The sequence below is a fragment of the Pangasianodon hypophthalmus genome, chromosome 10 (assembly GCF_027358585.1).
Source record: "Pangasianodon hypophthalmus isolate fPanHyp1 chromosome 10, fPanHyp1.pri, whole genome shotgun sequence".
Taxonomy (NCBI): domain Eukaryota; kingdom Metazoa; phylum Chordata; class Actinopteri; order Siluriformes; family Pangasiidae; genus Pangasianodon; species Pangasianodon hypophthalmus.
Window position 1 is genome coordinate 28,172,492 of NC_069719.1, and position 71,459 is coordinate 28,243,950.

Below are 71,459 nucleotides of genomic sequence, written 5' to 3' on the forward strand. Positions count from 1 at the left end.
CCTATATATATATAAAACTCTGTCACAAACCTGACATAAACCTGACATAGCCCTGTCACAAACCAGCTATAACCCTGTCACAAACTAGATATAACCCTGTCACAAACCTGACATAAACCAGATATAACCCTGTCACAAACCTGACATAAACCAGATATAACCCTGTCACAAACCTGACATAAACCAGATATAACCCTGTCACAAACCTGACATAAACCAGATATAACCCTGTCACAAACCTGACATAAAACTGATATAACCCTGACATAACACTGACATAAATCTGTCACAAACCTGACATAACCCTTTCAAAAACCTGCCATAACCCTGTCACAAACCTGACATAACCCTGTCACAAACCTGATATAACCCTGACATAAACCTGTCACGAACCTGACATAGCCGTCATGACCGTACCATGGCAGATGTTATACCATGTGATGAGTTGCTGTGAGAGTTCATATCCTTATCCAGGTGTGTAGCAGTGTCATGATCGCTGTTATAATGTTTACCTACTTTGCTCATTTTTCCGATATTCCTTACTCTTCCTTTTACTTAAACTAGAGATCACATCGGTTCCATGTGTGTCATCATCATCATCATCATCATCATCGGCTCCACCTGTGTGTTTTAAAGGTGTAAACATGCTGAGTGTGAATCGCATTGCCTGCAATTTAAATCCTCGTTTTTATCCTTTTCATTATGTTTCAGCGTTTACCTGCTTGTTTTTTTCCCTCTTAGTCTTATGATAATGGCTTCACCCACAATTTCTTCCCCTAAACTGTGTTTCGAGCCCCGCTGCGTGTTCCCCAATAAAAACCCTCGGCGCATACATCCTGCAGCCTCTGGCTCCCTCCGTCAGCATGCCTTGTGGTTTTCCATCAACATCTGCACAATATTCCATGCTAATGATAATGCTGCGACTTTTCACAGCTTTGTGATGCCGTAATTATGACAGTGAAACTGCAATTACGGTTGCATTTAGGTGTTTGTCTTCTCGGTGCGAAATGAGCTGGAAAACACTCGGTACTCGGTGCGTGGCAGAGATAAGCAGCTTATCTGTTCCTGCAGGTGCTCGGCCTCGCAATCCAATCAGGGAATTTTGCAGGGAATTCATTGATTTTTGAAGTCTTGGTTTGCACATTTGTAGAAAATGAGTGTTTTTTTTTTCATCTTTGTAAACTTTGTTGCTCGCAGAATCCAGATGGAGGGGTTTTGAGATCTTTTTAAAAAGGCTTTGATTTGATTTGAACAGATTTGATTGCATGCTTTTCATCAGCGTTTTATTACACACGAATTCAAAGATTTTAACCTCTTTCTTTCTTCTCTGTTCTTTTCTCCTTGTTTCATTTGTTTCTTTCTTTCGACTCTTTTTTCTGTCATGTCTGTAAGATTTTTCTTTCTTTCTTTCTTATTCTTTTCATCTGTTCTGTTCTGTTCTTTTGTTCTTTCTTTCTTGTTTGTTTCCTCTTTTCTGTGCTTTCTTTCTTTCTTTAAACCTTTTTTTCTCTGTTCTTTCCTGTTCCTTCTTTCTTTTTCCTCTTTTTTGTTTGTTTGTTTGTTTCTTTCTTTCTTTCTTTTCCTCCCAGTTGTTTCCTTTCTTTCTTCCTTTAGCACTTTTCGTCTTGTCCCTCTGGAGAAGTATTAAAGGTTCAGTGTAGGACCGTGTAAACAGAGGCTTTCCCTTTCACAAAAGGTTTATATGTTTATATGTAAAACGTTTAAACCGTTAAAAGAAACCTCGAGTAATGTTGTTTTTTTACAAGCACAAAATCTTTCTTGATCTGAAAACATCAGGATTGATAATCAGTTCAGGATTGAAAATTTTGAAATTTACTTCACATTTAAAGTTGGAAAAGATTTGATATGTTTGATCTTGGTTTAATTTTTTTATATCACAAAATCCAGCATTTATAACAGAGGTGTGTGAACTTTTTATATCCACTGTATCTGCTTGTTAAAACCCCACAGAGCTTACGCTGCGTTTGTCTGACCAACTGTGAAATTCTCTCTCTAGTGCTTTAAAGTTTTTCCTCCCTAACGCAGTGATAGAAGAAATCCTCTCCTTTAAGGCCTTTGGTGTTATCTGGGCCAAAAGCCGAGTGCAATTTAGGTCTAATTTCTGGAAGAGGAATTGCTTGAAGTGCAGTGGAGCGAGGCAGCGTGGGAGCGCGTCCCCTCCACGCTCGCACCACGTGGCCTGCAAAGCTGATTGAATAATTAACTGGCCGGAGGACGAGCCTGAAACCACCGAGCGTCAGAAACCTCCAGTGAACACAATAACACTGATAAAGATGTCGTTAATTACTTTTCGAAAACCTTCAACCCGGTGCATTAATAGTTTCTGATGAATGTGCGTCATTGTGCTTTGTGTTAAATGTCCTCCGTTAACTCTGTGCCTTTAAACAACGAGGAGAAGCCATCAGTTATTCATACAAGATTTACAGAAAGGTATAATATAATATAATATAATATAATATAATATAATATAATATAATATAATATAATATAATATAATATAATATAATATAATATGATATAATATAATATAATATAATATAATATAATATACAACATGGTTAATCTTTCACTTCTAACAATTTGCATGACTACATTTTTTTATTAAAAGTTATTTATATGAAGGTTTTGGGTTAGAGAGGAATCAGAGTTTGTACCTTTTATACTTTTATATATGAAATTAAAATAAATATAAAAATCTGTCAATGTCGCCCTTACTTGGTTACTCAGATTCATCCTTTTTTTTTTCTATTTTTGTCATGAGATCAGGTTTTTCAACCAGTTTATCTCTCAGGCGTCTTTCAGTTCAAAGCAACATTATTTTTATTTTACACATAAACGAGTGTACAGATTAACGCAGTGCTTTTTTCTCTCTCAGGTACAAATCAGTCTTCCTCACCTTACAGAAAAATTCATTAAAAAAAGTAAACAAACAAATTGTTTCTGGTTTCTTTCTTTCTTTCTTTCTCTCTTTCTTTGTATAAAAACTTTAATCTATCCTCCATTATTCTGTCAAAGATTCATTCATGTTTCATGCATGCACAGTATATTCTTCAGGAACTGTGTTTCTTTCTTTCTTTCGTTCTTTCTTCCTTTCTTTTTACTTCTTTTTACTTGTTTGTTTATTTCTCTCATTCTTTCTTTCAATTATTTTATGCTCTTTCTTTTCTCTACAACTTTTCTGTCATGACATTTTCTGCAAAGATTTTCTTTATTCTTTTTCTTTCTTTCTTTCTTTCTTTCTTTCTTTCTTTCTTTTGTTCTTTCTTTTTGTTTTTCACTTTTTGTTTTTTACTTGTTTGTTCTTTCTGTCTATCTGCCTTTCTTTCTTTCTTATGACTCTTTTGTGTTCTTTCTTTCCTCCACAACTTTTCTGAGTATTTCAACAAAGTATTTCAAAAAATTTCTTTCTTGCTTTCTTTCGTTCGTTCTTTCTTTTCAGTTTGTCCCTCTGGCGAAGTCTTAAAGGTTCTGTGTAGAACTCTGTGTAAACAGAGGCTTTCCCTTTCACAAAAGGTTTCATGCAGAACGTTTAAACCATTAAAAGAACCTTCGAGGAATTCAGCCTCTCATCGATAGGTTTGAGGTGAAGTGGAGAAAAGAGAAAAGACTCTCTCTCTCTCTCTCACACACACATTTACTTCACCAGCCAGAAGAGTTGTTTCTTTTTTTATTTCTTTTTTCAGTTGGTCTCAGGAAAAGGGCAAATCTCTCAGAGGATTAATCTCTACAGATGGCATTCATTCAAGATCCGCTCGAGTGTGTCACTCATCCCAATAAACACGGCAGAAAGGTTACTGTCCCTGCCTCCTCCTGCTTCCATCAGACATTTTCCATCTATTTTTGTCCGTTCCTTTTCCGCCACGGGTCGTAGTGCATTAACTTAATGGACCTCCCCGACAGACCCTACGCCTACGCTCTCCAATAAGTACAGAGTGACCGGACTGAAAGGTCCTACAGACTACGTAAACATGACAGATACGTCTTCTCATTACTCTCTGGGATTAATAATCAAACCACGAGTCCGTGCTGCGTTCAGTAAGCTTTAAATCACAAACACGTACTGATGAATCAATCCATCAGTGCTGCTATGGACACGAAACCTCCACTCTGAAACATTAAATATCTTTATAATGAAATATTTCTGATGTTTTTTCAGCAATTCTGGTGCAAATGTGATGGCTGGTGCTGTGTTTTCATTATTCCTGTGAGAAGTTAGCAGTTGTGTGTCACGCTGATGTTATTGCTAGTGCAGTTACAATGGTGTTTAATAGGAGGAAAAAATATAAGTGATGACGCTCAGGTTTCGCTGTTTCTCCCTCACCATTTTCATGCAATGTCATTTTAATGAGAAATCCAGCGTAGAAGTAGTGGAGGCGTTGGAGAAACACTGGACTCAAAGTCCCAGAATGCAATGCAGCTATACGCTGCAGCTGAGATTTGGCTCGGCTAGTTAGCGATCTATGAGACAACAAGTGCGATGGTGTTGATGAATGTAGATAGTTGAAGCTTTTGAAAGCTGATCTGCTTGAGCAGAGTGTAAAGACGAGGAGGTGAGAGAGCTGGACAGACTAAGAGACTAAAGCGCTGCCGCATTTTGCTCTTTAGGTAGAGATGAACCAATGGCTAAATCCTACTGCACCACAGTCAGCACGGCATTGTGGGTAATCCAAAACTAAAAACTCAGAATTTCATTACAAAATCATTCTTGGTTGCGGTTAAAGATCACGTTAGTTATAAAAATGAATATGCAAGTCATTCAGAGTGGATTTGCTTAAAGATAACATCTGAAGCTTTCTTAATTATTGTGTCTAATAAAAGGCAAATATTTCGTGTATTATTAATAATAACAACAACAACAATATGGTGCCATAGCTTGAAGCTGGAAGAAGAAATAAATAAATGATGGGAAGAAGAAACACATGATGTTTTTCTCGTCCTCGAGTCAGCAGACTCGTCGAGGAATGAATTCAAATGGGGGGAAGCTTCATTAGTCAGGGGTGTAACTCATAATTAAAACAAGTGCATCAATAAATCTCAGATGAAGAAAATAAAATAAATATTCCATCCTCCGCCCTATAAAAGAGGAAAGTGTCTGCTAATGAAGCACCACGAGGCGATATATATATGGATATGGATATGGATATGCAGATAGACAATAACAGAATGATCTTGGTTGACTGAATGCCTCTGAGCTGCGTATTCACTCAAAATCGAAAAGTCATTATTTTTCTTGACCCAGGAGTGTTATATCGTATATCAGAATAGTTCTGCTTTGCATGTGAATGTACTGTAGGACACACTCGTCTGTCTCACTGTCTCCATCTCTCTTTCTCTCTCTCTCTCTCTCACACACACACACACCTAGGCAAATCATCGACTCACTGAAGCATACGTCACAGAGACACTCTTCTGGGACGTCCTGACAGCGCGGAGCACGCGTTCAACCCGGACACACAATTTAGGAGACCTTCTAAAAATAGACAGCATCTCATTATAAATATTCCCAATGACGTAGACGTTACACTGCGCTCGCTGATGGATCCCAAAAGCCTTTCACACTGCTGCAGTGCAGAGGCTACGTCCATTCACAAAGAAGCTTCCGGAAAAGTTTTGGTTAATGAGGAAGCTTTAGCTAATCAGCTACGGAAAAAAAAAACCCCAAACAAACCAGAAATACGCAAGAGAACATGAGCAGAGGGAAAAGAGCGCTGATTATGAGAGGACTCTCCTAATTAAAGAACAAAGCAAAGTAATGCAATTAACATCCTTTCAGCCGTGTGTGTGTGTGTGTGTGTGTGTGTGTGAAAAACTATTCCTGAAATGGCCAGAAAGAATGATTTTTAAAATATTTTTATGGAAAGTGAAAACATTGAAAAACATTCAGTCACAATTTTATGTTTGTTTTTTTAACCAATTGATAAATTAAATTATAGACTGTCTTAGTTTCATATGAACATTTTTATGTGGGTGATTATGTAATTAATGCATCAGAGAAAGACGTGTTTTCTTAAAAACAGAAAAGACGTCGAACGTCAAGAGGTGAGAAATGACAATTTGCAAATGATCATTTACACGTTATCAGGTCATGAATTGCCATGACAGCTCATATCACGTCATACAGCAACATCATGAGCTCTGTTAAAAGTGTTGTTTAACACCATAATGACTGTTTGACATCTAGAATTTTCTATAATATATATATATATATGTATATAAAAAAGCTTATAAGTCCACTGAGATAACGTCCCAAAACTGATGCACATTAGAAATAAACAGATGTTCTAACCTGGCTACATAGCAGAGAACATGTTTTACTTCTTTGTCACTGAATTAGCATACATATTAAGATTTTATTTAGCTAACTTCCTTGTTAAAATGCCACTGTTATTAGATAGCTGTTATGGTTATGCCTCAGGGGACACGTCTTACTCGTACACCATAATGACTGTTCGTGAAGTGTCACTCGTCACATACATATTTCTCCTGTGATTCGCGGCTGCACTCCTGTCTTTGGCAATACTTCGTTTTGTGAGGAAATACGATCATATTTAGCATTGCTGTTAATGTCAAACTGTTTAGTAGAGAATGTGAATAATCCTCCATTTTTCTGTTTTTCAGTCCTGCTTTTTTGCCGCTGTAGCTCCTGATTTGTGCACAAGCTGTAGTTTAATCTATTTTTTAGGTTCCCCAATAAATTTTTATTATAATAGTCCAGGCTAGAGATAATGAAAATGATTTTTTAAAAAAAGCACATTATTGGCAATATATACTCAATGGTATGTGACTTAATGCTTAGATCACAATCAAGACGATCCAGGCTTTATCCTATTCTAAACAGAGATTTTATCTTTTTGCATCTGAGCCAACAGGAAGTTTATCTGATTCCAGAAAATTATTATCCATGCAGTTTCTCATAAATCCCTGTTTCTCAAAAAACCCTAATCATTTCCGTACTGATCACCTGGTTGGTCAGGATTTGGAAACAAGCCACGGAGAAATGGAATGCTGTATTCAACATTCCTTCTGCTACACGAGTGATGAGCAATTAAGCCAGTGCCAGGTTGAAGCCATCCTGCCATAACTACATCCATACACTTCGCATTAAAAGCTTCAATGGCCTGAAAGGTTTTTCATCACAGGAAGGCAAAGTGTGTGCTGACTGAACTGATTACAGTGTTTGGGCAGTGCAGCAGTGATGCTGAAAAAAAAGGTGCACAATATTATTGCACAAATAAGTGTCACTTATAGCACTTCATCCTCAGCCATGTGTCGACTTGGAGCAGAAATCTCTAATGGAGCCTGAAAGCGCTGCACTTTCACACGGTACATACAAAAGGACACGTTTCCGAGAAGTTAAATGTAGACATTAAGGTTGGCTGAATCGACTACCGAGAACTGTTTTTTTTAATCTCATTTATAATGAAGAGGACTAAAAAAAAATCAATAACAAGTGTTACATATTATTATTATTATTATTATTATTATTAACCCTGAGTGTTAGCATATGATTTACCTTTGATATACGTTCATGGCTTGACTGGTTCGAGCGCACAGGAAGGCTACGGTTACTCAAACACTCTTTACAACCGTGGTGAGCAGAAAAGCATCTCAGAATGCACAACATGTCAAACCTCGAGGTGGCGGCACTACACATTAGATGTAATAAAAACCCTTACGGGAAGTTTTGCACTTCAGCACTTGACATTTCCCTTAATATGTAATTTTTTCTGTAAAAACATTTATTCGAACACAACTGTGATAACTGACTCAATGTGAGGGGTCAAGAAAGCTGTAAACTCTGTGTGTGTACGTGTATTTAATTTGATGGCTAAAAATTAGCCAAAATTGTAATTAGTAAGCTTAGGACAGGTTGAAATTTTAAAATTCTACTCCGAATTATTGTCAGGTTATTCTCATGGTAGCTAGCTGGCTAATGGTTATTATCTGAATGAGGAATATGCCATCACAACCATTACTATATATATATATATATATATATATACAGTAGTGTGCAAAAGTCCTAGGCACATGCAAAGAAATGCTGTAGAGCAAAGATACCTTCAAAAATATTGAAATTAAATGTTTCTACATTAAGAAAAAATCCTATAAAGAGCAGTAAACAGTAATAAATGAAACAAAGTCAATATTAAATGCGACGATCCTTCACTTTTAAAAAAAAATAAAACTATCTGAGGTTTTTGTACTGAATCAATAATGTAGAAGTCAGAAAATAAATATCTATAACAAAGATTTTACAAAGAAATAAAAAGACTTTTGCACAGTACTGTATATGTGTGTATCACTGTAACATTTTAAATAATGCGTTCTTGATGAGTAAGCATCAAATCAACTGAGGAGAAAGAAACTGTATTTGTGTTTGATGATTGATTATGGACCTTGGAAATGTGTTGTGTTAAATATAGTGGATTTGCGGACGCTGCTCGGAGGTCCCTGTGCGGCCGTGACGGAGACAGGACTGTCGCTGAGGTGATGGGCAGAGAGGACAGGAGCTAATGGGGGTCAGACACATTTCTGCTGGCATGTGGGACTGAAACATCGCTGTTATCGTTCCGAAAATGGCCTTGAATTAGCTCTTAGTTCATAGCTTCTCTCTGAAGGACAGCTAGTTAAGCTAAAGCAGCAGTTTCCAGTTTCTGAGTAAGCGTAGTTTAGTGACTACACTAAAAAAAGGTTTTCTGAAATATCCTAAGAACTTAGCACATTATAAACATATACAGTAGGATTTATGTACTATAACAATATTTAAATATATCAATAGATAATATATGAAGCTAGCTAGCTAGATAATGTAAGCACTTACCCCTTCTTATGTACCTCTAATATAAAGATTATAAACGTTCATGATTAAGAATGTTAAGTCTCCACAGAAATCCTGTCTCAGTTTAGCTGATGTTAGCTAGCTGGCTAATATCAGGAGTTAGCTCATCCTATCTAGCTTGTTAATGTTAGCACTGAATGTTACTGGACTAAAAAAATTCTCACAGAAATCCTGTCAGTTTAGCTCATATTAGCTGGCTAATGAAAGCATTTAGCTCATATGAGGTTGTTGGCTAACATAAAGATCATAAACATTCATTATTTGGAAAGTTACATCCTCACAGAAATCCTGTCAGCTTAGCTCATGTTAGCTGGCTAATGAAAGCATTTAGCTCATATTAGATCATTGGCTAATGTAAAGCTGATAAACATTTATGATTATGAATGCTAAGTCCTCACAGAAATCATGTCACGCTAGCTCATGAGCTTGCTAATATAAGCAGTTAGCTCATCGGATCTAGCTTTTTAATATTAGCTCTGAACTTTAGACTTCAAAAAAATCCACACAGGAATCCTGTCAGGTTAGCTCATGTTAGCAAACTGGCTAATGTAAGCGCTGAACATTACAGAAAATCTTCAGAAAATCCTGTCAGGTTAGCGAATGTGAGCTGGATGGATAATGTTAGCTGTTAAATTAAATTATCTAGTAGGTTAATGTTGGTATTGAAAATCCTCACCAGCTATTTTTTTTCAGTTCGTTTCACAAAGTCGCCATGACGATCTGTTCTTAATTCAGCTGGATCCTGATTACAGGAGAAAGACCATGAAATTATTGGTTTTATTTCCAAATTTCCAAATAAGACCGAATGTGTGTCTTTGCCTTGGTGAAAAAAAATACTTTATTAAACATGGACATCAGATCTACACTTTATTAATCTTTTATTACAGTGTTAATGAACATAAACACCAGACAGATGTGTAACATACCATGACTTTTGGAGAGAATATGAATCGCTCTGATTAAAACCATTTACTCTGTTTGATTTATTAACTGATTTTAGTCCTGACAGTGAATAACACACACACACACACACACACACACACACACACACACACTATAGCAGCAATACATTCATAACACTACTGACTATGGTGTGTGTGTGTGTATGTTGTGGGTGGTGTGTGTTTTGTGTGTGTTGTGTGTGTGCATGTGAGTGTGTGTGTTGTGTATGTTGTGTATATAATCCATATAGGATGCATTCTCTGGATTTTGTGTGTGTGTGTGTGTGTGTTGTGTATGTTGTGTATATAAGCCATATAGGATACATTCTCTGGACTGTGTGTGTGTGTTGTGTATGTTTTGTGTGTGCATGTGTGTGTGTTGTGTATGTTGTGTATATAATCCATATAGGATACATTCTCTGGATTGTGTGTCTGTGTGTGTGTTATGTATGTTTTGTGTGTGTGTGTGTGTGTGTGTGTGTGTGTGTGCATGTGAGTGTGTGTGTTGTGTATGTTGTGTATATAATCCATATAGGATACATTCTCTGGATTGTGTGTCTGTGTGTGTGTTATGTATGTTTTGTGTGTGTGTGTGTGTGTGTGTGTGTGTTGTGTATGTTGTGTGTGTGCATGTGAATGTGTGTGTTGTGTATGTTGTGTATATAATCCATATAGGATACATTCTCTGGATTTTGTTTGTGTGTGTGTGTGTATGTGTTGTGTATGTTGTGTGTGTGCATGTGAGTGTGTGTGTTGTGTATGTTGTGTATATAATCCATATAGGATACATTCTCTGGATTGTGTGTCTGTGTGTGTGTTATGTATGTTTTGTGTGTGTGTGTGTGTGTTTGTGTGTGTTTGTGTGTGCATGTGAGTGTGTGTGTTGTGTATGTTGTGTATATATTCCATATAGGATACATTCTCTGGATTTTGTTTGTGAGTGTGTGTGTTGTGTATGTTGTGTGTGTGCATGTGAGTGTGTGTTGTGTATGTTGTGTATATAATCCATATAGGATACATTCTCTGGATTGTGTGTCTGTGTGTGTGTTATGTATGTTTTGTGTGTGTGTGTGTGTGTGTGTGTGTGTGTGTGTGTGTTTGTGTGTGCATGTGAGTGTGTGTGTTGTGTATGTTGTGTATATAATCCATATAGGATACATTCTCTGGATTTTGTTTGTGTGTGTGTGTGTGTTTGTGTGTGCATGTGAGTGTGTGTGTTGTGTATGTTGTGTATATAATCCATATAGGATACATTCTCTGGATTGTGTGTCTGCAGCATTCTCTCTGTGCTGTTGTCATTGTGTCATTGTGTCATTGTGTAACACTGAACACTGAACTCAGATTTCTGATCTGTTGTCAGGAACCTCAGCAGGAGCCAAAGTCTGTCTTGTAATCGTGACTCTAAATTCAGAAGACTTCACCTGAGGTAGCTTCCTGGGAAAAGGTTTGAATGGTTAAAGATCTTACATCATTTGTAAAAAATCAAGTCGTTGGAGAAGCTGCAGGAGCGTGGGAGAGAAGAGACGTCCTCATCCTGCTCTGTCAGCTTCTCATTCACATCTATCTTTGTTTCGCAAAACGCACTTCATACAGAGCGAGCGGGTAAAAATGGAAGCTCAAATACTCAACAGCTCAGCGACCATCTGCCTGTTTCTGACCCACACACACACACACACACACACACACACACACACACAGAGCGTCGATATGACACAGTGAGTGGAGAATTCAGAACACAGCCATGAGCTCTGGTGGGAAATAAAGTGATTCAACAGCTGAACGATAAACACACGTTTGTCTAACGTCAGGATTCTCCTGCCTCGTCTCTTCATCCACATTCCACATCACTCAGCCTTCATCTCTGCACTGCAGTGCAAAAGTTTGTACACCCCCAAGACACACAACGAAATGTCTGTAAATAGTGTCTTCAAATATTTATAGTGAAGGAAGAAGAACTCATGATCAGTTCAAAGTTTGTATCTCTGAATGCAATACAGCCTTTTCTCATTCTTTCCTTCCTTCTTCTTTCTTTCTTTCCTTCTTCATTCTTTCTTTCTTTCATTCTTCATTCTTTATTTCTTTCTTTTTTGCATATTTTTTTCTCTTTTCATTCTTTCTTTCTTCTGTTCTGTTTTCTCTTTTTACTTATTTCTACTCTTTTTACTTTTTCTTTCTTTCTTTCTTTCTTTCTTTTCTGCATAATTCTTATCTATATATTTCTCTTTTTCATTCTTTCTTTCTTTTCTTCTGTTGTTTTACCTTCCTCTCGTTCTGTTCTTTTTCCCCCTTTTCTTTCTTTCTTTCTTTCTTTCTCTACACACATTCTTTCTCTATTCTTTCTCTATTCTTTCTTTCTTTATTTCTTTCGTTTCTATATTATTATTATCTATGTATTTTCTCTTTTCATTCTTTCTTTCTTCTCTTCTGTTTTCTCTTTTTATTTTCCTCTCTTTTCTGTGCGGCTTTATTTTCTCTTATTTTCTTTCTCTCATTCTTTCTTTATTTTTTCTCCTGCATCCTGTACTTTCTTTCTTTCTTTCTTTCTCCATCACATCTGGTCAAACTCTCAAGAAGTCTCATGTTGAAAAGCATCGATAAGCGTTCCTACAACGCTGCTGCAACATTTCTCGTTCTTCTTGACCTGGGGAAGTCATGTGAGCGATGTTCCCAGAACGTTGTGGCTCAAACTATTTTTAAATCAAACACCTGAATTTGTTTTCAGCCTCCTGTTTTGTGAGTGTGATACACGGCGTAGGAGAACATCCATCCTGACACAATCGAGGATGGTGTTTACTTTTTCACTTCACTACATTAGAGGCTGTACTGTTGGGTTTTCTTTCCTCCTGGAGTAAGTTGTTAAGGAAGGAAGGAGACAAGGAGGCTGGATGGATGGGTGGATGGATGGATGGAGGGATGGATGGAGGAAGAGAGGGAGGGTTCAGGGGTTGGTGCACAGAGAGGGGCGTGTCGCTATAAAGACAGCCGAGCAACAGCGTCCTCTCACATCCTTACAGGAGCAGAGAACAGGAGACTACTGACGCTTTTTCATTTCACTCGTCTTCTCAGGACAGGTACACGTCTGCCCTCAGCACAGGTACGTCCAGCACCTCCTTTACCTCTGATTTTATTCTTAAAGTCTATTAATTTCCACATAATTCACCATATATAAATTTAAAAGAATGACCATTTCACTTGTAATATTTATATGTAATGTTTTGTACTCATTAAAAATTTCCATTAGAATAAGTTTAAATGGAAGATTTTTGATACTTGGTCGTTTGTAGGGTTTCAGCAAACATGCCTCAGGTCTTTTCTGTTCATCCATATAACAGCCACATTATTTCCACGATCCCCTCATTATTATTTCATCGACTGATTCATACTGAGATCAATGCAAATACCTCGAGCGCGCGATCGCCATCATCATTACAAACCCCAGGGCACTTCAGCTTAAAGGCTTCTCTTCTGTGAAGTGTTAAATTAAGGCTCTGCTTTGAACGTAAAAGGAAATATTCACGTGACATTTTTAAGGGATTACACACACGTGTGACTTAATCATTCACTTCTTCCTACAACCTTTACATGATTTTTCTGTCAGTAGTTTCTGGTATGTCTTCATGTTTCAGTCGAAGGATAAAAAACGTGGGATGCAACAAATTAACCCTAAACAACTGCCACAAATGCAAGTTTGATTTCAAACAAAAGTGCTTTTCTTTGTTAATTTATATTTTCTTTCACTTTTTTTAACCTAAACTCACTTTTTTTACATTTTAAACAAAGACCTGCAGTTTTTAAGACCTGTTTTTTTCTATAAGACAATTTTCACTTTCTGAAAGGGTTAATAAGACCCTGTTTTTGGCCAAGGCGATTAAAAAGCAAAGATTTAGCCATGATCTTCATCAGCCTCAGGCTCAGGCTGATGTTTATTCCCTCCAGAAAGCCGAGCACAGCTATGGAGATGTGAAGATTATCTGTGGAAAGGCTTGTAGATATAAAATATTGGCACATCACATTCCACATAGCATATTGTACTTTATGTCGTTTGTACTTCATTACTTTTCTCCTTGGTGCTCTAAGGTGCTCTCCTGAATGTGTGTGTGTGTGTGTGTGCATAGAAACAATAAAATAAATGAAAATGTAATTTAACAATATTTATATGCTTTAATGTTAATAAATATATGAAATAAATGAGGTCTGATCTGCATGAATGTTGAACTGCTTAGTAAGATAAAAATGTGCATTCAGGTTCTTCCCCTTTGGTTTATACGTTTTTGCTCCAATCACATTCTTAAACATATTAACTGATGGTATGTTGCTTGTTGCGTTTGAAAAAGTTATAAGTCATAAGTCAGAAAAAATATACAGAGAAAATGCTAATTCGTGGTAATTAATTAATAATTAAATGCTAACAATCTGAAATGAATCCTTTTTGTCCGTAAGGGTGTACAAACTTTTGCACTGTTTAAAAAGTCAAGACATTTTCCTTTTTACATTTTGCATTCCATAATATACCAATGATTCATTTGTGTTTATTGTCCATAACAGAATGCATTTCTATTGCTACAGTTGAGTGCAAAAGTTTGTACACCCCCAGGACAAAGGGTTCCTCCGAGTCGTGCTTGAATCCTCTCAGCTTAATATTTTGGATAATATTTTTAATAAAGTTTTGGATTGTTGTCATCCTGCACCCACATTTTACATCTTGGAATTATGAAATTAAATTATACAACATTTCAGATTTTCCTTTCGAATCAATAAATTTGAACTATCTGTCTAAGCAGAAGTACATTTCCCTGTTTCATTCAGAATTTCAGTCAATCCTTTCTTTCTTTCTTTCTTTCTTTCTTTTTTCTTTCTGCCCCTCTTTTATTTGCTAGCTTGCTTGTTTATTTTTATGTTTGTTTGTTCTGTCCCACCTTTGTTTATTTGTTTGCTAGCATGTTTGCTTCTTTCTTTCTTTCTTTCTTTCTTCAATTCTCCCATTCATCCATCTATCTAAGTAAGAAATATCCTTTTTTTTTTCATTGAAAATCCATGGGGAGTGCAAACTTTTGCACTCGGCTGTAGATGAAGATGCCCACCAAAGCAGATTCCTTCACTCGGAACGTAAGCAGCGTTATAAATGTTAATAATGAAATCAGACTCTGTTTCAGATCCTCTCCAGTGTTCTCATCGCTGCGTGGTTGTTTTTTCTTTTTCACCTCATTACAGTTCTGTCGATCTTCTGTTTATAAAAGGGCAGAAACGTATAGAGTACTACTGAGACTAGTTTGTGTGTGACGCCGGCATGCGTACGTGTGCTACGTGTGACCTTGGACCACACAGTGAGGTGATGATGACGATGATGACGATGATGACGATGAATCCACCCAGTAATCAAACCTCCTAATATTGGGCTTTTCTCGCCGGGTCCCTGAACAATCCGTTGTGTCGCATCTCTCAAAACACGTAAACCTCATTATGCTTCAGAATGAACTACAGTGATTTTAGTCGCTTCATCGATCGCATGCTTTCAGCATGTTTACAACCAACTCTAATGGTTATCTTAAATCAAGCGGTAAGAGCACCGAGTCTTGCTACATGCTGGACAATAACCTCCATTGATTACTTCTTCACTTTTGTTACAATCATTTGTGCAATCGTGCTTGAGCTGGAGAGACGGACGGGTCGCATCGTACGCTATTTATAACGTACTTCTTTCTCAGAATGACCTTCCTCTTTGTCTAATCTTTAAAAATACTATTAAAATAGCTATGAAAAATGCAAAAAAAATTAAAAACAAAAAAAATTAATTAAAAAATAGCCTATGTACATTTAATACATCATTAAAAATTGCTAACGTGGCCTAGGAACATATCTACACTTTTAGCATCATTAAAAACTCTTAAAACATACACAATTACATAAATATGCAAATCCGGGAAAAAAAACCTCCTGTTATCTTACACAGCTAACCGGCTAGGTTGTAAACTAGCTCATATTTATCACTCATGACTTGATTTACATCATGATTGTCTCAGTGTTTTATTCAACAGCATCTAAATAATAGCAAAATATAACATTGCCATTACAACCACCATTTTATTCATCGCTAATATTAGCTAAGCTACCTATCTAGCTAGCTTAGCACTCAGATTGTGTGGCTAAAAGTTTCCTTGTACCACGTTGTCATCCTCTGACGTAACAGATTCAAAGTTTAAAAAAAAAAAACCTGAGGAAGTCTAAGTTGAAAAAAAGTGTATTTACTAGCTTAGCTAGCTAAACATTAAGAAATTTGACCTAAATATGAATCTGTATTATTAGAATTAGCATCCAAGTGTTGTTTAAAATAGTGTTTATGAGGTTTGTTTAAACCAAAAGTTAATGTAGATGCATTTTTTTCTCTTTTTGTGAGTTTGTGGGTTTGATAACATTTATAGTTCCTCACGCCAAGACATTATTGCAGAATGGCTCGACTCAAAATGGCAGTTTTCTCTAAAGGTTTGTTTTCCTTTAGTGTTTTGCTGAATGAGATGAACGTGGTCACGTAACTACTGGAATAATTCAACGGATAACCGGTGACGGCGGCCTGAGTGTCGTGATGTTGATGTTTTCGTAAGCTGCACACGTTTAGATGGATATAAAGTTTATATATTGCGATTAGGACTCCTGACTGGTCATAATTACTCCCGTGAACTATTTTCAACGTCTCCATTTGTGTGTGTTTGAGAATCCTCTGGTGTTTATCACCAATTATCAGATGAACCTGTGAAATGAGCCGTGATTTCCAGCACCATTCGCCTCACGAACTTAATTAAGCTCTTAGCCTGCTCTATTTCACAGAAGATGTTCTCCAAAAACATCTGAAATGATGGAAATGCGTACAAACAACATCACGTTTTAATTATTATTATTATTATTATTATTATTTTTGGAGTCCAGCTGTCAGTGTGAAGTCTAATAACGGGAGTTTCATCTCTTATGCGTGAGTCACATCATTTGACTCATCTCGCCAATAAGACTCGACTCTTTCGTCTCCCAAGTGGCTCATCAATGTTTTAGTTATTTATTTAAAAGACCAGCGATTGTTGTTCTTCAGTCTGAAATCGCTTAATGAAATCTTACTCGACTTTCTACTTAACAAAATAGCATTAATTTTCCTTTATGTTTTCTAAAATGTAATTCTATAAGTTATAAAACACAGAAGCTGAGCGTCAAACACACGTCTCACATTTCATGCAAACGAACAGCTCAGACGTATGAAACAGGTTTCCAGTTAAGCGTTTATGAAGATAAATAAATTAAACAATGTGTAATGGCAAAAAAAAACCTCATAAATGCGACTCGACTCTTCAAAGAGTCGACTCATTTTCGATCAACACGACACTGGTGTATTCGAAAGCGAGGTTTCGTAGAACAAAACCATATCAAGGTTTTATTTTTTAAAAATAATATAAAAACAGATCATTTGTTTGTACCTGAGTAAAAACAGTGCAACTATTTGTTCCAACTTTGAAAGAAATGACACATCTTTATTTAGCAACATAAGCTAAGCTAGCCAGCTACCTAAAAACAGCACTCTGCTAATATTGCTAGCCTACCAGCTAATATTACATAGTTATTTAATTTAAGTAGTAAGCCATTATTAGCCTTGTGCTAGCAAACATTAGCTAGCTGAAGTTATACCAGGCCAAGCCAGTAGTCAGTTCAATAACAAGCTAGCTAGCATTAGGCTATGTAATATGTGTGTTTCGCTAAATGTTTTTCCAGCAATTTTTCTTACATACTTTATTTGAAGAATGTGATTTGAGGAACGTTCCTGTAATCGATTCAGAATATGTGCAATTATTAAGCGCCAAAACGCGGTTAACCTTTTATCGCTCGTAGGAGATCCCCTTTAGGAGAAATGTCCCACTCCTCAGCTGGAACTGGAAGTTTTGATTGGATTTTCAACTGAATCAGACCTGTCTGTTGTTCCCTGAAGCGCCGGGTCTAATGCCAGCTCGCCCCCCGTTGCTCCGGCGGCCCTGAACCCAATAGGTTTGCTAGCAAGTTAACTATCATTTGGCTATTAATTAACTGTTTTACTCACAAGTTCAGCTAAAAGGACTGGTGGTCTTTAAAGGATCATCTCCACATGACGGATCAGAGGAGCATTCAGGACTGAACACAAGAAAAACTAAAAGACGTGTTAACGAAAGAATAGTGCTTGGGTCAGCATCCTGAGGTTCTGTTCGCTGCTGCTTGTGTCTCTTCAGCCATCTAAAAGCAGCAGTTTGTTTTATTCTTTACTGATCCGATCCGATCTGATCCGATCCGATCTGAGACTGAGCTGGTCTCCTCTGAGATAACTCCATAAGGTCTTGGGTTCAATTCAAATTGTTAATTGGATTTAATCAAAGAAAGCTTTATAAATGTCCAGTTATCTGGGTATTATGGGATACTGTAGGTCTACATTAGCTAATCTGAAACTAATAATAAATTCTTTCATATCTCGATTTTATTTTCTAAATCAGCGGCTTTGACAGTAATTCCATCTACAAGGCAAATCACAGGTTTACATTAATGCACTCGTTCTAATATGTGTCCGTTTCTATAGTAACAGGGACTTGTTGCTCCACATAATCTAAATTTAATATTCAAAAAATGTTGTTTAACAAGAAAAAAATCTGATATGATATTTGACAAGTTTTCTGAAGTTTTCTGCGAGGAGACGTTTACCTGACATGTATGGAAGGAGTCTCCAGTGTCAGCGCTTTGTAACAGTCACGAGAATGTTTTCAGGACAGGATTTTGCATGTTGTGGTTTCTCAGTATCATGACAAGCTGCGTTTTTTGTTTTGTTATTTACTTCAAGAGAGAGAAAAAACAGAAGGTGGAGAGGAAACGACTGTTTCCAGCTGCTATAACGTACGTGAGAACAGGACGTTCCATAAAAATACAAAGCAGCCATAAAGAGATAACAAGTATGACGTTTTTGACAAATAAAAATTGTAACCGTTGGCAAATTGGTGTTGTGTAACAACTCAGGGCATGCTGTTACAGGAAAGTAATCAACTTCCGTATGATTACGGAAACTCCACTTCATCACAACGCCTCATTGTTGATTATTTTACTATAAGAGCATGACACTGAGCTCATTTTCCAGAGCAGAATGTTATGTTCTTGGTCTTCCATTGTTTCCACTCCAGTGATTTTAAAGAATGGGGGTAAATTCGGAAATACGGGATGGATAAACTATTTTTCAGAACAAGTCCGGACATCTGTCTGGTCTCTTTACACTGTTAGCTTTGCTCTGAGTTTTTATTTCATCTCTAAAGCCTGCAATGCATCTACACCAGTGTGAACAGGTAAATAATCATATAATCCATGACTCTTATGAGACCTGTAGCTCTCAGAAAATCAATATACCAGTGTGTGCAGTTCTTTTTCACATTTCTAGATATAGTGTACTGTTTATAATTTACTTTATCTGCCCTGGAATTTCTCACCCTGCCTTCTCTTTGGGTTCTGCACTGGCTGGTAAATATCTTCCGGGTGGTATCGACACTACATTGTTTTTTTTTTTTTTTTACTGAAATTCTCAGTGCGTCCACGGCTGACCTCAAAGTCCTCGCGAAAGGTCTGTTTTCCGAAGCAAATGGAAAACCTGTCAACATGTTGATCTATTATCAGTCCTATTTCTTCTTCTTTTATCTTTTAGATGCTCTTGCTGTTGTCTTTTCTCTTTTTTTCTCTCTGTAGTGACTTTGCACCGTTCGCTACAGTAGTGAACCCGAGCCTCTTCTCCCTTTCTCTTTTCCATTCGAGTCTCATTACACCGCGAGCTAAATGCAAGCTTCAATTAGAGACGATGATGAGTTTTGCTAATGAAGTACTCGCCAGATGCGGAGTTTGTCATACGCACAAGCACACTCTAGCATTTCTCTCTGATAGTAATCTAAGGTCAATGGTTTTAATCTACTCAGACATTCACTGGCTTTTTTTTTTTAACTGAAATTTGTTCCACAATGGTGCTAATTAGACTGCAGATGTCAAATGCTGCTCTAATTGTTCTCTGGTTTGCTGTTTTCTTTTAGCTTTCTTTTTAATTCAGTCATATTAATTAGAGTGATGGAAGAAATCATCATCTTTTCCCTCTCTCCATCTCTCTCTCTCTCTCTCTCTCTCTCTCTCTCTGTATCCAGAATTTCAGCTATAACTACAATCAGTGTATAATGAAGATGCCGTTATGGGTTCTCCTGCTAATGGGGCTGTTTGTCCCCGGACGCAGTGACTGTCAGAGAGACTGTTTCTCCTGCAGCCAAATCCTTCCCAAAGACCACGGCTTTGACACACTGGTGAGACACTTGGGGAAAAAAATATCAATCATGAAATAATATCCATTTAAGGTGCAGTGTGTGATGTTTAAAAGTGTTTCCAGACCTGTAATAATCATATCATTTGAAAGGTACCTTAGTAAAACTGTGATTTGTTTTTGTAAAATTGCTGTGTAGTAGAAGTTGCTAGTTTCTTTATTTCAAGCTCTTGTTTGCATTTTTTTTACAGCCCAGAAATAAGCCCCGCCCCCAGACAAAACTTCTCAGTCTTGTACCTTTCTGGAACTACAACTCTCTCCTTTAATATCTTGTTAGCATTTTACACTTTGTACCCTTGGGAGAATATGGTTTGGATTTATAGACAGTTGAGTGCAAAAGTTTTCTGAGGGAAACCTCTATTTTATATTTGATATCCACAAAAACAGAAATGAGAAATGTCTCTCTAAATATTTCAGCAATAGAGGCTCATTCAGGAGTTCTCCTTATTAGCGTTATGTATTCTGAAGTTAATTTACTCAAACATGTCACATTAAGCTCTAACGACAGCTAAACCAGAAAATATTTCACAAATATTTCACCTATCACAGAGCAGCTGAATGGGCTAAAATGATAGCAAGGTGTTTAGGAAAACTACTATTAAGAAACAGGCACAAAGAAACAAAAACAGAATAAAAATAAGTAATAAAAAGAGGTAAAAAATCTGAGATGATTCCCTAAAGTGGAAAAAAAATCCAAAATTAATATATGACATTCAGAAATATAATTTGTTGTTTTCACTATTAATATCTTAACATATCATTGGAACCATTTGTATTGTTTGTGGTAATGACATCTGTAAGGGTGTACAAACTTTTGCACTCAACGCAGCTGATAATACACGCATTAGACGTTAACCATTTTATGTAGATATTTAATTAGACTACAGCACGCATGTATTATGTTCCTTAATTTGGATGCTTTTTCTTTCCGAATCTCTACATCTCAATGTTTCTTGATGTTGATCGGAAGGGTTTGAGGGGTTGAAATCACTAATCTGTCTTTTGACTCTAAAGCAGCTGTGGTAATCTAATTAACTCTGCACATAATTAAATGGAAAACACAACAACATCATCTGGCGCGGCCGGTGGCGGAAACTGATGGAGTCGAGCCGTCCCGGTTTGGTGTTTGAGGGAAGCTCCTTGGGCTGTTCTTTAAAACTTTGCAGCATGAATGAACAGAATCGGAGCATTTTTCCTTTTTTTTCCTCTCTCTTTCCCAAATCTTTATTTCTCTTCACGACTCCTTTTATGTTTATGTCAGCTAATTAATTCCTCTGGGTGAAACAAGAATGGGGGGTTTTCCCTTCCCTTCTTTCTTAACGCACCATTTGATGCGTCGTGACTTAAACCTCCTTCACAAAGGCATCTTGATTAGATTTTATAGAAGTAGGAATTGGTGCGCTGGCCTTTTTTTTTTTTTACAAGGCGTTTGTGATAAAATGTGGAACCAGAGTTAACTGGAGAAATCTTGCCTCACATTTTGCTCGTCCTTGTACAATCTCAGGTCTGTATGATGGAATGTCGCAGCAGGGTTTCTCTGGGCCTCACATGGGAGAGATGTCAGACCGCCTTGGAGGAAGAACCCCTGGCGTCCCTGTCCATAGGGAACTCGATGCTGAAAAGAGCCGAGGAGGAAGTGGAAGCTGTCCTGCCGATGGGTCAATCTGACGGCGGTCTGACGTATTCTGGAACCCTGCAAAGATTCGACCACATGGCACGAGCTTTGGGTTTGGACGAACTCAACCAAGAGAACCAAATCTCCCAGTTTAGCACGGCTGTTCAGCCTCAGCCTGCGCAGGAAGAACCCGAGGCTGCGGACTGGGAGCTAAAAAGCGACCAAGAGGGTGAACCGGTGAACCTCACCAAACGTTTCGGAGGGTTCCTCAAAAGCAAGTACGGCTACAGGAAGATCATTGACCCTGGTCGGTCAATGCAGAAGAGATACGGTGGCTTCATAGGCGTCCGCAAGTCGGCCCGCAAGTGGAACAACCAGAAACGCTTCAGCGAGTTTCTAAAGCAGTACTTGGGCATGACCACTCGAGCTAGCGAGTTCAACAGCGTGTCCACTGACATCACCCAGCAGAACGAGGTGTGAGCATCGTCAGTAGCGCTACACTTCCCCAGAAAAGCCTTCATCTGTTCACACACTTCTTAATTCACATTCATTAAAAAAATGACCTTTACAGCACAGTAGCAAATGTCCGAGTCCTCTGCCAAGAACGTTTTATTTCTTTTCTATCAGGAAATTTTATTTCATCAGTTATCAGAAACTTCATTTTGTCAGATGATACTGAAAAATAACACACACTGAACAGTCAATATCAAGTGTTAGCCATTAACAGTGGGGTCTGACACTCGTAATTAAGACTTTAATCCCATGAAAGACAGCAAAGGTAACGTTGGGGATGTTTTAACTTGGAATTTGGTGTGCTAACTCTATCTATGCCTGAAACCACATCTACTGTATATAGTGCACTAGTTAGCCTACATTCACACTAGCAAGTCTCTCAGATCGCGTGTAATTTGTCTCTTTTGGGCGTGGCCTGTTCAACATTTTGTGTTTTTTTTTTTTTAAACTCCGATGAGAAACACTAGTAGCTATATAAAGTCTCTAAAGTGAACTAGATAAACGCAAATATTTTTCTTCGTAATGTCTCTACGTACACTCAACAGAGACACCAACAGTCTCTGCTACTTCCTTCAAAGCATTTTTTCCTCATAATGTCTCTATACACATTTAATGAGAGGTCGTGTATGTCAGGATATGAAGAAACAACGGTTATAAGGGTTTTTTTTTTTATTCTTGTGCGTCAAACAGTAAATGGGAACAAGTTAAAGGCAAGAACTAAAGTTGTCAGCAGGGAACTGAAGAAATAACGGCTCGCACACATTATAGGATTGGTCCGAGGAATCGTTCACGCTAATCGTCATATCTCTTTTCACAGTGAATTGAGAAAATTTCAAGGCAAATGTCGCCTGAAATGGCGGCTCAGTGTCGTTCACGTAGATAGGAAATAATTCACCTTTAGTTTTGTCGCTTGCTAGTGTGAATGTCGCTTGCTAGTGTGAATATTCAGTGCACTCCTGAAATCCCACAATGCATTGCAAATAGGTTAGCGTGCAAAGATAGTCAAGGACATGCGGGACACTCATAGTACATGTTGTAGTTTGTAAGGAATAGAGTGTTTTAGATACAAGGTGTGCTAACTAACACTAGGATCCCTGTACAATCACGACTGTTTTTCAGTTTCAAATATGCACATGATTTGTCTCAGTTTTAAAATAATAATATTCATGAATGATAAAAAATAATAATAATAATAATAACGTAAAAAAATCAGTAACTGATACATCCTCTAACACTTCCTATGAAGGTCATATTTCATGTTTATAATGCATTCATACCGTATGTCATTACACACATTGTTATAATTACTGATGAGAATGCATTACACTTTATAGCTACCCTTATTACGCATTATGAATTGTTGACAATGTCAGTAGTAGTTTATAACACATTATAAGCCCTTTAAATGAATTATACCAGATAGTTTACCAGATAGGAAATCATACCAAGAAACTACTCAAAGAACTTTTTAAAAATGTAAATTTAAGGTTTAAAATCTACATATATGGCTGCAGAGGAGTTTGGGGCAAAGAAAATTCAGAGAAATAAGACATCGGTTGATGTAATAAACGTTATTGTTTATGTAAACTTTTTTTTAAAATGTTATTTCTCACAAATACAACTTACGACTTATTATACTTAGGTTATAATATCACATGACTGTCAATGTACTGTATATCAGTTACTTATAAATCATCTCTGACTAAACATTCATTAAGCAAACTAAAGCTGAATTTATTTGGTTCTTATGGTGATATAATGTGTTATAAACACTGGTTATAATGCATTTTTTACCATTTTAAATTGCATTATAAACATTGCTTTAAACTTATGCCTTTCCACATAAAAACAATTATAATAACACGTGTAAGAAGTGTAATATGTTATGAATGTATTCATAGGTCATTCATACAGTATATAGGTACATACATATGGCCTTCATAGAAAGTGTTAGCAGTGGTTCTGTGCTAGTTTTTGTTAAATGATGAAATAACAGAAGTTCTTGGTGGGACTGTAGTTTGTTAACACGTCTAAAAGTAGCAAAATTCTAGAAATTTCCAGGAGGGCATGGTAAGATTTTCACACACTGTTTACACTCTTAGAGAAGAACGGTTCTTTAATGGTTCCTAATGCGTTCTACGTGGAGGAGCGACCAGCTGAAGAACCATTAAGCTTTCTATAAGCTTGTACAGCTCATCTATTCAGAGAATAAAACCACACTGACATCTAGAGGTCATTAAAACACGACAGTCCGTCCTCCCTATAAATGATGAAGCCCACTGTTATCGGACTTCGAGGAAGAAAAACAGATTCGGACAGCAAAGGAACCCGAAACGCTTCAATTTCACTGATAATACAGCTGTGAAAATCTTCTGCATCAGGTTTTTATTTCCTTACATCAGAAAAACAACACCAAACACTTGTAATTTAAAAAAAATATTTATGTAAATGATTATTTATGACTCATAATTCTTTTTTTTTTAATTTTACTGATAATCCATTATATTGCTCATCATATTAATTGTACATAGAAAAAAAAAAAACGATCTCAATAAAATAGTTTACTATTTCTTTTGTGGCTTGTCATGAAGCAAATGATTGTGTGTCTCGATGTTGTTTGTTTGTTTTGTGCTACTGTGAATTATTACTTGCAGGATGAGTGAATCTAAAGTGGATTTTACGCTTGTTCATCATACAAACTATTTAAATTAATGAATAATTCAGTTTTTCATGATTAGCTTTTAGGATTAGAATAGAAACACTCAGCTTTAAGCTTTAAACTGGGCACAGAATGGGCTGTTTATACTGCAAATCATTTCTATAAGATTTCTAATAATAATTTTGGGGAAGAATTTCACATAAAGCAGCACGTTCTATTTTATTCTATTTGCAGATATTTTTTGGGGGGGGTTATGTTTTTTTTTTTTTTTCAAACTGCTGGAAATTTTCTTTAATCTGAATTACAGATAGTTGAATTCAGAGCCAAAGTTAAATACCTTAAGATTCACATTTCATATAAAGCAATACGTTCTATTTTCTTCTATTTGCCTATTTTTTGTCTCTTTTTTGAAAATCTTTGCCTATTACTGCTGTTGAAGAAGAAACCTGTCGCTGAACTGACCCGACTTCTGATTGGTCTAGAGACTGAATAACAAATCGTACATGGGCTGTTTGAAGGACAATTAAAAAAAAATATCAGCCAATAATTCAAAGTGCAAAACATTGACGAGTTTATAATCGGATAAAATAACAAAAAACGCATTTTCACTGCTGAACTTTACAGCTGTGAGTGGATTTGTGATCGCTATTTTGTTAGACAGCTTTTTTAATAATCCCTCCTCTTCGAAATACGATTAAGTCTTTAAGTCTAGGATTTACAGAGTACAAATTATTCAATATTTATATTTGATATCTTTTTGAGTTCCTTCTGAGCGACAGAATAAAGACACAAAGAAACAAAACAAAGAGAAGAAAGAAGGAAGAAGAAAAATGTAAAGTATCTAGAGCAAATAATTTCTAAATTATTAGGACATGATCTTTCATTATCAGAAGCGATATTACAAACCTCAGAAACTTTTCCAGAATCCGTCATCATTATATACATATATATATATGTGTGTGTGTGTGTGTGTGTGTGTGCTTTTCTATGTGAAAAAATAAGTAGAAAAAGGACACATTGGCTTACATAGAAAGTGTATTAAATCATGAAAATGACAATTTCAAAATGTAAAACTCCAGAGTCATTTCATGCAAAATACTGTACAGGTTGTAACTGTTGAGCTCGTATGAAGATATGTCAGACTTTGGTGAAAAAATTTCCTGATGATGAACCTCCTCGAACATTCTTTCATTTTCATATCTGTAGGTCTCGTTAATGCTGTATAAAGAAGACAATGTCAGAGTGGACGTTTCAAATGTCAACACATAATAACAGTTCAAAACATAACCATGAATCAAATGCTTGGACCCAAAAACATTAAGAGTTTCCATTAAACTGATTTGTTTTTTTTTTCACGTTTTGTTTGTTTTGTGAAACTTTTGAAATTTTCGAAAGAATTTTCCTTTTGTTTGGTTTTTAAATACAAGATCTTCTCAGAATGTGTCTTTAGCAACAAAATTTTATAAATCCATGCTGAAACAAATTTATAATCAATTTCATCTTTACACAAGTCAAAGTAGTGCAGCTGAGTGATAATAACTGAGTGATCAGAAATACAATTAAAAACAGGAAAACAGAAAAGGATTTCATTTGGAACAAAAAAAATCTTTTAAGCGTACAATAAAAATTAAATAGCGCAAAAACAATCATCGCTGATTCCCAATACAAAGACTGGTCACGTTTTGTGAAATCAAATCTGTCATCAAATATCTTTGATAGTTTAATTTTGGACAAATTCACCATCTGGAACCAAAAAAGGAAAATGTCTTTCGCACGTAAGATATGAGATAGACATAGAAATAGACGGATCATAACTGCAATCACAGTTATTACAAATCTCAATATAAAAAAAAACAACTTTTTTTTTTGCTCTGTTTGTATATAAAACACATAACAGCATATTAGCTGGTATACATGGCATACATAAACATAAAGGCGTGGATGCTTTTAAAGCACGTCCATACAATTCACTTTCACCGCCGAGCTGCCGTTCACTTCCTCCCCTGAAAAAACAAACAACAAAAATGACGTCATTCCATAAAAAGGAGACCTCTTTCGAATCGCTGAAAATAGAAAAGAATAAAACAGAAAGACGGTCAGGTTTTCTGGAATGACTGCGAATCTCTCACGGTAAACAATCATCACCATACGGAGTGTCACGATCCTTGATTAATCAGAGCCTTTACAAAAAAATATGGCTGCTGCGTGCTGAAGAAAGAAATCGGCACTGAGTGGAGCCCGAGACGACCTCGACGACCTCAGGAAGACTGACGGAGAGAGAGAGAGACGAGGTGTGGTGTAGATCAGTCCAGAGTTAAATCAGCACCGATGAGAGAACGCTGCACCTTTCAGTAAAACGTCTCATACAAAAAGTACAGAATTTAAAAAAAAAAAAATTGTTCTTCTGGTTTCCCTCCACCGCAGCGAAGCTGATCCACTTGTTCTTTTTTTTTTTTTTTTTTTCCTCTCAGTCTCTGGTTCATACGTCGTTCAGCTCAGCACCAGCTTCAGTCCAAAAATCTCTGGCAGGCTTTTTTCCAGCGACAGGCCGTACACCACTGATCCCGGTGCTCAATACCGTACACCTTCCGGCACTTTTTAGCCTCGCCTCGAACCCTCCTGTCACGAGGACAAACAAGAAAACATTAACGACTCAGTAACACAACATTACAGACAGTGCAGAAAAACCGGACACACAAACATGTAGTTATAATGACGATAATGTAGATGATGTGGATATTCTTATAACCATTACTATTACTATAACTCTCGCTACTGCTATAACTACCTGCGCCTGTATCTCTACATTACTGTATTAGTGCTTCTTTTTAAAGTTTTTAAAATTTTATATCTTACATCTACTGTAATTCTTAGTGTTGGTTTTCACATTTATATTAGGCCCTAGTTATTATATTAGTTTACAAGACCTCATTACTTTGTGAAGCACCTAATAACACTAACTAAAGTCTCCGAAGCAAAGAAACTAAAGAAAAATCAACATATATCATTTAATTAAAGTACTTTCTCTGTCTTGGTATTTATCATTTATTACATTTGCATTACATTAATACATTACAATTCATATATATTAATGCATCATTATTATTATTACTATTATCATTATTGATTTCCTTGAACACTAATCGCCGTGTGTATCCTGACGTTAACTTAAATGATTTTTAAAGACATTTACTGCCACTTTAAAATTAACTTAAGAACAAATTTGTAGCGAAGTTCAGTGATGAAATATAAAAGCTATTTAAAAAATAAAACTACAACACCCTTTGCCAAGCCTTTTAAATTTTTTCAGACGTTCTATGCTTCATGCTTTCTTGTTAATTGTAAAGATCATTAAGTATATCATGAAAATAAAACATGATTAGAGCATTAGTGGATTAGAGCTTTAGGGAACATGTGACGTCACAAGATTTTGAGCCTTATTATTCAGTGTGTGTGATGGGTTTACATATTTTAAAAAAATTACATGACACCAACATAGAACTATGCTAAAAAGCCTATAAATTGAAGATGTGTTAATTCTAATACAATATTTAAGACACTTTAATGCTAAGGGTCTAGACACACTGCTGATATATATATATATATATATATATATATATATATATATATATATATATATATATATATATATATATACATATATATATATAGGTGAAGTGGACGAACCGTGTGGCACAGTGGCTTCTCGGAGGCGAAACACTGGCGAGGTGCGGAGGCCTGGAGGGGGCGCTGTTGTTCTGGAGCCATTGCTCTCCTACGCTGACTGAACGTCGACGAAACGGAGCGGCCTGGAGACGAAAAGAAACACAAACTCAGCACACATCATCATACCACGACTTTACATCATTCACAGTGCAGATTATATGCACCACAGGACGATACTTTGAGTATTTTCATGACTTTAGATTTGGTGAGAAAGAAATCATTTAAAACATCAGACATTTTCAATCACTCTGTTTGTGTTTGAGAGCTAAAGAATCCAGCCATAATATTTTATGAAAAGTGTCACAATTTACCACAATAAATTACAACAATTAAATACAGTACATATCAAATATTTACACAAATAAATAACTCAATAAATCCAACGCCTGCAATTTGATCATTTGTCCACTAGATGGTGTGCAATAACTGAACGTGGCTGCAGAACAAAGGCAAAAACAAACACCATGGACATTTTACAGCCTTCAGTAAACAGTCTGTTTAACCTTTCCTTCTGCTTAAGATTTGACACTATGGCCTGCTTTATTGCCTAAAACTGCAGCGTGCACACCGACACATTCACACTCAGCTAGAGTCATGATGAGTCACATTGAGTCATAACACAGAGCAGAAGCTCGATCAGCACCTCTGAAGTGGAGCACGTACTTCCAAAACCCTGGCAGAATTTCTCAACACATTTACAGTGAAAGGTTAAGCTGGTGAAGAGCAGGCTGACCTGTTTGCTCTGGTGTGCCGTGACGAGAGGCGTCCAGCGAGGCGGCGCGGGCACACACACGGCTTTACACACAGTCAAACCAACAGGAGGCGGAGCCTGGAGCAACACACACACCAGAGAGCCGCTATGAGTTATGATTCTTACAAAAAGACTCACAATCCTTACGAAATTCTATGGTTTGCATGCTTGGATGCACGTCAAACTTAAATAGCTTTTTAACTTTTAATCATACAACAACGCTGTTGAATTTTGTTGCAGCTCTGACAGCAGTGCAGCTGCAAATCACAGGTTTATATTAATGCACTTGTTATATAAATACACTATGTTATTGTTGCTATAGTAACAGCAAGTTTTCTGACATTTTCAGGATGGAAGAGTTTACACAGAGAACAGGAACTAACAGACATTAAATATAACTACAAATGGATAAAGTTATGACAAGAGGAAAAAAACACTTTACATGGGGACATGCTGTTATTGGTGAATAGTTGATTATTTGCCTATAACAGCATGACACTGAGTGTTTTATTCCTTACATAATTCTGTAATTTCATTCCGTAACTGTATAACGCAGTGGTTTATACTTTTTTACACAACTTCCTTTCAGACTAGTCATTGCCAATTCTTGCCCGCTACCTGAGAGCCCCATGTTGTATGACAGCTGTTAATCCAGGGTTAGAGCTTAGACATGTTTCCGCTGAAACATTGCTTACGTAAATTAGTTGGGTTTCTGGAACAAAACCAAAAAAACCAAACCAAAGCTTGTGAAACCCCGGGTTAACCACAGTCAGGTTGATAAACTTACAAGAGAGAAGGGCTATGTTTTTGTAAAACAGGATAAATTATGAACAATATCTGAGTGGATTTTATTTTATTTTATGTGAAGCATGACCATTACATCTTACAAAGATTTTTTAACCATTAAGACACAATATTTTTGTTAACGACTTAGGAAAAAAATCTATAATATGTGTCCTTCTTCCATTGACTATAAAGCAACACTACGAGAGCGTTACCATAGTAACGTAACAGTAAACATAAGTACCGATATATCGTGGTAGTATTATGGTTCACGGTTACCATAGTTACCACAGTAAGACTCTAGTAATGGATTAGGAGACGTGTGAGCCACACACCGTGCTCAACAACGCCGTCAGGACGAGGTGCTCGTGTCATGTGACCTACCTGGTAGGAGTGCTCGGAGTGGACCTGCCAGAAGCTGCTGGGGGCCGACTGGCTGAGCGGGCTGGGCTGGAGAGGCTCCGGCGGCGGGGGAGAAGATCTCTGATGGCTCGGACTGGAAGGTGAGCCGCAGCCAGCCGGAGCTGACGACTGCTCCACGTCCTGGTAGATCTCCGTGTAGTAGAAGTCTTCTTCTCTCTGGCAGCGCTCCTGTTCGTTCTGTCTGCTAGTGAAGACAAGTAAAGTGCACCGTGAGAAGAAGCTCCGAATTTCATTTTGCATTTGCATTTCTAACAAAGTTTGGAACCTTGTAAGAAACTTAAAGACTTTGGAATAATCCTGTTAAAATTATCTATTTCTGGAACATTTTACATGTCAGTTAAGACATGTTTCTATTGAAGTTCTGAAACTTTCTGAGGAAAGAAAGAGAAATACTCTGTCAGTTATGATGTGTTTCTACTGAGGTTCTGGGGTTTGTTAAGGAACCAGAGAGTCCCTGAACTATTCTGTCAGTAAATACATGTTTCTACTTAAACTTTCTAAGGAACATTTTCAAACAAGAATTCCACAATTCCAGCACGTGACCATTAAGGAAAAGGACGCTACTACAGTGAAGGGGATTTCATGCAGAACCTCTTTAACAAGCTAAGAACCCTTAACGAACCAAGGAACCCTAGAAGAATTGTTTTGTTCATCGTGTTGGCCATTCTGTAATGCATGCCACTGACCAATCAGCAAGCTCTGGTTCCTGGTACCTACTCTGGAGCAGTAACTAAACATTTCTGGAATAAAAATGGGTCCTGGTTCCTTGTGAGTTCCCGAAAAGTTTCTGAAAAGGTTCCTGTTGTGGAAGCAACAGCATAATTGTCTCACTCGAATACTTACCCCAGGTGAAGAGTGCGAATGTGGCGCTTCATGCCTACAATAGTGGTGAGGATTTTGCCACAGTTTGGCCACAGGCACCTGTACGCCACCTTCACAGAGTTCTAAATGAAATAAAGCAGATAGGAATACGATTTAGTTCCACAAAATCTCCTGCTATATATTAAACCTTGCAAGACCAGAAGGAAGCATTTACCTTGCGTTTCCTCGGTGCTGGTTCATCAAACAACATTTGATCCATCTCCATGTCCAGGCCATCGTCGACAGGAGGGGTGCGGTCCGCCTCGGCGTCAGGTGGAGACGGTGCAGGACTGCTGTTTCCGTGGTCACAGCTCCAGTAACCACCATCGGACATTTCACTACCAGTGCTGTCTGTCCCATTGGACGCTGTGAACAAAGTTAAGTGTGTATTTAAAAAAAAAAAAAAAAAAAACGTTTGACATGGTGAAGGAAGTCACACCAAGAATCTGGAAGACAGCTAACCTGGAGCTGGTTCTCCATGAATAGGGCTTTGGATCATTGGGCTGCAGGACAGACTGGTCAGCACCATAGCAGCCATGATTTCATCCATGTCCGCGCTCTCTACGCTCCTGAACAGAAGATCAGAGACGATCAGAACCAAGCTGAGAAGATTCAAGTAAACAGAAATCCTTGATGATAACAGAACCAAACCTTTTTGGCACGTCGATTGATGATGACACGGAGTGAGCGACGCTTCCTGACGGGCTCAACCACACGTCCTCCAGTTTCCGGTGTACGCGCTGATTGAGCTGCTGTACGAATATGGACACCTCGTTGTCCACGTGGTTGTGCTGCTCCACAACACCAGCATGCTCTTGTCCACCACAATGTACGTACACCTGAGACACACAAAAACAGATTAGATCAAACTGAAAGCAAATCAACGAAACATCATATCTCCAGACTTTACAACTCTGTGCTCCTGCGTACCCGCTGTCCCGGGTACAGTTTGACCCTGTGGACACCGTGGGCTCCAGCTCCGGTCCCGGAAACCACAGGAGCTCCGTCAGTGTCTCCGTGTCCTCCTACGTCCACAAGACCCTCTGCTGAAGAGTTGCACACCAAGGCTCCCAGAGGAGAGCGCTTCCCTAACCTGCTCCTCGGTAGCACCGTCGCTGTTAGCACCTTCTCCATCGTTACTCCTGTGGGAGATCAGCTGCACCAAGAGAAAAGCTGCACAGAGGAAACAGAAAAAGAAACATTTCCTGTGGTTGGTCTCACACATGCAAACGACTCAGTTTGTACAAAAGGTTACAAACGTTAAAGTTTGGTTTAAAGACTAGTTTAATGTTCATTCATTCAAATTAACACTACAGTAGTAACAGTAGTGCAGCAGCAAATCACAGGTTTAAATACGTTATTGTTTCTATAGTAACAGCTCATTCACAGCGACTTGTACGATAAACGCACCACATAAACGTCTGTAAGGAGATGTTTATTTAACATGTATGGAAGGAGTCTCCAGTGTCAGAGCTTTGTAACAGTCAGACATGAAGTTGTAACTTTAAGTTTTCAGACGTCTTCAGGACAGAGGAATTTACGTTTTTTTGCAGTTTCTCATAACATGACAAGTTTTTTTTTATAATTAACCACAAGAAAAAGTCATGGAACGACTATTTATAGCTGCTGTAACGTACGTGATAATAGGAACTGATTAATTTCATGAACATTCCACAACATTAAATACAACCATAAAGGGATAAAAATATATCAGTCTAGTAAATAATCCATTGTAATCATTGGCAAATTGCTGTGGTATAAGAAGAAGAAAACACTCCAGGATGTGCTGTTATAGGAAAATAATCAACTTCAAGTTCTCACTAATTCTCAGTAACTTTTCTTCATCACACCACCTCGTCACTGATTCTTTTCCTGTAACAGCACAACACAGTGTGTTTTATTCTTCACATAATCTCCTGTAAGTAGAGAACTGAACTCGTGTGTTGTTTTCCACCAGTAAAGACATACTTTTCGATGTGTTTAACAACACAACAGCTCAACTAACGAACCAACACCGTTCAAGGTAGACGCTTCGCTGCCGTTACATGCTGAACGGGACTTTACTGGATCGTAGCTTTAAGCTAGCAAAAGTGTTATACTAATGAAAAAACACTACTCCTCGAGTCTCATTTACTCCACTGTAATCAAATATCATTGCCGAGAACTATGGCAGGTGACTAGAAGTGATTAGGTAAGAAAGATGTTAAAAATACTACACTATAAAACAGAGCACAATGTGATAATTAAAGTCTAAGTGTACACTCAAACCCCCGCTGATTACAGCATGAAGCAGCAGCCCGGCAATCAGGCATGTGGCCACTCACCGGCTGAGTTATTCAAACACCATGACATGAAATGATGCAAAATCCTGAAAGACCGGGTGTCACACTGTGACTCATCAATCCATCAAACGAAAACCAGTCAAAACCTGACAGCAACATCACGGTCTCATGATCACCAGTTCAGGACTCACATGAGCCGAATCACGTAGCGCCACCGGTTACAGTCAGACCGAGGGACGGTGTTAAAGGTCGTAGCCTTTTCTTTCGACTTGGTTTGTTTGAACTTTCTCTCGATCATTAGAATTAGCATGAGAGAAGATCAGAGTGGGCTGCAACAGGATGACACCAGTATACTTTCCCTCCTGTGGTTCTGGTTACAGTTATGGCCATTATGGGCGTAATAAGGAGGGAATGTTCAGCCCTAAAAGCCATTACAATGGAAGGCACTGGGAAAGCATGATGCGAAGCTGGTTTTAAGTTACCACGATTCCAGTAAGAGCTGATTCATGGGTGAAAGCGATCTTCATAGAAGTTTCAGTGCTTTCCAAGTGTATGTCCGACATTCCTCCTGTTGCACCATGCTCCTGCGACTCTATAAACTTTCTGATGTCTGCTTTTAATAAATGCAGTTGTTGCAAATGTTTTAGCAACAGCATGGTTGGTTCATATGGAAACAAATCCTGCAGGTCACGTGATCCATTGTAACAATAATGCACAGGTTCCATACATTTTGCACAAACAGTTAAGAAGCTCAGCAGTGTTTTGTGTGTGTGTGTGTGTGTGTGTGTGTGTGTGTGTGGCATTTCATCTCCAGCTGCATTACATCCATCACCCACAGGAAATGCCTTGACTGCACTGCACGGGTTCTAGTCAAGGTTCTAAAGCCTGAAACATGAGAACAAGGCAAACAAAGCACCATCGCCCCGCGCGCTCTAGTGGATCATTTCACAGCACCCGCCGACGTCACCGATGTATGGATGACGTCACACCCAATGCAGAAGCCTATAGAGAGATTCATACTCATACCCACCTTGTTTACTCGCAGCGCTTCTCCTGCCTCTGGTTACTGCAGTATAAGTGCAATAAAGATCCGTGTATCACAGGCAAGCTTGCTCGTCTATATGCAACACACACACGCGCGCGCGCGCGCTGATGTTTCGTTTGTTTGTTTGTTTGTTTGTTTGTTTTTCCAGAATATCTCCCTGTTCAAAGTTCTCACATGAATACTCGAAGCACGCGCTTGCTTCTTCCTTACAGGAATGTCCCTGAAGCCAAAAGCCACTCCACCACACGCCCTCAAATCACTCACTCACTCACTACTTTCACTCAGCCCCGTATTACAGAATAATAATAATAATAATAATAAAAAAAACCCGCACGCTCTCCTAACAAACCCGCAAACGTCGCGCGCTCAACGCACCACCACGCACGCACGCATTCACGCACGCATTCACGTATATCCAGATCTATAGCCTAGTATTTTTGAATGAACACTGCGTACCTGCTTGTAGTCTCCTCCAGCTCACACTCCCCCTCTTTTTTTTTTTTTACTCTGAACTTGCTCTGACCGGCTCCGACTCGCAAACCTTTCCAAAAACGCACTCCGGGCGCGCGAGGAAACCCGCACCGGACTGCTGAAGGAGCGCGTGCTGTGAGGCGTGCACCCGGTGGGCGTGTCACTGGTGCGTTTTCAGCTTGAGAACATTTCTGCTCGGATGGATGCGTCTGTAATACGAAGCGTGTCCACTTTCAGGAGCTTTCAGCTCAGAGGGCGTTGATTAATTCTCTAGAACAGCAGCTCTGAATATAATCACAGGTTTATAATCTAATACCTTATCGTTTCTATAGCAACAGCTCAGTCACAAGGACTCAAACAAGCAACATAACCTAAGACTAATAATAATAAAAATGTGTTTTCTTAATAATAAAAAAGATGTATTAATCATTAATATGCTGAAGTTTTCTGTTAGATGTTTACTCAACCTTTACTGTATCCTCTAAAGTGTCGCTTTTTGACTGCATACAGTGTTTACAATGTTTATTATTATTATTTTACTAGTTTAGCATTTGTTTATCATTTTGTGCTGTTTTTTGTCTGTGTACAATGTTTACAGTGTGTTTTTTTGCACTAGTGTAGTGTTTATTTATCATTTTTTGTGCTCTGTCTTATTGCCCTCTTTATGCACAAAACTTGAAACTTGAAACATTTACGGAAGGAGTCTCCAGTGTCAGTGCTTTTTCACATTCAGTACATTTTCCATCAGGAGAAAGTCTTGAGGACGGAGGAGTTTATGCTTTACAGTTTCTCAGTAACATGACAAGCTGCTTTTTTTTTTTTTTTTTTTTTAAATGATTATTTACTCTGTAAGGAGATGTTTATGTAACATTTATGGAAGGAGTCTCCAGTGTCAGCGCTTTGTAACAGTCAGGTAAAGGTGCAACTTTAAGATTTCTGACATCTTCAAGACAGAGGAGTTTACGCTTTATAGCTGCTATAACGTAAGTGAGAACAGGAACAAACTTGTTTCATGGACGTTACGCAACATTAAATGTAACTATAAATGGATAAAAAGTGTGAAATATCATTCTTAAATACTTTAAAAACTGTTGTGATGTAAGATGGATAAAACACTTCAGGATATCCTGTTATAGAAAAATAGTCAACTTCTGTATTCTAACAGTAACTCCACTTTCTTACTCTAACCCGTCACTGATTAATTTCCTTTTACAGCATGACATGGTGTGTTTTATGCCTTACAGGTTGTACAGTAAAGTGAACAGTGAACACTGCTGGCTAACTTACCACTTAAAAAAAAAATGAACAGTTAGTGTTTGCATTTAAAGAAGAATCTCATGCACATTTTAAATGTTCGGCTAATACACTCATCATCCTGATGTTTCTAATGTAATGTGTGTGTGTGTGTGTGTGTGTGTGTGAACAGTTATGTAACCCTCAGTACTTTGTCTACAGTAGTACAGAAGTTTGTGTTTTGAGGCACACCACTTGTTGGGTGTGTGTGTGTGTGTGTGTGTGTGTGTGTGTGTGTGTTGTAGATGCCGGTTTGAGTCAGTTCCTGGGTTTATCTGTTCCTCTCTCCGGCTCTTGTAGTAAACAACCCAGCCATGTGGGCAGGATGTGAGCTGTGATTGGCTGAAAGGCCATTCGTAAGACACACGCCCTAAAATCCCGACTTGTTTACGCCAGACTGGTGGCCAGGGTTGCCAGATTGTTCTTCACCCAAACCTTCTATTTTTTCACTTCATTCCTGGAAAAAGAATAGTGGTTATAACCTCTTCTAGTGTTTTTGTTGTTGTTGTTGATTATTTCTCACTCATTACTCAACATGCATGCGCCTGAGCTGCACTTTGGAGGAGATTTGTTGTGCATTAAGGTGGAATTTCAAGACTGGGATAAACAAGTGCATGCAATGTGGCAACCCTGCGTGCAGGAGGCATTGGCCACAATGGCAAAGAAGGTATTTTTGCAGGGTAGCTCATTTAAAAGAAGAAGGAGAAGAAGAAGAAAAAGGAAGTCTCAAGAAAAAAAATTCAACTTCTCAGCATATTTGCAGAATAATTTGCATTTTCACTCACAAGTGCATGCTTTAGAAGTGCCACAGAATCACCTTAATCACCATCCAGATACTTTTTTTAAAAAAAAATGTAATACCAATGCCACAATGCCATGCTTGCACTTTAATCATGATCCAAGAGCATTAGAATTTCACTCTGTTCGGATTTTCAGAGGTTCAGATGAGCTGTAAGTGAGATGTGCAGTGCAGCATGCGCGCACAGGAAACAGGGAAGTGATTACATAACTGCTCCATAGCATAGCTCAGTGCGGTTTCTAATTACACACACCATAAATCCTTAATCCGTAAACAGAGATCCAGCAACTCCACCCTTGCACTCTTTTCCTAAAAGAGATACAGAGTTAAGCTGCATGAAAAGCAACTCTTTTTTTAAAAAAAGAAAGAAAGAAAGAAAGAAAGAATTTCACCATGCATTTTCACCATGCATTGTGCATATGCACTTTATATGTTTATGCACTGTAGGGCAGGCTGTAGATATGTGCTCGTGACGTCATGCATGTATGAACGGAGTTGTTTGTTTGTTTATTTATTTATTTTTTCATGTGTACATTTCTTGGCTCATCAACACTGTCGTGTTTTGTTTTTGTGTTTGTTTTCGGTAGCCCTCCTGTATGTCCTTGCTTGTGCACACCCAGCTTACGACTATTACGTGCGCGATGGTGAGTAACTGCTGGTGCGAATAAAGGAACGTGTACGTGCAGAAGAGCACGTGGCTCTCCGAGCTCGCGCTGCACGTCGTGTCGTGCGGCGTCGCGTTGCGTCGCGCGCTCCCGAGGGGGTGGTGGTGGTTTCCGACTCTTCACTTTAGCATGCTTAGCACTTTTGCATAACATAACCTGCAAAACTCGATGATAAATACAGTCAGACGACGACGACATTGCCATAGTGGTGTACAAATCGCTTCTTTTTTAATGAGTCGGTTCATTTAGTTCAGAATACAAAGTGAATCGATTCCTTCACTCACTGATTCATTCAGGGTTGTTGTTATTATTGTTGTTGTTGTTGTTGTTGTTTTTTAAAGTGGATGAGGGGCATTTACAGAACTTAAATGTCTGCCAGTTTCTATTGACTCATCTGTTACAAAAAGGTTTGTATGACCGAAGATAATCAGCTCCACATTTACAAGTCGTTTAGAGTCGGTTCACTTCAAAGATTCATTCTAAAAGAATCGGTTCTTCACATACTGCCCATCACTACACAGAAAAGCAAGCTACAGCTACACCAGATTCTTTAGGAACATAACTTATTTCAGACACTCATTAGATTTTCTTGCAGAATTAGTGTTTAGAGTTTAAAAGAATTACAAAACTTTTTTTTCATACTTAAATTTTATTAAATTCACAGGTTCCCAACTCAGGTCCTGGAGAATCCCAGTTTTAGTGATTTCTCTGCTCCCAACATTCCTGATTCAATTAATCAGCTAATTAACAGCTCTTCCTGAGGTGAAGTGATTGACTTAGAGCAGGAAAAGACTAAAACCAGGAGCAAATGTCACATAGTACATACAGCACCCTACAACCCCATACCAATACAGACAAAGAAAAAGCTTCAGTTTTCAGTTCATGCCACACTCTTGAAGGAAACTATTTAAAGCATCTGGATGAGCGGTTACGCAGTCGAATCAAAGATAAACAAAGTTTTATAATACTTCTATTCATGAACCTGACGTCTTTCTCTAATGAAATTTTACAAGAAGGACATTTAAATATCATTGAATCATTTCTTTAATATCTGAGACAACAAAATCTGTATGATTTAGATACCTGGAGACAAGTCAATTAAAAAGAATATAGATTATACAGTTTCAGCAAAAAGAAATGAAAAGAATGAGCAGAATACAGCCGCATACTATAACACCAGACCTTACTTAAACTCAGATAAAATCTTACGGCACTGCTTTACTCGCCCCACCACCCCCAACCTTCCACATCCACCCCCACCACCATCAGTGACCTTTTGCCCTTTAGTTTCAAGGCGTGCTGTCTTTTTATTCCATTTGTTCCTCTTGAAATACACCGCAGTAAGTTTCCTCTTTTAGTTTTCCTCTTTTGGAAAAGTAGGACATTAACCTTCCATTTCAAAGAGTGTAATTTGCATAAAAATAATAATAATAATAATAATAATAATGTTTACATTTCTACACTCTTAGAAAAGAAGTATAAATCTAGAGCGCTTTAAAAGTTATTCTGATTGTGCTATATAATATATAATCATTTCACTTCTTCCTTTATAAATAAGTCTGTGATATGACTTGGTATTCGACATTATCACTGTCATTTATCTTATGCTGTATATTTTCTCCGAACATGTTCTGTTAGATAAAAATCAACCACACTGTTCATTTTCACGAAAAAAAAAAAGATTGACACATCACGATGACTTCATTTAGCATGATGTCACTGTGTACATCCTGTCTGTGTGTTTAAAATGCCTTCCTGAGCCTCTGGATTTTCTCTCATGTCTCTCTTATTTGGGTTTTGTGGTTTAGAATTTGAATAATTTTTTAATAATTTTACACCAGATGCCTGTAGACTTCCATTATATGTGAGTTTGGAATAAACTGGTTTTCTGTCTGTTTTGAAATGTCTTGTGAACAGTAATCATACATGAACTACAGATGCAGTGGATCGAGATTAGGTTGAGAAACTCCAGAGTATCCCTTTAAAAGAAATAAACGTGCTTACACCATCACAGATACGGTATGTAGAGGTAGAGAGTTTAAAGCAGTGGTGTAACCAGGACTTCATTTCAGATACGGAGGAGGAAATGTGCTCAGATAAAATCACTGTGTGATCAGAATAATTATAACCATATGTGTGATTTTCCATCAATCAGTCTTTCCATATTAATAATGTTATAACTTTATGACAGCTCCACTGAAATTGATTAAAATAGCATTACATCTAACATAATCTTCTCCATCTTCTTCTCTCGTCTTCTCTAATCTTCTCCATTAGGCCATTTCATTGGCTGTCACCTCGATATCCATGAGCTCAGACTGTAGCTAGCTGGTTAGTAGCTTTCAAAAAGAAATGAAAAAAAAAAAAATGCACGATCCTGATTGGTTAATCCTGTTTCTCACCATGGTAACAGATGGTAGCAAATAAAATGCAGTTAAACAAACCAAAGGATGCATTTGTTTGGCATTATATATGAAGGACCAATCGAAAAATATATATGTTATATATGTTTACCTTTTATATATGTTGTCAAGTCAAGTGAATTTTTATTGTCATCCTTCTACATAGCTTGTATACATTGGAATGAAATGTTTCTTAAACATTTGCGACCCCAAGAAGAGAGTGTGACATCTGCTCTGAAGGTTTTCTGCATGTAGAAATGGGATTGTGAAAGTGTTCATCAGAGCCTGGTCCTGGTTTACGGGGAAAAGACCGCTAGCCTGAATGTGATATGTGCTATTTATTTAGTGTGTGTAAGAAATCATGCAGTAAAGTTTTGAATAAAATGCAGTCTGCTGAGGGCTGCGTCTGAGAAACTAATTAAAAGGAAATCATGTTATCAGTAATCAAATAAGGAAGTTCATGAACCTCGGTTTTAGCATCTTTCATATTACTTAGAAGCCTACAGAGGTCAGTAATGTCGCAATGAGGAAGGAACACAATTTCAGTAAATTAACTAACGTCAGGAAAGTGACCGAAATTGCAAAGTAGCTAGGCATTCTTAGCAAGACTTAAACACAATGTATACGGCAAAAACTATAGAAGCGTCAGTGTCAGCATGGTGTGTGAATTCTGGCTCTGACAGTTCCTCAACCTCAGCTACATCACTCCAGTTCTCAACTAGAGACGTGTGCAGAACTGTTTTTATAATCGGTGATATTTTCTAATGAATGAAGTTGGTTGTATTTCCCAAAATATAAACCAGGTTAAGATACACCACAGTTACCAAGGATGCTATAAATGCATCATGCAGCACCACGTGTTCCTGCTAATGAATGTGGCCTTTGTTTGTCCTGCGAGCTTCATGTTTGACCACTCGCTCACACCTGCTTGAAAGTTAAAAACCCCCAGTTTACTTGACTTTTTGTTGCATTCCATGGGAACCCTGTCATGATGCAGCACTGTAGCCTCAGTAATACCGTGTGAACCTTTCTAAAAAACAAACAAACAAACAAACAAAAAAAAAAAACGGAAAAAAAAGCAACAACGACATCAACAATGCACCTCCTATTCACATCTGTATTTGTATCTTTCGATTAGAAAACATTATCTGTTCATTCCGTATTACATTCGTAGTATTCATGCAAAAATTATAGCAAATGAATGAGATAGTTAGTGAATTATGAAAAAAGGCGGGCAAGAACTTTGTTTGTTGTGCGTTAGCATGTTGTCTATTTATGAAGTATGTTTTAAACTAGCAAGGTCTAGTACCAGCTGAGGAAAGATGAAACTGCACTACAGTAAGTTGCTAGTACGTTTTCAGTTCACTGGATACTAAATAGTTGTACATAATAAACTGATAACTCTGTGTGTAGATCAGAAAAAGTTAATATTTGGTAATAATAATCTCCTTTCCCTGATTCATAGTTTGAAAGTTATTTATACTGTCCAAAAATGCACTTATAATTTTTCAAATTTAACTTATTCTAATACTAGCTTATACTATCCAATGAAAAAAAAAACCAAACAATTTACAAAAATTGGCTTTCATGAATGTTTTGATATCTTCATAACAATTCTTTTATTATTATCATTATTATTATTATTCAATTGGTTTTATTTGTCTTTTTTGTGTCACAAATATTCAGTGAATCTGTCCATATTATTTCAAAACAAGTCAGTAGTGAAAGAAAATCTTGATTTATATTATTTTCTTCTGTAACATTTTGGACAAAAGGTCTTAAAGCATAAATAGGCTACTTTTACTTTACCTGAGAGACAACTGTTATTACAAGCACTAACCTTATTATTAGGTTTAAAGGTATAGTCAGCGATTTTATCAGACGTTCCCTGAAGCTCAGTAATACCCAAAACACACGACTAGCCTGTATCACCTTAAGGCTAGCGTAAGAGAGAGTTTTCTGAAGTAACAGGAGCCATGATTGACAGGTAGGTAGAGAAGCCTGCTTGTCCTGATTTCGTTGGACTTCCAGTTTACAGTTTTAGCTTGAGGCACAACAGAGACCTTCTCTGAGTGAGGAAAAGAATGAAAAAAAAAAAGGACTAACATAACAGATGTTGTTTCTCTCATTTATTTTCACAACATCGTGTGTTGCGTACATATAAAATGGCTTAAAAGAAAAGAGATTACAAGGAGTTAACTATTTGCATATTTTCAGTCACACAGATACACACCACGTCCTTGGTTATATAACGGCTCACACCCTATTCGTGAAGCACCGCTGCAGGTGATTACTGATTAACTGATGATGGCTCACAGTGGGCCTCATTTATCACGCTGAATACGAACGGCTTTACTCACAATTGTTTGCAGAGTATTTACACTAGAAATGTGGTGTTCATGAAAATCCAGTTAGTTTAGCTCCTGAGTGTGTAAATAAGGACACTCAGTAATCTGAACCTCCACTGATCGGCTTCAAATCGTAGAATTAACGACGAGTTACTGTGATTTTATAAACAGATTACGCTGGTCAAGTTTAAATTGCTTATTTACGTCAATTACACACCAGTTTAATGAACGTTCTGTGAAACTCAGTCATTTCATATGAATAGCTTTAAAGAACTGAAAACAGTGCAAAATAAATCCATAAATGAACATAAATAAGACTACACATTCCATTAGGACACAAGTAATGGCACCCTATAAAAGGAGGAAGAGTTAGCATGTGTTTAGAGAGATGCGCTGCAGTGGCTGAGCTGCATTACTGGAATATTTAGCGTTCAGTCGCCATTTTGTCATTTTCAGCTCTCTGTGAGCTTTGCCTTTACGGCGTATTGTGAGCATGGCTAAATATAAATCAGCACTTGGTAATTTTCAGCTGATTGCCATTCATCAACATACGCACGTGAATTTGAAGAAAATCAGGGAATCTTTTGTACATCTGGTGGGAATTTTTGGTTCTGTTTGGCCTACGAAAAAAATTACTCATAACATGACTGATAAATGAGGCCCAGTGTGACGTGTTTGTACAGACAGTCCGTAGTGTGAGCTGGAAAGTTTCTTTTACATAGCTCAGTTTTGGTTTCATACAGACCGTTAAACTGATCCTAGCTTCTCTTAAAGTGGGAAATAATTTACCAAGTAACTTTACCAAAGCTACTATTTAATTTTCACCTGTTTAATTAACCCGGTTAATTGTTAATAGTTGTTAATCACTTCTATTTAGGTTAATAATAGGAGTTAAATGCACAATATAGTATACTGTTAGATATGGGAGAACTCTAGAAATACTTTGGTTTTAGTGCCCTGAATTCCACATAAACTTCGTGTAGACTTCATTTTAGAAATTTCAGATTCCCCAGCACCAATGGTAAATTTGGAAATCCACATACAGTTTTATAATATTTGAAACCTCATACGTTAGCAAGATAAAGTGACCTACACCTCATACAGATAGCTGGTTTAGATATTACTTTAAACATATTATTGTTTTAGAAATTAAATACAGATGTTGATCAGTGCACTTCCATGAAATTGGCTGTGGAGATAAATCTCACACACTCTGAACGTTCTTATCCCAGTCTAAAACCCTTTCAGTGAGAACCCTAACGGGTTTGTCTCGTTCGAGGAACCATTAATACACGGTTTTCCCTTCAGACAAAAAAAAAAGGTTTCATGTCGAATCCCTTTAGAAAACTAGAACATTTGAGGACCCCTTTTTTTTTTTTTTTTTGGAAGAGTGTGCAGTGATGGTTCCCTAAGGGTAGGCTTTTGAATTTGAAGTGTCAGTTCTTTATGTTATTTCAGGCAAAGGTAGAGCAGGTTCCTCTGACTCCTGTGGTGTGCTAGAACTCTTGATGTTCTTACTCATGCTTGTGATGTTAATATCAGTACCACCAAGATCAATCATCCGGTTCCTGTGCTAACCTGAAGGTTTGGCCCAGTGCACAGAGGGTCATGATGTAAAACACAGATTCATTTCAAGCTCCTTTCATGAAGATTTCTGGAACTTTCTTCTCTCCAACAGTTTTGTAGATGTGCTAAGTCGTGGTATGGTAACAGCAAGACGTAGGAGGTGTTATTAATGTCTCTTCTGAGAGGTTTTGTCAGTTTTTAAGGATAAGCATTTTCAGTGTGTGTACACACAGTGTGAGACTCAATTCCATGACAGATGTGGTTAAATCCTGAGCGCGATGATGCCGTTCCTGTTGGAGATAAAAGCATTGATGGATCAAACACAGAAGCTCTATTTATTTCTAGTTCATGTGTGCAAAAATGTGATTAAGCTACCGGAGATAGAAGTGTTTAGCGTGCATACTCATCGTCAAACTTCCTACAGAGTCGCCTTGCCTCCATTCTCCGTCGTCTGTGGGTTGCGTTCTGCAGGACAAAAATACATCATGATGTTACAAACACATAGTAATTATCTCTTTTTACGTTTTTGCACGACATGGCATCCTTAGAAGAGATTAATTATTTATTAAAATGAATTCTCGTGTATTCAAGTTACATGTGTAACTCTCTTATAACGGAGGAGGTTGAATCGTGTCCATTAGTATTTATATCAAACACTGCTTTTTGTTTGTTTTCCTCTTGTATGATGCCTTTCACTAATTTTTTTGTCTTTATTAGTAAATGAAGCTCTAAACATGTATAATTCATCCTTTCAGAGATGGGAGTACTTTCTCAGAGTGTAGAATCTGTGAATTTTGAAATCTTGCAGCACTTTTTATTTTTTCTTTGGGCTCTATTCTGAAAAACGTTTGCAAATAAAATACTCTGCTAAGTTAACAAGACTAGCAACACTAGCAACTGCTACACTGCTAGCTCAAAGTAAACAAGACTAGTAATTAGTGTTGCTAGTAAACAAGACTAGCAACTAGCAAACACTGCTAGCTCAAAGTAAACAAGACTAGTAACTAGATAACACTGCTAGCTCAAAGTAAACAAGACTAGCAACTAGCTAATACTGCTAGCTCAAAGTAAACAAGACTAGCAACTAGTGTTGCTAGTAAACAAGACTAGCAACTAGCAAACACTGCTAGCTCAAAGTAAACAAGACTAGCAACTAGCTAACACTGCTAGCTCAAAGTAAACAAGACTAGCAACTAGCAAACACTGCTAGCTCAAAGTAAACAAGACTATCAACTAGACAACACTGCTAGCTCAAAATAAACAAGACTAGCAAATAGCTAATACTACTAGCTCAAAGTAAACAAGACTAGCAAATAGCTAACACTGCTAACTCAAAGTAAACAAGACTAGCAACTAGCTAATACTGCTAGCTCAAAGTAAACAAGACTAGCTACGTTAACAAAAGTGAACTCTAACTGCTAGCTTAAAGTAAATACAGAAGTGCCTCATTTTCTGAAGGCGCTTGAAAATCACAAAACTTTTATGAAAACTGTACATAATTTTAAAATACTATTTAGTATATTACTCCAGTGTTAGAAAAGAACAGCTTTGGTAAGACTTTCTCTAATAGCAGTACTTTTTTTTTTTATTCTAAAAGAATATGCTTTGCTTATGAATGAAACTAGCTTCAGTTAACAAAACTAGCAGAGGTAGCAAACAGATAACACTGATAGCTCAGTGTAAATAAAGTTAGCAATGTTGATACCCAGCTAACACTGAATAACAGTAAGAAAAAACACTAAGAAAATCACAAAACCTTTATGAAAATTGTAAAAAAGTAATCCAAAATACTTTATGTGTTACTCCAGCTATTTTTGTGAACAATTTTGGTAAGACTGTCTCATTTCTTACATCGGTACTGGTTTTTTTTTTTTTTTTTTTTTAAATTTTGAACATTTATGGTTTGCTCATGAATGAAGCAGTGCTAATCCTGCTAGCTTTAGTTAACAAGACTAGCAAAACTAGCAAACAGGTAACACAGATTGGTCAAAGTAACTGCAGAAAGCTAATAGAGAGCTAATACTTCTAGCTGAAAGTAAAGAAGATTAGCAACACTGCTAGCTCAAAGTAAATGCGTCATCAGGCCTCATTTTCCTCTTGATGGCTCAAGAAAATCACAAAACCTTTATGAAAACTGTAAGTAAGGGGAACTATGTTTTACTTAATCGCTCCAGAGTTGGCTTTGGTAAGACTGTCTCGTTATAACACATTTCTTTGTCTTGTTATAACACCTTTTCTGTCTCGTTATAACACCTTTTCTGTCTCGTTATAACACCTTTCTTTGTCTCGTTATAACACCTTTTCTGTCTCATTATAACACCTTTCTTTGTCTCGTTATAACACCTTTTCTGTCTCATTATAACACCTTTTCTGTCTCGTTATAACACCTTTCTTTGTCTCATTATAACACCTGTTTTGTCTCGTTGTAACATCTTTCTTTGTCTTGTTATAACACCTTTTCTGTCTCGTTATAACACATTCGGTTAGTGCACAATCACAGAGGCGTAATTCATCAACAGCCCTCAGTGAATTTAGCGTAAAGAGATTTTTCGGTATGATTTTCACACAAACTTCACAGATGTGGCTAAAGAAAAAGTTTTTTTCTTTAAGCAGACCTCACATCTTATCATCATTTAGGAAGCGGTACAGAACATAACATGTCCAAGGTCTGATATTTTCAGTAAAGCTCAATCAGGGTTTATAATGTTAATAACAAACTGACGTCATCAGCGACACTGTTTATGGTGCTAGTGTGTATAGGAGGACAGAGGCGTGCCTAGTGTGTGACTCCTCCAGTGTTTGAACTGCTGATTGGGGCCGAGCTGGAGGTCCTCGGGCAACACGGTGGGATCTGGTGAGGGAAGAGGAAAAGGACGTTTGGTCATTTGGTTGCTGATAGAGTTACAGACAGGAATGTACAGCTCTGCTGGTGTGATGCTTACTCCTTTCAGGAGCGGGGTTCTCTGCGGCATTTCCCTGATTCACCTGTTCACACATTTACAAACACTTTAAAACCTGACAACGCAAATCTGCATAAAATACACTGAATAAAGTTAGATAATGGCTTGGCTTACAACTCGAACCAGTGTGGATGTGCTCCTCTCCACTGTACCGCTGTTATCCAGAGTAAACGACTGTCTGTTAAACACCACAAAATAGCCGATGTTAAGATAGCATTCACTGGCATACATTTAATAAAAATACATTAATTTCATTTATAAGAACATGCTGTCATCATCATCATCATGCTATAAACATGATCCACTTCTCAGACAAACGTCAAATCTTGGCTGCCCTCTAGTGGCTGAAATGATCATTTTAATTTAAAACCCAAACACTTGAAAAACAACAGAGACTCAGTGAAATCTTTTACTGCCCCCTGCAGGCTGCGATTAAAACTGCAAGTTGCAACTTTTTATCACTTTATTAACAATTAATAACGCCACAATTATTGGCACCCTACACAGAAAAATTTGTAAGTGCAGCTCTGTGGGAATTCTGAATTATAGTTAATAAAAAATGACATTCAATGAAAATATCTTGAACATAGTCATGTTTATGTAATATTTCCTATTATAAGATTACAATAAACAAAATCTAAGTTTATTAATTCTATTATTTATAAACTTTTTTGTACTAACTTCAAGGTTATTTTATTGGCATATAATTTTACTTCTTTCTGGAAATAAATGTTTAATTATATCAAAATTATCTGCCAGAAGAACAATGTTAGTACAAGCTTGAAATGAGTAAAAATGTCTAGAAATAGGTTTAATAACCTTATGTTTGATTTATTCTGATCTTATATTAAGGAATATTAGATAAGTGTGAATCTCGTGTACATCTCGATACATAGTGTACGAAGTAATACATAAACAACAATTCACGACACTTCAGTTCGCTCCTGATCCGATCTGTTTCGATTCAGGTCTGATCCATTATTTAAATTTTCTGTTCTGTTAATGTTTTCAGACATCTTCAGGACAGAAGAGTTTACGTTTCTACGCTCAGTTCTTTATCTAATTAACTTAGATAGAGAGAGGAGAGAGAGAGAGAGAAGAGAGACTTGAGAGGAAACTACTGTTTATAGCTGCTATAACTTACATGAGAACAGGAACTAACTTGTTCCAAGGACATTCAGTGACATTAAATGTAACTATAAACTGATTAAAAAAAAATGATGTGTCATTCTTTAATCCAATTACCTTGTCTTTAGGCAACACCTGAGAACACCTGTGACACAATTTAGGGGGTTGTCTATTGCTCTCTCTCTCTCTCTCTCTCTCTCTCTCTCATTCTCTCTCTGTGTGTGTGTGTGTGTGTGTGTGTAAAAGAGAGAAAATGAGAGAAAGAGAGAGAGAGAGAGAGATTTGGCTTGTAAATCAATGCAGCCGTATTGTAGACTTTTGGCCCAATATTCTGATGTGAAAGGGTTTTTTTTTTCTTCACACCCGTACTTAATAGACTTTTCCGCCCTAAAGTATGCAGGTCAACAACCAGGTGCCTCCTTTGTGTCAAAAAGCTCTTTGGTTTTCCGCAGAATGATGAAAGACAAAGATATTTTTTACACGTGTGCGACCTCGTACGTACCCCAGGGAAATGTGAACTGGTTAAAGGACAACAAAAGGAGAAAGAGGACAGGAGATTTCCTGGATACTAAGAGCAGTTAAATAAAATAAAATAATTGCAGAAAGCAAGTGGTTTAAAAAAAAAGTAGTTTTGTAAAATAATGGTTTTAAATAGTTTATTGATGGTGCCAGTAATTACTAATATTATTATTATTATTTGAAAAGAGGAAAGTGTTTAAAGGAAAGGCATTTATCCAGATGTAAATAATGTGTGTTTAGTTTAGACAATAAACTAAACTCTCTTAAAGGGTGCCAATAGTTCTGCTTATTGTTTAGATCCTTTTTTTTAAAAAAAAAGCTACTAGTAATTCAAAAAGGTGTGAAAAATAATTTATAGTAACTTAATATTTTATATAATAAAGGTTGTATTTCAATTTGGTAGGTTTTTTTGGTGTAATTATACAATCACTAAAATAATCTTTCTTTCTTTCTTTCTTTCTTTCTTTCTTTCTTTAAATGAGAGTTCACTCTTGCACAGTCTGGCTCTTTATTTCAGCTGATATAAGGTTTAAAACTGAATTGAATTTGAGCTCTTAATCATCTCAGTATCACTATATTTGGTAACTTTCATTTTTTGAGTTTGTATTCTGTATTTTTTTTTTTTTTACACCACAGTAGGAGTGAAATCTTGAGTCATGTGTGTAGTGTGTGTCTGCAGACACTGGTATGACTGGGTCACGCCTAATTCCTGACAGATTCCTCGAGCTGACAAACTTGACCGTGCTGTCCTGGAATGTTGCTGTAGTGAAAAAGCAGAAGGACAACGAGACACCCGGCCCGAGACATGTTCCACGACGGCCCTCACCTCTGACAGCTCGTACAGAGAGCGAGGAGTGTGATGGAGAGGATGAAGAGGATGACCACGGAGAGGAACGCCAGCCCCGGGAGATTCGCTGCCTCCCACGCCTGCAGGTCAACGATGATGATGGGTGCCATGATCCTGGTTCTAAAGTCCAAAAAAAAGATATAAAGAAACACGAGTGATGAGTTACGAGCTGTAAAGGTGTAAAACAGTCTATTTGACTCTGATGTGTGATCATAGCATGAGGAATTAAAGTATATTCACTGAAGTATATTGTTTCCTGAACTCTCAGGTTTTAAAGTGCAGTTTCTGCAGGAAACTCGTCTCATACCTGCATCCACAATGAACACATTACACCTATATGCAGTAATTCATTCATTCATCTTCAGTAACCATTTCATCCTGTATTCCAGTTTATCCTGTATTTATAAATATTTATTATAAATGTGGAAAATTACTACAACTACCTCAGCTTAATGTTGCACAGCGTTATACTGCGCTTTATTAGACTGCTGCTGCCACTATCTTTAAATCCTCACATTATATTTTTACACTTTTTTAAAAATTCTTTCCCATTTTCTAACTTTATGTAAATTCTACTTTATATCACGGACAAAAAAGCATCTCACTACACGTCGTACTGTGTATGGATTTGAATTTGAATTATGTAGATATTTAAATACTTAAGTAGATTATTTAATTCTACACTCATATCTCTGATGATTTAATGTAAGTTTACGTGTTTATGTTTATTTTTAATATCATTATTCACTTCTTCAGTAAGCACTTTATCCTGGTTGTGATGGATCAGGAGTCTATCCCAGGACACCAGGCACATCTCAGGGGCAGATTATAGTCATTAATCCACCTACTGGCTGGTTTGGGATGGAGGAGGAACCTGGAGAACCTGAAGAAAACCAACATGGAGGCTAGGACCGACAGCAGCCTGAGTTCAGGATCGAAACCTAGAGCTGTGAGGCGACAATAATGCTTCCTGCTGCACCACTGCGCTCCCCTTCATCTTGTATACTTTATAGATTTACTATTACAGCATGTGGATTTATAATTCAATTTTTTATTGTGCATCTTGTGTCAGTACACGTCTCCTGTATCAGTGTTTCTACATTTTAGACATTTTTTTCCGAATCGATTATTATCTCTTGTTTCTTACAGATTGTGAAATATGGTGGGTTTTGTTTATGACAAACAAGACACAGGAAAAAGGGGGAGTTTGTAATTTCTTTTTTTTTTTTTTTTTTTTTAGAGCTCGCTGCTTCATGCAATACAAACCGCTGTTATAATTATACATTTCACAATCCTTCTGCTTCCTCCAAATCCAACCCCATGTCTTCTGATCAACTGACAGATTCCTCTTGAGCTGCTGCTTATAGAAAAAGGGTCAGAAATGAGCAGATGTTTGGGGCGGAGATTAATTCTGGGCCGGATAAAGTATAAACCGAAGCTTAAAAATAAAAAGTAAAAAGCCAGATCCACTCCAAGGGAATACTGAGGATCAGGTCAGTCAGTGAAGGTTTCTAAGCCATGTTTGAGATGATTATCCTAAATAGATTACAAACTGCACCTTTAAGTCATTGAGTAGTTAATTTAATAATAACTTGAAGCCTGTAATAACAATTAGTAGCATCCATTTTACATTTCCTGCTAAAATTAAAAAGGGAGCATACAGATTTATTGCTACATGCAGAATTAACAGTCACATCATGACATTATTGTATTGTACTTGTCAATATAACGCTACACGTCCGAGTTATTAAATCTGTATGATAGAGTGATAGAGCACTCAGAAATGTGAATCGAGGTGGCAGATTGATGGCAACAGGATCACACCTTTTGACACCCATTTGGCCACGCCCCTTTAAATAAATCATATAAAATAACAAGCCATGAATCTCACAAACAACCAACCTGCTGCACGTTTCCTTCTTACCAAAAAATTGTTTGGTTTGTAAACAGTCTCGCTAAGATGGCAAGGTGCTTTGGCGCTCTTTTTCTTGTTAAAATCTGCGACTACAACTTAAACAAGAAAAGCTCTTTTGAATATTAGATGCACAACACCATTTAACCTGTGTCTGAACAATATCTGCGAATCTGATCTGTTGTATATAGTGTTTAAGTCATTTGTATTTGTTATACCAAGTGCATGCAAGCACAGTGTGCCTGGACAACACCATTCCTACAGTGAAGCATGGTGGTGGTAGCATCATATTTAGCGTTAACCTTGGCCTCTTGGTTGCTGCTCTGACTAATCCCCTCTTTACCCAGTCACTGACTTTTGGCTGAGTCGTAGGTGTTGCGTATTCTTTCTAATTTTTTTTAAATAACAGATTTAATGTTGCTCTATGGGATATTTTTATAATCATTTTCCAGAACTTTGTCCCAGACTTGTGTTGATAGCTCCATGATGGGCTTCATGACGCTGTTCTTTCGAGTAAAAAACTCTGGATTCTTCCAAAATCAGGTGTATTTGTATGTAATACTTTAATTGCACAAAGGACAACTCCATTCATGATGGCTACTGATTGCACCAGAACTAATTTAGGGGTTTCTCAGTCACTCTACACAATATAATTAATTGATTTTTCTGTGTAGAATTATGACACACAATCAGTTCATTTTTAGGTTGTAACTCTACAAAATGGACAAAAGCGGCTCAGCAGAGTTCTTCTGATCCATATCATCACCCATATTGCTAGATCAGGTGTGTCCAATTTCGCAGCTAGGTCACTGGGAGGAGAGTGAAGCGCTAGCTGAGTACCTTAGTGTGTAATGCAGTTTTACTGCAGTTTTTTTTTCTTCCTCTCTTAAAACTTCAAACAAAGGATGGGAACGCCCACTTGGCATTGTGACATTATTTGGGGTTTGTCTGCTGCCTGAATGAGGGATTTGTCAGTCAAAATATGTCCAGGATGTATCAATGCGTCCCTCAGTTCCTCACTCTCATAAACCGAACGCTGTTCCTATAAGTTTAATATGAGGTTAATTCACTTTATGAAACTCATGCACTAAAGAAATGGCACTGTGTGTGTGTGTGTGTGTCAGAGAGAGAGAGAGAGAGAGAGAGAGAGATTAAAGTGATTCTCTCTTTATCATTTTATATTTAAAGTTAATTAAATGTGCCGTGCTGCGATGATAGAAAACGTTGTGATAGGTTGTTAAACAAAATGCACCAGGTGAAGAGAATATAATAACAGTCATTGTTTGGATAATTTATCATTATTGTTTAATGATGTATAATTCAGAAATTATACTGTCAGGTCATGGTGTGTGGTGTTTAAACTCTGGGTGTGCTGCTTCAGCCCCACCCCAAAACTGCAATTAAAACTGGGAACTGGTTCTTACAACCTGAGATAAGACTATCTCTACTTTGCATCACTTTTTTCACTTCAGCTCACCCGAGAAAATATTCAGAACATTTTGTTCAAGTTAAACAATGACTCCTTTTAAGGAGAAAAGACAATTAAAAAAAAAAAAAAAAAAAAGAAAGCAGAAACCGTGATTATGAAGTGACAGGACAAGTGATGCAAGTGTATAAACAAGCTAAGCGCTATTTGTTTAATTTTGTTTAAAAGTAAAAGGAAAATGAAGTCACGTACCTGTTCTTGCTGAAACCGTCGCCGCTTTGCTGATGAAGATTTCCTTCTTGACCTCTTGACCTTTCTTAGTTCACAAGCAGAGCTCCTTCTCCATGTGTGTGTCCTGCATAGCACTACGGTTTAACAAGAGGCTCAGCCCCGTCTCCTGTCTGTGTGAGTGTGTGTGAGTGTGTGTGTGAGTGTGTGTGTCACAGACAGGTGATATACACCTTACTGAAAAGCCTCACTTCCTCATTCTCTCTCTCTCTCTTTCTCTCTCTCGTTCTGTTCTTATCAGCGTTCCCTGTAATTACAGACCGCATTTGCTTTGCTCAGGATATTTGCATACACCTAGAGTGTGTCTGAGAGTGTGTATTGTGTCACACCACAACATTTGTGTAGCTAGAATACGAGGAGAGAAAAGAAACTGGAAACTGGAAACTGAAAACTATACGTAAAGGTTCAGTAAAATACGCTGTACGCACGAACTTTTAATTTTGAATATAATTTAATTCAAAACATTTAAAAAGGAAATAAGAGATCATTTTAACCACTAGATGTTAAAAGATTTTTTTTTAAACATTTCAAGGTGTTTTCAATAAATAAATCAATAAATATATAATTATATAATATATTATTTAAAAAAACTTTTATTGTATTCACATTTATTATTCAATTGTTGAATTCAATTTTTGATAATTACAGTTAATTATGTTTATATTGCAGTGTAATTTATGCATATTACATCTTAATATTTTTTTGTTATTTTAATTTATTATTTATTTCTTTTGCCCATGTTATATTTATGTGGAAATGTTATAAAAATTATAGTTTAAAATTTGTTAAATGTTTACATTTTTATTAACTTTATGCTTGTTTTTTAACAATTTGTAAAAAATTAATATTTGCTTGTTTTTCCCCATAATATTGATACGTTATGCAAATTATTTGTCAAGATTTTTTTAAATGTTGTGGAATATTTATATGGGTTTCCTCATGTTTATTTGTTGTGTATGTTTATAGTGTATAATTATAGTGCATAATTTTTCAATATGGCATAAATTATTTTTTAACACTTATTTTTATTTACATTTTCATGTAATATTTATTTAGGTTTTTGCCTATGTTTACATTGTAATTTTAGGCAAAAAGTTTTTGAGTTATTTTTTCAATTTGTATTTAATATTTATATATAATTTATATAAATAAATTATTTATTTATTTAATAATTTCCCATGTTCAATACATCTGCAGATGAATTTATATAGACATACAGTGGTATATTAAAGTAAAGAAAGTTCTGGAAAAAAGTTACAGTGTCCCACTTGACAGTGTGTCTCTGACATTAGACAGATCTGTAATTATAGTTGGGTTGCAAAAGTTTGTACACCCTTAGGACAAAATGAGCGAGGCAAATTTAATTCATAGCAACAAGACATTCATGTGTTTGGTCTCACAGAAGTTCATTCATTACCGATGTACATTACGATATTCCCGGATGAACTCCTCTCTAACTTTACTTGCATTCCACTCCAGGAACCTTAGGTCTGCTAAACAATCTCCTCGTTCCTCGCTCAAAAGAAAAGGTGATCTCTGGAGCTCACTGCCACTCAGCACCAGGACCTCCATGACTTTAGCTGATTTTTACTGCTGCATTTCACTTACGTCCGAAGAGGGAAGTCAGAACTCGGTCATTTTCGGCTGACTCTGATGAGTGATGTATATTTTCCTCCTCAAACCAGTGAAGTGTCGAGTCAGTGTTATAGATTTAACAAGTCAACATGTCTGTTTGTTTACTGATCTAAAGCTAACGCTTGTATAGAGAGTGTAACTCAGTTAAAGGAAAGAAGTGCCATTTTGTTTGCTGAAGCTGTGAGCGGCCATTTTGATTTGACGTCACTTGCTGAACTCGGAGTTGAGGAGAGTTTCTGAGAAGGAGGGGGGCATTTTATTTTATTTTATTATTATTTTTTCTCCTGGCCATAAGATCAGGAATTCTGAGTTACACGAAGCTCTAATCAGGCTGATCAGACTGTCCTTCTCTTCTTTTATGCTTTTAGTCGTTCACTGTTTATTCTCCGTCCGACCTCTTCCTTATCTCTTTGTTTTATTCATTCATTTATTACTTCTCCCTCTGTATCTTTATTTTTAATAAATCTGTTTGTTCCAGGATTTGTTTTTATGGAGATATAAAGCTCACATGTGCGGCTCTTCTTCTGCTAAATGCTGTAAATGTAAATGTATGTAAATGTAAACGTCCTCATTTTGCCCTTGTAACTGTCTCCATGCTCTTTTACGTCCTCTGGATCCTCACAGTTGTGAAATTCACCCAGAATGTTTTGAATCGTTGTTTTGGTCCAGGATACATCAACATTTAGCATCTTTTTTTAAATTTAATTTTAAATAATTTATTTTTAAATCACATTAATTGTAAAATAGATGCATATTTTCCTGTGTGAAAGGGGGTGTGCAAACTTTTGCACTCTGCTGTAGAAAACTCTCAAGGATAAAAGATTGAGATGATGCTGACAGTAAATAATTGAATATCCAGGGGGCGTGTGGGATGACGTCATCACGGGGTCATGTGATCCGGAGCGCCATCTAGTGGCGGTTTAGAAAAGGTGTGTGTGTGTGTGTGTGTGTGTGTGTGTGTGTGTGTGTGTGTGTGTGTGTGTGTGTGTGTGTGTGTGTGCAGTTTTTAAAGATCTTTTTTGTAAATGAATGTTTATTTAGTTTTTCCTGTGATTAGTTTGAATTTTGGCAAATGATTTCTTAAGATTTATTTTTATTTCCATAACATTTAAAAAAATATTTTAGTTGAGTTCCTATGTTTAATTTTCTGCAATTTTTATATTATTGTTATAATTTTTTTTATCATTTTACTGACTACTTATTTAGCTTTTCTCATGATTTAGTTGCAATTTTATGTAAATTATATTTAAAGATTTATTTGTATTTGTTTCATTTTTATTTTAATATTTATTTTGGTGTTTGGTTTTTGTCATGTATTGCAATTTAATGTAAATTAATTCTTGGGATTTTTTTCTATTATTTAAAATCATTATTTAATATTTATTTAGTTTTCCAGTGTTTAAATCATTGTAAATATTGCAATTTTATGTAAATTATTTCTAAAGATTGATTTGTTTGAAAAAAAAAATGTTGCTGTTTGTAGTTTTTCTCATGTTAATGTGAATAATTTTTTAAAGATTTATTTATTTATATTTCTTGTTTTTCTTTAATATTTATCCTCTCATTTAGTAACACAGATGGATAACGTCATACCGACACACACTTTCAAACTGACATTTCACTGTTGCTCTGGTAACTCCTGCGCCTGTGTGTGTGTGTGTGTGTGTGTGTGTGTATAGGTGTGTGTGTGTTTATTCAGCTCCGAATACATCTCATCCCTGCTGACGTGAACGATGCTGACTCTTAAAGGGGAAGAGAAAGAGTGCAAATCAAAATAGATTCATTTACAGCACGCTTTGTGTTGAGTGGGATTGGGACGCAGCCCGAGCTGGAGAGAATCAGCTGCTCTCTCTCTCTCTCTCACACACACACACACACACACACACACACACACACACACACACACACTCAGATCCAGAAGCAGATACAGCACAGAGGAGAATCAGGGTGTAACAGCACAATGCCAGCTCCATGTATGAGCCTGGCAGGGCAGCAGAGAAACTGGAGGCAGGCTGGCAAGGCAACGTTCTCGAGGCTCTCCATCCTTCCAGAAGAAGACAAGATGACAGGTAGGTGAACGCATTAACACTAATGAGCCTGATGATGTATATTTTTTATGGATGATATGTGTGTCAATGACATTTGCATACACACTGGGACATGTTCGCTGCTCAGGATGTTTATGAATCTATACAGTATAGAATTGTGTCACTATAATGGATGGTACCATCCCAGGCTACGATGAACTTACTGATTCCTCAGGGTTCTCTTCATATGAATCAGAATCATATGGTTCTCTATTATGTAACACACACACACACACACCAAGATTCGAACAATCTGACTTCACACAAATCCTGCCTTTCTCACAAGCTCTAACATCCAGCATCGGAGTTTTGAGTTGAGGGACCGTAGTCAGGTGCTCTGGATGTGTTATCTCATCCACATCGTCCCCTGAACACACTCTCAGCCCAAACAAATAATGTCTTTGTAGCTTCCTCTTCAGGCCCTGGGCTGTGCTGGAGAACAACACAACACTCTCAGACTCAGCATGGGACGAGTCTGACGTCGGCCTGCTGGTTATTAAACACCTTATAGTGATAAATCAATCTAAAAAAATAAAAATGTTCAGTTTTCTAGGTTTGTTTTTACACTGTACAAATTCAGCGCTCTTCTAAGATCACGCTGTACGAGATCTCAGGTTGTCCGATGATGTGCGTTCTCCATGTCGGATTGTAAGCTGAAAGAAAATGACTACGTTCTGTTTATCAATCCGCATCAAGCAAAAAACTGGCTCACATAAACACAAACATGCTTCAAACTGAGCTTGAGGTAATAAGGAGATTTTTTTTTACTATCGCTATGTTTCACTATCGCAACTAGCGTAACAAATAGTGCTGAAACTAGCGTATCTGTAGCGGTCAGTTGAGTTCCTATTGGTGGATTTTAGACAAGCATCGTCGCGGTGGCACTAAACTGCGTCACATAATGGGTTCTAAGACAATCTCAACTCATGAAAAACTAATTCTTCTTTGCGATGATTGTTACGAGTTTTGTTTACGACAGAAATCGTACAGTGTAAAGCCGGCTTCGCTTCAGACAAAGTTGGATGATTCTTTATTTTTGTACGAAGTTTCAAAACTCAAATCCTTACTTAACTCAAAGTCCAGACAATTTTCTATAACAGCAGAACTTTATCATCATCTGCATCCTTCACAGCTTTCTGCTACAATCCCACCTTCAAACATTAGGAGGTGGGGCTTAGAGGAAGCTGAGATGTCCAAGATGGACGCCTCCTTAAATAATGATCCACCTTTGAGCTATACAGTGATGTATATAAGTTCATGTTTATAGATGACAGAAAGTTCAGCTGTGTCTTAAACCACACCAACGTGTCTGAAGATCTGGTGGCAGATATTTATTTTATTTTATATTATTTTCCTAACACAGCATATCCGTAAGTGTTTTATTCCTCTTATACCACAGTAATTTGCCAGGGCAAACCTTTTTTTATTTAGTAAAGCATGATGTTCTTTTTATCTCTTTATAGTTACATTTAATGTTGTGGAGCTCCTGATGTCATATGAGTTACAGCAGCTGTAAACAGTTAAAACGTTGATAAATAACATTTCCAAAACACACGTGGCAGCCCTTCAAAATTTATTTCCACCTACAACTCTGTAAGAGGCGAGTAGGCAGATATATTAATGGTTTAATTTTTTTTTTTTAAATCATTTTAGTTAGAGTGGCAGAAACCTGAAATTAAAAAATTAGCAACATCCATCACATGGTCATATTGTGAATACAGGAGGATGTTACATGAAAGTTTAAAACTTTTAAACACGACACTGTTCACCTTTAACCTTTAACAGAGTCACTGAATCTGATCCGATGCTGTTTTTCAGGAGCCGACCTCCATGTGAAGTCCAATCCGGAGCAGAAGCGAGCGTCCTTTTCTCCCTCAGCACACATCAGTAACCACAGAAGAAACGGAAACGCTGCTGCTGCAGGTGGGAAACGGCTCGAGCTTGACCTTCAGTCCCGCGGTTCTCCTTTCCTCCTTCACTTCATCTATCTCGGGCCAGACTGTGGTGCTGATGTGGTGCAGCGGCACAACAGGCCTCTCTGTACTGTTCACCAGAAATAGCAAAAGAAATTTTGAAAAAAAATGACAAAAAAAGACAAGAGCTTTTAAAGCTCTCAGAGAAAAAAAAAATCATCCATTAGCAAATCTGATAAAAAAAAAAAAAAAAAAAAAAGCATGTGACTCACTCAGCATCAGCATTTAACCATGAGACTGATGTTGTGTTTTCACTCCATATCAGGGGTTGGACAAAGTACTGAGAAATTATACTTAAGTAAAAAAAGTATAACTAATATTTCAGAATCTTACTCAATTAAAAGCAGCCAAAAATGAACTCAAGTGCAAGTCAAAACGTTGCTACTTTTAAAAGTATTAAACAGTAAAAAAGTAAATGTTTTAAACTGCTGAGGTTTAATCTTAATCATGTAAACTTTCATTACTTATCTAAAACCATTTCCTCATTTTTTTATTTGAAGCCGTGACGCCTTTTTTTGGCTGAAAACATCATTCCATCTCTGTAAGTTTGCAGTATTTACTGTTAGCTAGAATCTGACTTGCTGCCAAACTAATTATGTTAACCACTGGAACTGATGCAGGTCGAACATTAGATTAGCAAAGAAAACAGGCTAATTTACGTAATATCGCCAGTTAATGTTAGCAAATTAGTGAAATTTACGTTAACATGCTTTTTTTTAAATTAAGGAGGTAAAGGAGATGCTTCATTTTATACAAGTCTTTGCTTACATCACTGAACAGAAACGTTGTAGTGAGGCAGGGCCAGAGGCGCTCATCCTCAAGTTCAACACTGCAGTCTGGTGGATTATCTGTATTCAAACACACACACACACACACACACACACACACACACACACGTAGCTACAGAGTTAACTATATTGTGTAGTACGAGAAGGTCATGGCCGATGACGAATCAGAACGTTTCTTGATAGTTTTTTCTACACTGAGGAACCTGATTGCATTCATGAAGAGACAGTCATGATTTAATGAGTACTTTGAGGTCTAAACAAAAATGTAATCAGTAAAAGCATGTTTTTTTTTTTCTTGGAAATGTAATTACATAAGAGGACAAGTATTCGCTTTCAGTATTACGCTAGTAAAATATGAAAGTACTCAAAGATTTTCCATTCCTGTTCATGATTAAATTTAGTTTTGAACTAAATTGCTAAAGTGCCATGAAAGACAATCCTCTCTAGTCCAGGTTTAGGTGTGATGTAGGTCTGGGTTTGAGTAAAATTACAAACAATGTGAAATCAATAGTACATACTCACATTAAACTACAGCCTTGTTGCTGAGATGCTACTTTTATCTTGTGTACGTTTAATATGTATATCACCTGGAACTGTGGATAAAGAGAACTGTGGATAAAAAAATACATAAGGTACATAATTGGACTAATTTTTATAATTGTACATAATCTCTTTGTACTGTTCACCAGAAATAACAGAAGACATGGTTAAAAAAAATACACAAGAACTTTTAAAGCTTTCAGCAACAAAATGTCTATGAGCAAATCAGATAAAAGATCATGTGACTGACTTGGCGTCAACATTTTACCACAAGACCTTTAAAAAGTTGCTTAAACACGTGTTTCCTTTTACGAAGATGTTACACAATGTGCAGTGTGCAATGATTTATTATTTGGATCCGTCCCTGGAGCTAAAATTCCTGAAAATAAAAATGAAAGTGTAAAAATATTTCCTTAAATAACTCAGTCATAATTAGAGAAACTAGTTTTAAAGATGAAAACCACAGAACACTAACATTAGTCTCAGGACCGCCTCAGTGAATACAAACTGCTTTTTTAATGAACAAGGCTATAACATCGACGGATTATTTAATTAGTTAGTTTGTTTATATTAATATGTTATGGTTTCTATAGTAACAGCTCATTCACAGGGACTTGTACTGCAGACGCTGCACATAAACAGATTAAAAACGTGTAATTGTTGATATGGTGACGTTTTCTGTAAAGAGATGTTCATTTAACATTTATGGAAGGAGTCTCCAGTGTCAGAGGTAATGCTGTACCTTTGTATGTTCTATCACACGTTTCTCAGAGTCTCACACGCTGAAGGTAGACGAGAGACTGCGACTGGCTCGAGAACGGAGAGAGGAACACCTCAAACAGATCGGTATTTATTTCCAGAAGCATCATTTTTCACATTATTTTCACAGGGTTTCTTTTTTTTTACCAACTGTTAGCTTGTGGCTGTGTTTAGCTTCTCGGGAGCGCGGCTGGCTGGCCCGAGAGGAGAGAGCCCGGAGGTTCTACGAGAAACACCTGGAGGAGCGTCGGAAAAAGCTGGAGGAGCAGAGGCAGAGGGAGGAGAGGAGGAGGAACGCTGTGGAGGAAAAACGCAGACAAAGGCTCAAAGAAGAGCGAGTAAGTTTCATGGATAGAAAAGCTTCCTTAGGAACCCTGTCTGAAACAGAAATAGTCTGTTGTAGGGTTCTATTGTTTCTATTGTTGTAGAAAAATCTGAGCTTACTTGCGTTCTTAGCTTACTAATTAGGTTCTGCTTGGAATTCTTTGTGTAATGGGAGTGCTCTTGTATTGTAGGGTTCCATGTAGAACCTTTAAAGGGTCCTCCAAATGAACATGATGAAGAATGCTTTAATGTTCTACTAAATTTTTCTCTAAGAGTGCTTGCTTTTGGCATTTTTTGGTTGCTATGATTGGGTTCTATTTATGGGATCTTTAAGGGTTTCTCTAAATGAACAGGATGAAGAACGTTTTAATGTTCTAGAATGAAGCTTTTTATCTAAAAATGTATATTTGGTTCTACTTGGAACCCTTTCGGAAAGAGAAATACTCTGTCATGTAGTAGAAGAATGGGCTCCTCCAGGGTTCTTCTTGGAACTTGATAGGGAAACACTGTTGTATGGTTCTACAGAGAACCTACACAACACACTCATAGAAACAAACAAATCATTTAAAGGTTCCTCATTGGTTCTTTGGATAAGCGACACATAGCACCTTTAACGGTTTGCCCACACTCTTAGAAACGAAGAGGGGTTCTATGGATATAATTTTGGATATAATGCTTCTTCACTTCTTTAAAGGGCTCTACCGGAGGATTCTATGTAGAACCTTTAAGGCTTCCCACAGGTTCGAGAGTCCTAGATCTTGTTTCTAAGAGTGTATGGACTCCAACTCCAGGACTTTGACTCGTAATTTTCATGACTTGTAATTTTACCTGGACTTAATTATCTATGACTGTCTATGATGTATTTATGATATTCTACATAAACATTATTACTCAAACTACGCTATGGTCCTAGCAGCTTAGAGATTTTTGGATTTGATTCAGACTGTTGTAGATTATTACCTACAGTGAAGTGTAAGTGATTTGGTGTGTAACTCTAGTGTGTAACGTAACGTTCTGGTCTTTTCTCTCAGGAGCGGTACGAGTCTGTGGTGCAGAAGACCATGGAGAGGAGCCAGAAAGCCAAACAGAGAAGTACACAGAGGAGAGTGTGCAATACTAAGAACAACACAAACGGTAAAATTCTGCGAGTGCATGTCTTTAAAGGACTAAACCCCTCTCCTTGGCTTCTCGCGTGTTCTTTATTAACCTCGCACTTTCCTCTTGGCTTTAAGTGTCTGTGCTTTGCTTCTCTCTAGCTAAACGCCGCGCTCTTAGTCAGTGGGAGATAAACCTGGTTAATCGCCTTCAGACTCCTACCATCTCTTATCTAGCCAGGAGCAGGAGCGCTGTATGTCTGTCCAGAGGAGAAGGTAACCAGAGAGAGTATATTAAAGGTGCATTGTGTAATATATTAAAGGTGCAGTTTGTAATTTTAAAAGCGTTTCTCAAGCTGTAATAATCAGTGACACCTTAGAAGCACTGTGATTCACAACATTGCTGTACAACAGGATTTTCTTCATTTTAAAGTGTTATTTTATGATTTTTCTGGCCCTGAAATTGGCTCCACCTCCTGTTAAAGCAATACTGTTTGGCTTCGCCTTCTTAAAAGACAGTTCACAAAGAATGAAGAATAGTTTCAGGCGAGGGAGTGGGCTACCGTGCAGACAGCAGAGCGAAGGTAACCAGAGAGAGTGTATTAAAGGTGCAAGTTACAGTGTATTAAAGGTGCAGTTTGTAATTTTCAAAATGTTTCTTGAATTGTCATAATCTTATATATTCAAGGACACTTTAGAAACATTTTGATTCACAATATTCCCATACAGTGGATCAGGCTATTTTCTTCATATTAAAGCTTCTTTTTATGTTCTTCTTGCCCTGAAATTGGCTCCACCTCCTATTCAATTAATGATGCTTAGCTTTGGTAATTTTTCTTAAAAGATGACTCCAAAGGCATTAGTTTCAGAAGAGTGAGTGGGTCAGTTTGGAGAAGGAGACAGCAGTCACAGAGAGCCCTAAAAATGACAAACTGCTTCTTTAAAAATAGCAAATCCCAATCGCCCAGAGATTTACAGAAAACTGCAAGTGAAGCAGCTGTGCTAATGCTAATGCTTGCTTTTCTCTTGTCCTCTTTTCCTTCACTCATTTTCACTCTTTTTTTATATAAACAAAAACCCATGTTGTCATTGTTCAGTTGTTCATATTTGTCGACGTGCAGTTTCATGCCACACTATGAGCAATAGCAGTCCTCAGAAACCTGGAGGAACATCGACACACGGCAAGGCCATCAAGCCCGGGGTGATGAATGACAGCCACCAAACCTCCGGAAATAAACCGGTGAGCTTCCTGCTTCCTGCTTCCTGCTTCCTGCTTTGCTTATTAAGCCTGCTAATAATGTGCACTGAGGTGGTAATGTAATAGAAGCTCTTTGTCTCTGTTTGTGTGTGTTGTGGGTCTCAGGGTTCAAATCTCGAGAGGCGAGAACGGAAAAAGCCCAATTCTCACACAGCGAGTGTTAAAGTCAGCTCCACATCAGGGACAGAGGACAAAACAATAGCCTCGTTAACAGGGTGTGTAATATATGTCTTATACAATTTTTTTTTTAAAAAATTAAAGCTACATGTTACCTAAGGAATAAAACTCTCAGTGTTACAGGAAAATGACAGAGTGATGTGATGAAGCGGAGTTACTGTTACCACCTGATTGGTCATGGGGAATAATGGTGATCAGTGATTGGTCAGTGGGAATAATGGTGATCAGTGATTGGTCATTGGGAATAATGGTGATCAGTGATTGGTCATGGGGAATAATGGTGATCAATGATTGGTCATTGGGAATAATGGTGATCAGTGATTGATCATTGGGAATAATGGTGATCAGTGATTGGTTGTTGGGAAAGAACAGTGATCAGTGATTGGTCATGGGGAATAATGGTGATCAGTGATTGGTCATTGGGAATAATGGTGATCAGTGATTGGTCATGGGGAATAATGGTGATCAGTGATTGGTCATTGGGAATAATGGTGATCAGTGATTGGTCATTGGGAATAATGGTGATCAGTGATTGGTCATGGGGAATAATGGTGATCAGTGATTGGTCATTGGGAATAATGGTGATCAGTGATTGGTCATTGGGAATAATGGTGATCAGTGATTGGTCATTGGGAATAATGGTGAGCAGTGATTGGTCATGGGGAATAATACTGATCAGTGATTGGTTGTTGGGAAAGAACAGTGATCAGTGATTGGTCATTGGGAATAATACTGATTAGTGATTGGTTGTTGGGAAAGAACAGTGATCAGTGATTGGTCATTGGGAATAATGGTGATCAGTGATTGGTCATGGGGAATAATGGTGATCAGTGATTGGTCATGGGGAATAATGGTGATCAGTGATTGGTCATTGGGAACAATGTTGACCAGTGATTGGTTGCTGGCTGGTGGTAAGTCGAGTGAACCTTCTGTCTTGTCTTGTAACTTGTAACTTGGAGAGACGTATCAAATAAAAGACAGTCGTGAACGTCAGCTCAAACAGTTGCCATATTTGTTGCTAGGCTTGTTTTTTTTTAAAATAAAGTCGTTAAAGGGGTCTAACAAGTCGCCAAAGCTAGTGACAAAAATCGTTTACTTGACACCACTTAGTGAAAACAATTACACACCTTTTAGATCCGTTTATGCGGAGGGTCCATCGCACAAGTCCCTGTAGAAACCATAAGGTATTAGTACGAGTGCATTAATATAAACCTGTGATTTGCAGCTGCACTACAGTCAGAGCTGCTGTTATAGAATCAGAGCTGTGGTATATAAAGATAATAAACAGATTCTGTCTGTGTTACTAGATTGAGGCTGACTCTGAGAGTGTCCCCCAGTCAGGAGTGTTTGCCCCCCCTGCGTGAGGAGGAAGATCCGGACCCAGAGAGAGCGCTGAACTCCCATCAGCCTCAGCGTGACCAGTCAGCTGCTGTGCGCTCACATGAGGACGCTGGGTGTGATGGACCGGTCCAGGAGAACCCGGGTTCTAACAGACGTCTGGCTGCTCCTGCATGTCCTCACGCTCCTAATGGTGAGGGAAGGAACAGCTTTTCATCCACAACCAGTTTAAAAGCTAGAAATTGTGAGTTATAGGGTTTTTTCCACCACGGTCCTAAAGTTTTGGCACCTGAAAACTTGAACTCTTTTTTTTCCCCTATTGGCCATCCTTTCAGTACCAAATCTTCCATTTGGGCTGTTTTTGGTTACTGCATAAGATCAGCACCAACTAGTGGTACTTTGGGGGTGGAGTTAGCAGCACTGTCCGGTGCTGATTGGTTACATGCAACCTGTCATGTATATGTTACATGTACATATACTTCGTAGAGTATGTAGCCATGAAAGCATAGCAGAGTATATGTAGTGCAATATTAGCGTTAGTGTCCAAATGATTTAGCATAGAGAGTACAGAATACCCACAATGCATCTTGTTGTTCATAGGGAATTGGGAGGAAAAAAGCACAGAGTAAAAACAAACAAAATAAAAGCAAAAAATGAATCATTTTGCGGTATTGTTTTGCCGTTAAAAGCAACATTTATTTCTCAACATTTTGTAAAGAATAACACTCTCCATGTCATGCTCTTATAGGAAAATAATCAACAACAATGTGGTGTGATGAAGTGCAGTTACTGTCACAACCCTGAAGTCGATTTCTTCCTCTTATACCACAGCAATTTACCAACGACTACAATTTTTATTTATAAACAAGCTACACGGTGTACTTTTTATCCATTCATAGTTACATTTAATGTTGTGAAATATATTTGAAGCAAGTTAGTTCCGCTTATAGTAGCTTTAATTTACAAAAGCATTGCTTGCGATTTTAACAAGAAACCTGAACGCACAAAGACGCTCCTGTGAAGGAAAAATGGAAAATAAAACATAAATAGAAATTGAATCATCACTTTCTGACCAATCAGAATAGAGAATTCAACACCGCAGTGGGATAAGGATGTTTTAGCGCACTGATAAAGGTCCTTTTTTTTTGTAATATTTTTTGTCAGCAGTGGATTAAAATTAAAATTATCTTCAATCAGTTGTCTTGTCTCTATCATTGACAAGAGGACAAACTTTAAATGTTTTGCCAGTAGTGTTACTCAGAGCACTTCCTCCATGTTAAAGTTAACAGTGGTGTTGTTACGTGCCGTAATGATGATGCGGTCAATCCACTGTCATCCATCTGACCGTTACAGTCGTCTCTGAACGCTATTTTATTAATAGCACCTGTTCTTTGTGTTGTTGTTGTTGTTGTTGTTGTTGTTTTTTAGAGCGAAGTGTCGGAGCCCAGAGCAGACCCTCAGCAGGAACCACAGACCCTGAAGAGGCTTCACGTCTGCTGGCGGAGAAGAGACGACAAGCTCGACTGCAGAGAGAGAGAGAGGAAGAAGAACACCGGCAGAGGGAGGAAACAGAGCGGTGAGGAGAAAGAGAGGGAGAACACACACTAATACAGAATTCAAACTTCTATATTAAAGCTTAAACTATAGCGCTGCTGAATTCTGGATTGTGATTGGTCAGAAGGTGTTGATTCATTTCCTATAGCAGCAGCTCTGACAGTAGTGCAGCTACAAATCACAGGTTTATGTTAATGCGCTTGTTCTAATACGTTATCGTTTGCTTCTGTGGTTTTGCACTGGAGCTATGATATTTCTGTGTTTCTGTGTTAAAAGTGTATGGCTGTATATTGGTGTGTGTGTGTGTGTGTGTGTGTGTGTGTGTGTGTGTGTGTGTGTGTGTTCAGGCGAGGGAGAGAAGAATTGGCCCATCGGAGAGCTGAGGAGCGAGCAAGGCGTGAGGCAGAGGCCCAGTGTGAGGAGAAAAGGATGAGGGAGGAGGAGGAACGACGGAAGGCAGAAGAGGAGAAGGCTCAGAGGCAGAGAGAGGAGGAGAGGAGACTTCAGCAACAGGTCACAGATGTGTTTATAAGCTCCTATATCACAGTGGTGTTGAATTCTCCATTCTGATTGGTCAGAATGTGTTGATTAATTTTCTATAACAGCAGCTATAAATTTAAATGAATGCACTCCTAATATGTTATTGTTCCTAGAGTAACAGCTCATCCACAGAGACTTGTACAGTGAACGCTTCACATAAAAAAACCATGTGTAATCAAAGATATGGTGAAGTTTTCTGTAAGTAGACGTTTGTTTAATATTTATGGAAGGAGTCTCCAGTGTCAGTGCTTTGTAACAGTCAGAGCTTCAGGGCAGAGGACAGAGGAGTTTACGTGTTTTATCACAAACTTGAATGATACTTTAATGCGTATAAACCTACAGAAAATTTTCACCATATGATCATCATTTCTACTTTACTCTGTAATTTAAAGATGCATCTAGACCTGTAATGATCATACAATTTTAAAGATACTCTACAAAATGCATGATTCCCAATATTTGTCATAAATTGAATCTTGCTAGTTTCATTATTTCTATTTTTATTTTTCTGGCCCTGAAATTTGCTCCACCCCCAATCTGGAAACAAGCTGCTAATGTCTGGTGTTTTCTGTAAAAAAAAAAAAAAAAAAAGCCAACTCACAATCATGCATAGTGAAAACAGAGAAGGAGGTTAAATGCAAATCAGTGATCCATGTTTTAACGGCAGTTGCAGTTCACTTCACAGGCAGCAGAGGGCTCTAAACATCACAAACTGCTCCTTTAACTACAGTAAATAAGCTGAGTATGCATCCAACGTCCTCTGTATGTTTCTCAAAGGTATTACATTTCATCTTTGCTTTCAGAAAGAAGAAGAGGAGGAGAGGCAGAGGCTTGAGAGAGAGTCACGATTCCAGAGAGAGGAAAGCGAGAGGCAGGAGAGGAAGAAGGTAAGATGGTCGTCAGTTCAGGAGTGAATGTAGGTCATCGCGAGCACTGAGACTGAGAGCTGGCCTCGTTGACCGTATTTATATCTCACATCCTAGAAAATTACAGGCCAACCATCTCTATCTCCATCTCCATACAGAGAAAACCCACAACGAGCTGTTTTATGTGCTAATATGTTACATTGGTCTCCACAGCGGTTAGAAGAAATTATGAAAAGAACAAGGAAGACAGATGCTGAGAAGGTAATAAAGAGAATTACAGATTATTCTTTTACTTTTTAATTTGAACAAATCCACCCAAGTGTAATGTTTTCCCTATTTGGCAGAGGCAAAGATATTGCTAAGGTTACCTTCTTTTTTATGTTTTTATCCCTTATAATAACCAAATAAAATTAAAAATAAAAAAGCCCATGCTCATTGAGATGTTTCTCCACAATTTTGCGATCTTAAGAAAACCACGTATTCATACATACGTTCATGTTGTCTTGTAGACACCTGCGTTGTCGTCCACACCGCTAAATGAGAACGTGAAGCCCCTCCACAGCCTCCCCTTAGAGGAAGTGATCAAGCTTCCCAGCCCGGCCAAGGGCTCGATGATGAGCTTAGCCAACGAGGAGGACATTCTTCCCACAGTGGCCTTCAAGGAGCGCAGGTCCATCCGCACCCTCACGGGTCTGGAGGAGATCCAGGCCCATCAGAGAGCAGGTGAGGACCCAACATTAATAAAAAATATGCTTTCAGAGATGTAGTAAACTATAATGGCGTAACCACAGTCATTTGGTTCATTAGTTTTGAACCAGGAGCCACTGACAGAGATAACAATTTAAACTCCCCTTATACTGAAAAGCTTGATTTAAAGGGTTGAACTCCTCTCAAATAGCCAATTCTGATTGGTTCTTGGGTCATCTTTTCTATTTTAAATACACCTGCTATCGGTATAAAAATGATTTTGTGTAAAACATTCAGGGAAGCTCAAGTTGTGACATCATAACACAGGCACAATGACTTTTAACCAATCACATCCAATATGCAAATTACCAAAGGATGACATGATATCTGGAAACGTTTAGCTATAGCACCTGTTTGCTAAGCTAGAGAACTTATTATTATTAAGGTTTATATTTTATTTTTATATATATTTTAGATTTTATCAAAATTATATTTTATATTTTGACAGGTTTGGCTTTTATTTTTAATTAAATTGTGAAAAAAATTATGATGACATTTGAGACTCTGACACTGAAGTCTCACTGGTATTGACAAATATGAGCTAGTTTACTAGAAGCTAACTAGCTAAAACATAAAGCTGATTCAGAACAGCTCAGTTTGTGATGTCACAACACAGACTTTTAACCAATCACTTCCAATATGCAAATTACCAAAGGATAACATGACATCCGCAAACATTTAGCCACAGAACTAGTTATTTTAGCTAATATTGGTGATGAACCAAAACGTGTTTGATAGATAAACCAGGTATTTTTTACGTTTGGCTGCGTTTTAATTAAACAGTGAGAAATTGATAATAAAAATCAAGACTCTGATGTTAAAACCCACTTGTGCGAACCTGTGACAAATGTGAGCTAGGTTACTAGCCGCTAACTAGCTGGTTAGCTATTTAGGTTGGCAGAATGACAGAAAGTCTTTCCAATTTGCATATCATGTATATTTATGTGTGGGTGAATTTGTAATGTTAGGTAGGTTATTTTGAATGGTTTTGAATTCCATGTTCATGGATCAGTTATGATTGTTTTCTTTTTCATCCTTCAGAAGTCATCTAAAGATGAGAAGATCTCCAAGGAACCTGCAACTCTGTACTTTATGTATGAAAACAAGCAGAATCGCTTCACCTGCACTTTAAGAACCTTTGACACCTTTCGCACCGTTGAAGTGAAACAGAAGTATTTGACCCCCTGCTGCTCTTCTGAAATGTTTTTTTATTTTTTCGTTGGCGTTTTGGTAACTCGCTACTTAACTAATGACTTCCCAGTGTAACTTTTTTAACGTAAAACTTCATAAACCTGACACAACCACGTCAAACCCGTGTCATGGCACGTCGTCATGTCCAGACTTGTCATGTTGGAGTTGAAGATAACTGTCTGCTTACATCACACCCTAATTTCTTGCTAAGTGTCCTCTTGCTAGCATGCACTTTATAGTAATGGTGGATAAGGTAAACATGCTTTATGATGCTGCCATAGACTTAGCAGTAACATGTCATGATGCAACTCATAACTCATACTTTTTATCCATTTGTAGTTACATTTAAACAAGGAAAGAAAAAACTGGCTGGTACAAAGCTCTAACACTGGAGACTCCTTCCATAAACGGTAAAATAAATGTCTCCTCCATATCAACGATTATACATTTTTCTTAAATAACAACATATTTTAAATCTGTTTTTAATTATTATTAGTTTATGGGGAGTGTCTGCCGTACAAGTCCCTGTGAATGAGCTGTTACTATAGAAACGGTAACATATTAGAACCTGCTAGCCAATCAGAAATGAGTAATTGTTGTAGCGATGGTATACAATATGTCATATGGCGTAAAACTTATGCAGACTAGTGCACTTGTAACATTAGCTAGCTATCATGACAACAAACATTAAGAAGGTTGTCATAGTAATAAACCTGACACTCCCAGAGTATAATTTCTGTCATGACCAGTTTATAACGTGGTTATGTCAGCTTTATGATGCATGCTTCACAGAAAGTGTTACCCAACAATCTTCATCTAAAAGGTGAAGATGCTTTAGAGGAGAAATGCTAAGTGTTTAATCTATAAACAGTATACACACTGATATAAAGGCTTGTTTCTTGTTACGTATACAAGCATACGACTTCAGCTTCAGGAACCTTCTTTGTGAAGCGGTTATTTGGTGTTTATTCGTACGAAATCGAAGTGTGTCAGCTGTGCGTTGCTGTGCAGTAGTACACCCTGCTGCTGGGACACGAGTGCTGAGCTCAGCTGCTTCCTCAATAAACTTCACATTTAGCATTGCTGCTGTTCAGCTATTCCAAATAAGAGTACGGAAATTACCGTCCTGGGTTCGCTTTCCCAAAAGCATCGAAGCACAGAGATCATTC

At 37.5% G+C, this 71,459-nt stretch overlaps 4 protein-coding genes across 9 annotated transcripts in view; 2 read left to right on the forward strand and 2 right to left on the reverse strand.

Moving 5' to 3' along the window:
* Window positions 1–12,813: 12,813 nt before the first annotated feature.
* pnoca (prepronociceptin a) lies at window positions 12,814–25,549 on the forward strand. The gene is made up of 3 exons (XM_026926081.3): window positions 12,814–12,895; window positions 19,968–20,120; window positions 21,642–25,549. Exons 2-3 carry the CDS (start codon window positions 19,998–20,000, stop codon window positions 22,230–22,232), a joined length of 714 nt encoding a protein of 237 aa, XP_026781882.1. The 5' UTR covers window positions 12,814–12,895; window positions 19,968–19,997; the 3' UTR covers window positions 22,233–25,549.
* A 392-nt stretch (window positions 25,550–25,941) lies between these two features.
* znf395a (zinc finger protein 395a) lies at window positions 25,942–35,462 on the reverse strand. Of its 3 annotated transcripts, none has more exons than XM_053237702.1 (10): window positions 35,252–35,462; window positions 32,399–32,641; window positions 32,120–32,307; window positions 31,931–32,037; window positions 31,644–31,834; window positions 31,451–31,551; window positions 30,569–30,791; window positions 29,384–29,479; window positions 28,612–28,733; window positions 25,942–27,543 (listed from the first exon to the last, which is right to left on the reverse strand). In XM_053237702.1, the coding sequence occupies exons 2-10, from the start codon at window positions 32,600–32,602 to the stop codon at window positions 27,432–27,434; spliced, it is 1,344 nt and encodes a 447-aa protein (XP_053093677.1). In that variant the 5' UTR covers window positions 32,603–32,641; window positions 35,252–35,462; the 3' UTR covers window positions 25,942–27,431. The 3 variants fall into 3 exon arrangements, with proteins under 3 accessions (XP_053093677.1, XP_053093678.1, XP_053093676.1); XM_053237703.1 differs by lacking the exon at window positions 35,252–35,462 and adding an exon at window positions 34,781–35,239 and having other exon boundaries at window positions 30,569–30,788; XM_053237701.1 differs by lacking the exon at window positions 35,252–35,462 and adding an exon at window positions 34,781–35,238.
* A 7,077-nt stretch (window positions 35,463–42,539) lies between these two features.
* si:ch73-204p21.2 (uncharacterized) lies at window positions 42,540–49,907 on the reverse strand. Of its 2 annotated transcripts, none has more exons than XM_034307731.2 (6): window positions 49,773–49,907; window positions 47,414–47,477; window positions 47,282–47,324; window positions 47,116–47,190; window positions 44,743–44,804; window positions 42,540–44,629 (listed from the first exon to the last, which is right to left on the reverse strand). In XM_034307731.2, the coding sequence occupies exons 1-5, from the start codon at window positions 49,901–49,903 to the stop codon at window positions 44,758–44,760; spliced, it is 360 nt and encodes a 119-aa protein (XP_034163622.2). In that variant the 5' UTR covers window positions 49,904–49,907; the 3' UTR covers window positions 42,540–44,629; window positions 44,743–44,757. The 2 variants fall into 2 exon arrangements, with proteins under 2 accessions (XP_034163622.2, XP_034163621.2); XM_034307730.2 differs by having other exon boundaries at window positions 44,715–44,804.
* Window positions 49,908–56,757: 6,850 nt separating this feature from the next.
* map7a (microtubule-associated protein 7a) overlaps window positions 56,758–71,459 on the forward strand; it is a 14,951-nt gene continuing 249 nt past the window's right edge. Inside the window, exons 1-15 of one of the 3 annotated variants that reach the window (XM_053237326.1) lie at window positions 56,758–57,123; window positions 58,960–59,064; window positions 61,214–61,288; window positions 61,376–61,539; window positions 62,557–62,659; window positions 62,782–62,895; window positions 63,717–63,859; window positions 63,983–64,092; window positions 65,392–65,585; window positions 66,821–66,968; window positions 67,294–67,459; window positions 68,290–68,373; window positions 68,566–68,613; window positions 68,862–69,075; window positions 70,141–71,459. The exon at window positions 70,141–71,459 is cut by the window's right edge and continues 249 nt beyond it. In XM_053237326.1, the coding sequence (XP_053093301.1) occupies window positions 57,015–57,123; window positions 58,960–59,064; window positions 61,214–61,288; window positions 61,376–61,539; window positions 62,557–62,659; window positions 62,782–62,895; window positions 63,717–63,859; window positions 63,983–64,092; window positions 65,392–65,585; window positions 66,821–66,968; window positions 67,294–67,459; window positions 68,290–68,373; window positions 68,566–68,613; window positions 68,862–69,075; window positions 70,141–70,151 (1,788 nt within the window). In that variant the 5' untranslated portion in view covers window positions 56,758–57,014 and the 3' untranslated portion in view covers window positions 70,152–71,459. Of the gene's footprint in view, window positions 57,124–58,959; window positions 59,065–61,213; window positions 61,289–61,375; window positions 61,540–62,556; window positions 62,660–62,781; window positions 62,896–63,716; window positions 63,860–63,982; window positions 64,093–65,361; window positions 65,586–66,820; window positions 66,969–67,293; window positions 67,460–68,289; window positions 68,374–68,565; window positions 68,614–68,861; window positions 69,076–70,140 lie in introns of all 3 variants that reach the window. The other 2 variants (XM_053237325.1, XM_053237327.1) reach the window with 2 other exon arrangements.

Excerpts from the sequence above, each read along its gene's own strand:
- pnoca (XM_026926081.3), top strand. The coding sequence starts at position 19,998 with ATGAAGATGCCGTTATGGGTTCTCCTGCTAATGGGGCTGTTTGTCCCC. Across the intron at positions 20,121-21,641 it reads ACCACGGCTTTGACACACTG|GTCTGTATGATGGAATGTCG; the intron begins GTGAGACACTTG and ends GTACAATCTCAG.
- znf395a (XM_053237702.1), bottom strand. The coding sequence starts at position 32,602 with ATGGAGAAGGTGCTAACAGCGACGGTGCTACCGAGGAGCAGGTTAGGG. Across the intron at positions 32,308-32,398 it reads AACTGTACCCGGGACAGCGG|GTGTACGTACATTGTGGTGG; the intron begins GTACGCAGGAGC and ends TGTGTGTCTCAG. Across the intron at positions 32,038-32,119 it reads TCAATCGACGTGCCAAAAAG|GAGCGTAGAGAGCGCGGACA; the intron begins GTTTGGTTCTGT and ends TCTTCTGTTCAG.
- si:ch73-204p21.2 (XM_034307731.2), bottom strand. The coding sequence starts at position 49,903 with ATGGCACCCATCATCATCGTTGACCTGCAGGCGTGGGAGGCAGCGAAT. Across the intron at positions 47,191-47,281 it reads GAACCCCGCTCCTGAAAGGA|ATCCCACCGTGTTGCCCGAG; the intron begins GTAAGCATCACA and ends TTCCCTCACCAG. Across the intron at positions 44,805-47,115 it reads CTGGAGGAGTCACACACTAG|AACGCAACCCACAGACGACG; the intron begins GCACGCCTCTGT and ends TTTGTCCTGCAG.